The sequence below is a fragment of the Sesamum indicum genome, linkage group LG1, assembly GCF_026168435.1.
Source record: "Sesamum indicum cultivar Baizhima isolate 11 linkage group LG1, ASM2616843v1, whole genome shotgun sequence".
In the NCBI taxonomy this organism is placed as follows: Eukaryota; Viridiplantae; Streptophyta; class Magnoliopsida; order Lamiales; family Pedaliaceae; genus Sesamum; species Sesamum indicum.
The window spans coordinates 17,466,171-17,537,503 of NC_142657.1; the positions used below are offsets into that span (position 1 = coordinate 17,466,171).

Consider the following 71,333-nt stretch of genomic DNA (forward strand, 5'->3'; position numbering starts at 1 on the left):
ATATTTGTGAGTTCGATTTCCTTTCAAGATGTGAGATTGAATTGATGGGTAATTTGTAAATATCACGATGAGTAAGTTATATTGTTCTTGGAGTGAAAATCACTCAGACTCCTTTTTGTACCAAAAAAGAAAGAAAAAGGAAGCACGTTTTTGTATCTATGCTTAAAGAAATATAAAGTTTGTTTTTATTAATTAATTCATATGAGAAACCTCCCCATAAATAAATCAAAAAAAATGGAAGAAAAAAGAAATATTTTGGCTATAAAGGTATCTTGGCCGTTGAATTAGCAAGATTTTGGCATCATTAATTGTTGAATTTTCAATAAATAATCCCTTTTGTTTGAAATTTGATTTTTGATGAATTTGCTATTGTGAATTTAAAATTATAAATTAATTTAAACTCATCAATCCAAATATAATTTAAAATAAATTTATTATTCATCGTGGAGAGTTCTTGAACTATTCCAATAGTATATGTCCCGGAAAAATCCATTGTCCTCACAAATTATATAGTGATGTGGCATCCATCAGTAGATTGCAGTCAAAGGTATTATCAACCTTAGTTAGATAGTCCGAGGTAAATGTTTTATGGTGGCACTGCATTTCTGCCCTTGAGCTTCATCTCAATTTGTCAAGCTAGATCTCCAAGACCTTCACTCATAGAGTTTGATTTGAAGAATATTTGGTATGTTTTAATTATAAATTTTTAATACTTAAGTTAGTAACATCGGTATAAATTTACGTTACGTAGTATTAATAAATGCCGTAATAGAATACATCTTGCATCTGAAAGTTATATGTGTTTTAGATAGCTAACGTGTTTGACCAAATGAGATCCATTCATTCAGTGACAATCAGACAATTACGAAGACTGGTGTTGTGGTTTTGAGTAAAAAATATGATACTCTTAAAGTGTTTGATTATTTTCATAATACCTGAATAGTCATTTAACAAATAAGTGATTCTCATATTAATGGAGCCTTACAATTATGTAATGATGAAACGCTTTGCTCACAAGAGGGAGTTTTTTTGGAACTTATGTCGGGTGCCCGAATTCCCGATTTACATGGAATGTGGAACGCAATGCACATTTAACATCATAAGCCACATAACAAAAGGTCAGAGACTTCGAGGATAATGTTTTTACAAATAATATCAAAATTATATAACGAGCACTAGCACACACTAATACATTGTGAAGGAAGGCCCGTGTATTGTATACAATCTGCTTTTACTGGGGTCTTACACTTTCATTTATTCATGTTGAATAAAAAATATATTTTTTCTAAAAATTTTTAATTTACATTTCACCCCATTTTGTTAGGGTTTGGAAAGAAAATGCTGATCTAAGCAAAAAAATTACATAAATTCAAAAAATTCTCTCCTATGTAACATCCTCATGCATAATTTTGTACTTATAAAAGGGATTATATATAGTGAAGTTAACATAATTATATTTTTTTCTTTATAAGTATAAAATTATTATATGAAAAAATTAAATGAGGGGCAAAATTGAAAGTTAAATTATGCATTTTTTTAACGTCAGCATTTTTCATATAAATTCTAACGAAAAGAGGTCAGGTACAAACAGTGAGGTTTTAAAAAAGGTGTAAGTGTAATTCCGAAACTTCTTTAAAGGAATGTGTAATTTCACATTTTCAAAAGAGATCTAAGTAAAATTAATTCTTAATTTAATCATAGTTTTAATTTGAAAAAAAATTTGTCGATCACTCATTAATATGCGACACAAAAATATGACAAAAGAGCCGATAGGTATTAAAGACCCCAAAAAACTTTATCACTCTATAAAGGGACCACATTTAAAAAAAAAAAAAAACTGTGGAACTACTTAATTTTCAACGTAATTAAAACTATTTAATATGCAAGTAGGCAAAATATTCTAGATTGTGATCTCCCTTGTGGAATATATGCCAAAAATAAAAACATTAAAATAAAACGGGGGTAATGATGTAATTTCACCTTGGAGGAATTTCAAGCCAGAGCGAGCAGCCGAGCACACGGCTGCACCACGGTCTGAATAAGGCGATGAAAACATGTGGAAGCCGTTGGAGGCATCGAGTCGCAGCATTGCCCAACTTTGAATTGAACTAAACAAATGAAAAAATGAAAACAAAAGGGAATGTTGTAGGTTTGGTCCCTCAACTCCAACTTTATTTTATTTTTTACCCTAAACTTTTCGGAGTGGTATTTTTAACCTTTCGCGCTTAATTCTTTTTTTTTTTCTTGGGATTTTTTTAATCAAATTTGCCCACACCAGACTAATCACATTGTAAGATATATTATACTTGTTACGTGATTGGTAATTTTTTTTGAATTATAAAGAAATAAAATAATAGACTTTAAATATAAACTTATACAAAAGTCAATGTAAACTGTAAACATTGGTACGGGCTCTTGCAGCTGAAAGAAAATGCTTAAACTCCATGCTGCGCATACAACCTACCATTGAGTATCATATTGGAGATGGAACTAAGACATGGCTGTGGCAAGACCCACGACACTTGTTGGGAGTCCTGCAGCAGCGCATGCACCACAACCACCATGGAGTACGGGCCTTCCAGCAAACTCTGTGGTCGTTGTTGTGATGGAATAGGGGGAATGGAATTGACCAAGTTCTCAGTCTGTTGTGGTCACGATGATCACTGTTCAACTATCTTATTATATTTGACAGGAACACAATTTTAGAAGATTCCAAACGCTAGCCAAAAGCTGCACATACTGGTTAATTTGATCATTGAGCAGATTGAACAGAAATTATTAACTGATTATGATCCGTCTTCCTTGCAAGTTATTATTATATATTTTAGAATTTGGAAGATTGCTTGGTTAAGACCCTATGCCTCATGATGTACTGTATCATTTTTTTTCTTCAATGTAATTAGCCTTTACCCAGAAGAAACAAAAAATTAACGATTATAATATAATTATCATGTGATTCATTTTGAATTTTTATTGGAGCTTAGAATTAGTGGCCTTCAATTTCTCATTGATCTCGAACTTCAATTATTTTGATATTATTTACCATTTAGAAGAAAATTCATAATCAATCTTAATTATTACATTTTATGTTTTACTTAATATTTTTTTTAATTAAAAACCATTTATATCATGCCAGATAACATTTTTTTTAAAGTCAAAATTGAGTATAATTTGCAACCACAACCAACTAATTATGTAAAAATAAATATATAAATCATTCAACAAAGTGTTATAAAATTAAAAATAAATAAAATACGTAGTGCTGGAGTCGTGCTTCATAAATAAACATCCATAATTGAGATAGACCTCGTGGGTAGCTAAGTACTTCTAAAGCCAATTTCCACTCAAATTATTGTTGTATTCTCATTATTAAAAAAGAAAATAATAATAAACTAATTAATGCATAGTTGACTTGATTTCTTGTAAGTACGAGTAGAAATAATTCATTTGCATGTTACACAGATTCTTTGAATGATTCAAATTTCTTAAATTATTTGGTTGCTGCTAACATTTAATTAGGTCTAGAATTGTGCTTATTAAATTATAAAAACAAAAACATATGCAATAGAAAATTCTCAATAAAAAGTTCCAAAAATAAATTTTCCCACACAATTTTCAAAGAATTCAACACTAGGGAAAAAAAATTATTATTAGCTTCGATTTAAATAGCTATGAACTAAAAATCCTGATAAATATTTTTTATTTACCAGGATTGAATAAAATTGATGCAAAAATATAGATTTACCATCCAAAAAATGTTATTTGTCATGTCTTTTACCCACCCTCGTAGATACCACGACCAACAACCGTTGCATGGTCGCAATTAAGACTATATATTTTGCTTTTAATCATGACAATTAACAATTATTAAATGTTACATTTTTTTGTAGTGCAACAACGTTATCTTGAGTTTCCATATGAAACACAACTCGTCCACACTTAATTTTGAAAGAAAATTATCGTCTGCCTTAGAACTGCCAACCCAACTTATATATTACAACAAAGAATAATATTAATTACTGAATATTAGATAACAAGAACTATAAATTAAGTACAATAAAGTTGGTTTTATCACAATGTTCTTTTTGAAAAAAAAATTATTAGTAAATTTTTGTACAAGTAGCTGTTGCTCTAATTAGTGATATATATATTTACAATCATAATTAGATTTATTGTTATTAATTAAATGGTCATTATGCATGCATCATGACTAATTGTTTATATAGTGACAAGTTTATGCGTAAATTTTTGGATATTATTATTATTGTTGACAACTTTTAAATGATAATTAATTGTCTATATCAAAATTATAAATTATTATCATAATATAAAACTGGATCCACATGAATTAATGCCATTTTTATTATTATATGTGTATATATATATTTAATTAATAAAAAAGGATCATAATAAAAAAATCCTAGAGAGATTTTGGGGCTAAAGATGAAACTTTCCTTTCGCGTCGGAATTCTTAATTATTCCCACTTAAGTGGGAATAAATATATAGATTGTATGAGGAATAAATTTTCCCAGTCAATAGGAATACACTATCCTTTAACTCGTTAACTTCTCTTACACAGATTCTCGAGAAAACTAGAAAAGAAAATACTATCAAAAGAGAAAATGTGATGCTGTATAATTAAAATTTTCTAATATGATGCTATTCTTGCAAACCAAACGTGTCCTTAATTTTACTAAATAAGAAGTGGGATTAAAGAGTGAGCGGAGTCATTTTTAAAAATCATTATTTGTCTGTATTTTGTAGTAAATATGACGTTATGGCCAACTACAAACATATAGTAAGTTGTTTTTCTTCCCAACACCCATACAAAAAAGTGTGAAATTACCATGATAAATTATGTTGCACTCTTTAATTGATGAATGTGCCTCCAAGACCCAATGAACAATGTTGTGCATTTCCTACCACAAATGATCCATGTGCACAATTTTAATTATGTTGCACTCTTTTTCCATTGTCAATTGATTATTTATTTTAATAAGTTGAAAAGTAACAATAGAATATAACTTCATAATCAATATAATATTATATTGCACATATATAGTTCTTTAACTGGATGTAAGAGTACTTTAAAGGTGCATATTTTATTTCATTTGACAAGTTTAAATTAGACAATTTGTACAACCTAATGACTTAGATTGAAATATGGAGGCCCGGACTTAAGCTCAAAGTTCGTGCCTAATTACGGTTGTGGGTGTATTATTCTGAGGTGGGTTAAATAATTTGAACTAACAGCCTAAGTCTAATAAGGGAATAAAATTGTAAAATTTTACCCCTTTTTATCTTCCATCTTCCCTTGCCGCCGCCACCCCCTTCTTCATCCCTCGCCGTTGCCTCTCCCTTTTTGTTCGCTCCCCGCCCGCCTCCCCGTCTTCACACCCCATATGGTACTCTCCGTTGCCCCCCTATATCCCTCGCTCCCCCCAATCTTTCTTCCTTCCTCCTGCGACCTATTTTTTTGTCTTCCCCCACGAAGATCCACTAAAAGTAGAAAACATAACTCCACTCGAGAAGGGGGTTTTGCAAATTTGCAGATAAAGGAGGATTTCTTATGATTTATTTCTGTCATTAATATACCGAGGGAAGATAAGTAAAGTGCCATTTATCATACTTGTTCTAAAATAAAGTAAATATAGGATTGGGTTTGATCACACCTACACAACAAAAAAAAGGTAAACTCCTAGTCCTTATTATTAATACCAAATTTCTTCATCGTTCATTTAATAGCAATTTATCATATCATTCAAATAATTCATATCATAAGACGGCAACTCAACTAATTATATATTAATTTTAGAATTAAACTTGATAAATGCTAAAATAAGAATAGAAAAATATAAATAAAATAATTAACATATATTTTACACTTGTTATCATTAATCAAATTAAAATTCAATTATCGTTGATCAACTCCTACAATTTTGACAACTTTTGATTGAGGGACGTGAAGTGGGGATTTTCCACCCGATTAGATAACTGGACACCAAAACTCCTACTCTTTGAAAAGAAAGAAAGAAAAGAAAAAAGAAGTCCATGATTCGAATTATTGTAAAATAAAGGGGCCAAAAAGCAAAACAAAAAAACAAAAGAAGCTACAGGCCACGTGAAACTGTGGCCATATGGACACACAGTCGACATTTCCCGCAGCTTTCGAAAGCGATCTCAGACGCGTCCACACCCACAACCTACTTGTATTGAAATTAATCATACCCGTAATAGGTGTTGAAAAATACAACCAATCATTGAATGCTCACCCCTCCCCCCCCCAAGCTAATTCTTGATCTTCTTCCTATAAAACCAGTGGAGAGCGTGAGTCGTTTCAGTTATCCACAAATTTCGACAATATTAATGCGTTTCTTTTGCTATCTCCCAAGAAACAAAGCAAGCAGAAAACAAGATCATAGTCTATGCTATAAAATTATTACATCACATAGTTGAAATATTTGTGACAGACAGTCCGAGTTTTGTGGTGGGATCACAACGGTTTTTAACAGAAATATAACCTACTTTCTTGGCTTTCTTGGAGAGGGTTTTTCCTCTTGTTCCTTGTCATTTGTAGTATCTGTATATCTTCTTTCCTCCTGCGGGAAAGATCAATTGTTGTTTGTCCATAAAGTTTCATAAAAAACAAGTGTTTCTTTGTTGGTTTTCACCATGCAAATCAAGAAGCTGGTGTCTTTGCCTTCTCGTACAGGGCGGCATTTGCAGAGGTATAATCAGGGATTTCGACAGGTTGTCGGGTATGTGTTCCTTATCCTCTGATTTTTGTGGGTTTTTTAAATGTAGAATTTCAAGAATTGGGTTGTATTTGTTTGTTTGTGAAATCTCCTGATCCTGATTCGGGTGTCTGATTTTCATTGGCGGTGATCTAAACATGAATTTATTGTCTTTTATTTGTTCTTAATAAATAATAATTGGTTGATGGAAGAACTGTGCCTGATTTATTCAATTCCTTGTTGCAAATTGTGCAGATGTATTCCATATAGAATTAGGGAAACAAACAAGTCTTCTTATGGGATTTTGATTGAAGATTTGGAGGTCCTTTTGATCACCTCTCAAAAGAGTCCAAGAATGATGTTCCCAAAGGTACTTTTCTTTATGGTTTTTTCTTATATGAACAAAGTGTAAAAACATTAAATGGTGTAGATTATGACAAGTCAGCACAACGTAAGCGGATTTAATGCTGATAAGGCTAAATCTCACCGTTTGATATTTTCACGCCCGCTCGCTGTATATAAGGGGAAAAAAAAATCCCCTTTTCGGCGCACGTCTTATTCTTATTAAAAAAAACAAAATTATCAAATATTTTTGTTTGATATTGTTTATTTTGCTACTAAAATCGTTAGGGTGGTTGGGAACTTGATGAGAATATCGAATTGGCGGCCTCAAGGGAGACGTTGGAGGAAGCCGGTGTGGTCGGCTTGCTCGGGGTTAGTATTTTGGTAGTTCTTTTGTTGAATCAACGCAATGTTAGTGTTTCTTGTGTTGTTTTCTAAATTTGTTTGCCATTTTGTTGTAGGAAAAATTAGGTGAATGGATTTTCAAGAGCAAAAGCCAAGAAAAGTTCCATGAGGGATCCATGTTCCCCTTGTTGGTTACCGAGGAATTAGATGTTTGGCCTGAGAAAAACGTCCGTCAAAGAATTTGGGTATGTTTCGAGTGGTCCAATTCTCCGTTCTATGTATTTGTTACGTTGTCCATCCCCTAAAGAAAGTATTGAGTTTAAGACGAGAACTATCTTGTAAGGACAACTCAATGAAAGTTTGAGTAATATTACACTATTGACCTTAAAGATACGAGTATGTCTTAAATCAGACAGTACTATTGAGAAATGAAATTTCCATTTTAAGAAATAAAGTCTTATTGGGGATGTTTTAGAACTATTCCTATGCAATGTTGTTTGTATAACTCTTTTGACGTGGGGTTGGATTGCATTTCACAGATGACGATTAATGAAGCTAGAGAAGCATGTTCGCAGTTGTGGATGAAGGAAGCTTTGGAGGCATTTGTAGGTCAGTTCACGCCTCGGCCAAGATTGGAGGAAGAACAACTAGCGACATCTTGTAGATTAGCGTTGTGTAGGGCGGAAGAAATAAGGCTTAGCATCGGATCTCAAACTGTTGATGAGGATGTTGATCGCTATTTGATTAGTTGATTATCTAGGTTGTCGCCACAGTTCGTGGATCACCGGCTAGTGAGGCAGACCTTGGGAAACAGGATTGTTCGGAGATGAGTTCGTAGGTAGAGAGGAAGATGGAGATTGTAGAGAAAATTGTACAAATAGTGCAGCTTTCTTGTGTTCAATTAGAAGGTTCTTCTAGTCGTGTTACGCCATAGAATAAAAATTTTAGTTTTTTCACTGAAACATCTAAAGAAATCTGTAAAATACTCACCGACATTGAATATAAACTCGTCCTCAATTCTAAAATATTGTTATAGTAAAAGACATACACAAAATTCACATCATTCGTCATTTACAGCAATAATTTTATAACATATTGTAAGTATACATGAAATCATATTCAATATAAAAACTATTTCGGAACAGATGATAGGATTGCGAACTGGTCAGTGCAAAACCTCTTTCTAAATGTCCTCAATGTCTCTGCCTACCATTAGGGAAAGGTGAGTCGACACAACAAGAATAGAAGCTGAAGTCCCAACTTGTCTTATTCGATAAGAACGAATAAATTTCAAATAAAAGGGTGTGTTCTCGATATCTTTCTCTAATAATATATAAGATAATAAAACTAAACATAGAACTTCCACCTGACACGCCATAATGGGTTAGACTTCGTAAATGGCCTAGACTTTGTAAATTCCAAGTTGTCTTGCTGAAAGAAATTCATTGGTGTGAATGGCCACGACATTTTCCAAATTGTATTGCTCATAGTTTTTTGGGCAACTATTGCAACACCGACCTTAAAAACAGTGAACAATTTGAATTTTCACAACAACTTTGAAATATGCCAGTAGTTCACAAAGTCTTTAAACTTTGGTAAGAAGTTCAAATTTGTGCTGCTTCTAATCTATCCATTTCCCGGCTGACGAATTTGTGATCATTTTTTCCGAATTTATGTTGAAGACTAATGCAAAGTATATTCAATCTTAAAGGTAAATTACATGGCCACCCTATGAGATTAAACTAAATTATACAATATTCATTATTTTTTGTAAAATTATAACTACATTCTCTGAGCAGTGTTGGTATAATGCTTTTGAGGGAGTGTTTATGTAAGCTTTGAATTTCAATAAGGGTACAACTGTAACTTCAGGGGTACTTATGTACTTCTTTTTATTTAATAAAATTTATATTTACCAAAAAAAATAAAAAAATTCAAGGGGTATATCTATAATTTTGTAAAAAGCAGGGGATATTTGTGTATTTTGACATAACTTCCGAGAATATCAATATAATTTACCCTATATTAATTATATATAAATATAAAATAGTAGTGATCGATGACGCAATGGTATTTGAGTTGACCTATAACGTGGGAGGCCAACCTCAATTAGGTTAGTTTGGTGATAGAAACTTGCGAAATAAATTCATCGTTGCGATCGTTCAGTACTTCCACATATATGTAAGCAAATCTACAGGTTTACATGGCAAGATTAGAGCTTTCCAAAAAAAAGGCATAATCATCCGTTGTCATAATAGGTGGGCTGGTGGAGTCGTGTAAAATGAGAAAAAACAAAGAATATTTAGAGCTCGTTTGGTTGTGTTTTCGTTTTCATTTTCAGGTTCTAACAATTGTATTTGTGTAAAAATGCTTTATTGGTTTCTGTGTGAAAATTGAGAATATGTTTGGATTAGTTATTTCTAAATATAAGTATATAGGTGTGAGAATTAAGAATATAGGTAAATGAATTTTTAATTTGATATAAATCAGTTATGAGGGTTGACCAAAATGGTTGGGAGAGAAAGTAATTTTATTTGATTTGAAACAAGAAAAGACATACTGACAAGATAAGACAAGTATGACCAACCCATGTGCCTATAATTTCAAAAAACTCAGGATTAAAATAGGAATGCATTCTCAATGAAAATGACTTGACCAAACAAAATTCCAACTAACAAAATAATGAAAAGTGAAAATAATCTCATTAAAAACACAACTAAGCGAGCTCTTAGATTCCACACTCTTATTTTGTCATATTCTTATTTTTTAGGGAGATTCGTTTTTGTATAGTTTTTTTTATTATTTAATCGATTATGTTAGGATGAACCAAACTCTTTATTAGAACTTATTTTTATTAGAATTCTATTTCATTAGCTATGTAAGTAATTAATAACTATCATTTAAAAATTAATTACAAAATTACTTAGTTGTAATTATAAATTTATAATCTACAATTATATCAAAAGGACATAATTGTATCGTAAAAAAAGAAAGAAACATAAAACACTACAAATTATTTGCACCTTTATAATATACATAGATTATTATTTTGGTACATTATTATAAGAAAAATTATTTTTTTCGTCCTTTAATTTTACCCTCTATTAGATTGAGTCCTGTAAGTATGCCCATTAACTAATTAGTACTGTAAATTTACAAAATGATGAAATTAAGTCCGATTTTAGGGTTTTCTTGTGAATTTTCTTGCAACTTTTAAGATTTATGCCGGAAATTACACGCATGACAAAAATTTTCTAAATTATCCAACTGTATCCTCCACGTGTAATGAGTTTTGGAGGAAAAAAAAAGAGGTTTTGTTCCCTCCAAAATATGTCCTGTATGGCTTTCAAGTCATGTCCAAGGTCACATAATATTAAAATTTCAAAAAATTTATACAATTCAACTACCATGTCACTTTTTTTCGAACAAAAATACAAATTTCTCGATCATCAAAAGACTATTTGTCACTATTTTTCAAATTTGCAGGACTAATTAGTTAATGGCATACTCATACGACTAAATTTAATAGAAGGTAAAATTAAAATACGAAAAAAATAAATTTTCCTTATTATTATTATTATGATGATGATGATTATGAATATATCTCATCATCGCTAGTGAAATATTTACGTTGTAGATGTAACAAGTAGGCCCTCTTGGAGATTATCTGGTAGACAATCATTTAAATTTTTTCATTTAATAACTAAAGATTTTGGAATTTGTATTTAACAAATATTTAAAATTTATTTGGAAATATTAATTAGCCAATTGCCCTAATATTACTGCAAAGGGTTCTTATGGTAATTTCACCGGACATTCAAATTCAAGATATCCGTTAGAAACCAACCCAGAAAGATTGGAAGTCACACTACACACTGTTTCTCTTCACAACGGACCAATCATAAAATGAGGAACCCGGAACAAACAAACATCAATTAACCAACCTGTACCTAAGATTCACATCACAGCGCTGTTGCATTAACAGAAAGAAAACCCTTCAACTTTAAACAGAGCATTGGAGGTCCATTCTTCACTCCTGAACAACAATGGGAAAATTCAGAGCAAAATCCGATTACGAACAACTCAGGAAAGCTCGAATATCCGAAAATCAGGTCATTCTTGAATCTTGATCGTTTCTCTTTGCTGGTTTTCGATTGAAAATTATGTTTTCATTTGTTTGTTTACCATGGTTTGTGAAGAACAGGCGAGATTGGCTTCTCTTGGGCTTCAAAAGACCATCCAGGAACTTAGATCGCTGAATTCATCGCCGAAATCAGATAAAATCCATGTCAGGAAATACAGCAAAGTTGATTATAGCTCCACCCCCTTGCGCCATTCGGCTCGATTGAGGGGAAAATCACCGCCACCACAAGGTGCAGAAAACCCGTGTAGTGATGTATAGATATTCTTGTTAGCTGATGTTAGTGTGGTTTCTTGGCTTTTGTTGGTGAAAGTATTGAGATTGGTGTGATTTTTTTTGGTTATGTGAAAAAAGGGGAATTGGCCTATTTCGAAGATAGTGATGGGAGTGAAAATGGCAAGAAGAGAGGGTCAAGTAGTGGGCATTTGGTGAGAGCTGAAAGGAGTTTGAGACGGCGGCATATTTCACCGGAAGCTTTGGCTCGGCGGTGCCAGAGCAAGGGCAGAGGGAGCTTGTATGATCCTGTTTATGGGATTTGTTGCCATTTCTGCAGGTTCTTTGTCATATTCTATTTTAACTAGTTTCTTGAGTAGTGGTATATATGTAGGGTGTTAATAAAGCTTCAAAATTGTGTTTGAACTTGCTTTGGTTGTTGACTGAATTGAGCTTGAACGAGGTTCAATTCAGTCAAATACAAGTTGAGCTCGAGTTATTTGATTTTTAATCTATTTTTGTTTTCCAATCATCAAGTTTGACCCGAGCCTCAGATAATAAGGAACGAAAAAGTGTAGTTAAGCTTGGTTTGTCATGTTTAATGAACCGAGCGGAAATGAGCATTTAGCGATCCATCCGAAGTTCGAATCTCGAATACTTTAATATTTTCTTCAGCCTTATATGAATGTTTTTCCATGTGTTTGTGCTTGTCAGGGATTGTACTACTTCTCCATGTTCAGGGTGTTGAACTGTTGCTTCTGCTTTTGCTATTGTAAGATGACTTAAAACATGAAATTTAGTGGTGTCTGAGAATAGTATAAGAAGTCTTGAATGCATGAACTATTGAATAAGATGGTATTTCAGAATAACATGGTAACTCATTTCTGTTTATTCAGGACCCCTTTTTTACATGAATCCAGGATAAGTCTGCCCCTTCCTTGGATAAGAAATAATATGTGCTTCATCTATGTTATTTGCACTTGTACTAGGTCATATGTTTTTCAAATTAGTCGTTCGTTTTTATGTCCACGTCGTGACCCCTTGCCATGCACTGATATACTGCAAGGTGAAACTTGATTTCGATTATTTTTAACTGTTACGTGCAACTACAGGCAAAAGAAGCTGTGTGGTGAAGAAGATTGTAAACGTTGCGGTAATCTGGACATGGATCAGCCCTGCATTGGTCAGTTGCATATCTTCGATTGTCTTCGTTGCAATTACTCAAATAGTTGTAACAGTGATAATTATACAAAAACCTTTTTACAGGCAAAACAGATTGCTCGAGTTGTCATTCCAGCAACGGCATTCTTTGCCGAGCTTGTCTGAAGGTCAGGTATGGTGAAGGTAAGTCGAAGCCTAGAAATACATTGCGATAAAAATAAAATTACGTACAGGGAAACTAATGCAGAAGTGTGTATATCTGTTAGAAATGGAGCAAGTGAGATCAAATAAAGAGTGGATGTGTCCTCACTGCATGGAAGAAAAAGGGATCAATCCCTACTGGGTATGTAACAGGTATATTTGAATCTTGGCTTCTAATCACAAAAACAAATGACGCAACTTTGTGGTTTGGGACATTCAATTTCCTTTTGCAATTATCTTGACTAAAATCCAAGGTCCAAACACACACTAAACCTCAGCATTTTGAAACGGAACTCGTGCTCAGTACTTCTGTCTTTTTGGGGTACCCGTCATGTCATTCTGCAGTTTACCGATATCTTGTACTGATTTATTGTGAATCTTCTTTAAAACGTCACGCTTCTTGTGTCATTTCTGAAAACAAACAGCTCATTCTGCCTGAAGAAACGTAAAATGGTTCCGACCGGGATAGCCATATTCAGAGGTCCGTGTTCCATGTTTCCCAATTGCATACTAGCCACCTATTATTGTCACACAGTCGTTGATAAGTTATCACTGTGTTTGAATGTACAGCTAGAGAGATGGGATACAAGTCCGTGGCGCATCTGCTGATGGATGAGCTTCAACGGGCGGATAAAAGAGTATGATGACGAGGCTCCCAAGCATGCTGCATTAAGCTCCTCCTTCTCTGGTGGTGTAGAGCAGCAGCTATTTGTATTCACCGATCACTTCTGACCCCTGAGTAACTTAAGCTATGGCCTTAATTTGTATAACACCATAACTGATCACATGCTGATTCACTGGAACTAAAGTTGTACTGGGAGTGTTTGTAAACACTAAATTATAAGCATCTATGAGCTTTCACTTGAAAACTAGTTGTTTAAGGGGTGTTTGTAGCCATTTAAAATAAGTGCTCATAAGCTTATTGCTAAAATGAAGCCGAAAATAATTGTTGGATAAATTCACAACACTGATTCAAATATTGTATTAAAATGGAATGAGACAAATTCTCACATTCATTGAGTATATATATATATATCATTATCAATGAAATTGTTATTATTAAATTACTGAATAAATGAAAGTTTCATTGATTATGATACATAAATATACTCAATGACTGTGACGATTTGTCTCCATCCATTTTAATACATATTTAAATCAATGTTGTGAATTTATCCAACAATTTTGAAGAAATTAAACTGTATTCAAATGGATAGAGTTTAAGTCAGAAATTTAATGAATGTTAAATTGACTTAATCGGTAAGGTCATGGCAACACAAATAAATCAAAAAGTTGTTGAAATGTTGAGATGATTGTAAATCATGATAAGAAAATTTTGTTTAATAACAAAACAGAGCAATTGTGGGGGTTCTAGCATTGTTTGCAACTCAAAAGCAATAGATTACTTCTGTGTTTACATAAACGGCTAAAGTAGCCATTGACATGTTTGGTGAAGTTGATTTATTGTGTTGAATCTAACAAACGAATGAAAATAACAATGAGCATGAGTAACTGAAACACTTAATATAGAAAGCGTAAGTTTTAATCTCATTTTCAGAGCGCGTCTTGTCTAAGTGTGTGTATCATGTGTCGAATGTTATTCAGTGGTTACTAAGTAAAGTTTTAGAAGGTTCATTCCGTGGGTCTACGATTGGATGGTTTGATGGCATTAGGCATTTAATTCAACATAAATGTTTTAGAAACACACAATGATTATGTTCTTACTATTGCTTGACCATGATCTATGGGATAATTAGTATCTACTGAACATAATGGTAAATTTATCTAAATGAAGATAACAGATCATGTTTAGATATTATTACCGAAACCAAGTAATTTTTGAAAAATAAGTTTGAAATGAACGACATGGATGGGGCCGATGTAATTCTTGGTATCAAGTTGATTTGTTCAACTGGTAGGATAGTCATTTCTCAGTCTCATTATGTTGAGAAAATAATTGAAAATTTTGGTTATCAGAATAGTGAATTACTAAGACCTCATATGATCGTTCTGTGGCTTTATTAGAAAATGAAAATTGGTGTTCCGGTAGCACAACTAAGATATCTCCAAATCGTTGGGAGTTTGCAATATCTGAAAAATAGCACGAGATCAAATATATCTTTTTCTATCTCAAAACTGGCTAGATACACTAATCGTCCGAACAGAAACCATTGGGGAGCTTTTGGATAGAGTAATAAGGTAATTGAAGGGCACGGTGTCACAGGTCGTGCATTATGACAAACTCCTTGTTGTTCTTGAGGAATACACTGATGCTAGCTGGATAGCCAAAAACTCCTTTAGTAATGGGCATTTAGGATATGTTTTTATCTTAAACAGGGGAACATCTCTTGGAAGTTTGCAAAACAAACTTTGATAACTCGGTCTAGTTTTGAAGTCGAGTTCTGTGCGTTAGATACCACTGGTATCAAGTCAAAATGATTATAAGGTTGTCATCACAAGTACAAAAATCAAAATTGGGGATGAGACTGAAAACTCATTAGTGATATATCTACAATAGCAACCCAAACTTCTAAGTGGAGATCCCACAAAGAATGTTCGATGTGGTATTAGCAAGTAGTAGGGTATGTCGGAGCACTAAAAATAAATTGATACTCTGTATCTAGAGTCTATCCCATGTAATTTTGAAAGGTGGTGATACTGCAAGTATAGTAAGAGTTTAACTCTAAATGAGGTCAAATCTATTAGACGAGATGCTAGCAGTGTATCCATGGAGACGCCCAACTAAGTGCAGTTGTTTGGCCGCAACTAAGGAATTGGTTATTCCTGAAAATATTCATGAATATGATTAGAACACATGGTTAAGTGTCGACCCTAAAGATCAACACAAAGCCGGTAGCTTTTGTTGTTATTGACAGATGTTATTACAATTACCAACTCAAAATCAAGGCTTAATTCTATTTGACCCGGTGACAGTTGACGTTAGATAACTTAAATAGTGGTTCAACCGGAAGGTACCATTGTTGAAAGCAAACTATAGAAACTTGAGTTTAAATCTATGTATTTGTGGGGGATTGTTGTAATTTAGAATAAAATTACATGTTAAAATCCATAAATTAAGAATAAAGAAATTGAGAGAAGTATTTATCCATATAGAAATATGATGGGAAATAAAGGTGCATTGACGTGTATATAGGGTGCATGCCGGGTGAGGGTTTTTACGCTCAAGTTGTTCCACATTGAAAGTTTATATTTAAAATAAAATTTTTATATTAAAGTTCAAATACAAATTATTTTTGAAATATTATGGAAATTAGAGTAAATATGGACGTTAGAATTTATCTTGAGATGATTAAATTTAATAGTTTTCAGTCAAATGTTTGTAATTGAGTACTATTTTGCAAAAGAAAGACATATTTTTGCCATCCAAAATGAATTTCTACTTGCATTAGCTCCATTGTGAAGCGACCTCTTGTAGAGGCCAATAACCCTTCTCTAATCAAAACTTGCACAAAAGCAATGCAAGTATCTCTAAACCCCAACTTGGTCTTCAGCTCCAAGGCTATAAACCCTAACTTGATCTTCTGCAGTTTAAATAATTTTTCTACTCCCAAATTGAAGACTGAGGGATTCTCCGGCGGAGTTTTTCCAGCCTTGAAGGCCGTACCCGGAATTCCGAATTCGAACAATTTCAGCAGCACTAGACGTGGCCGTTTTGCTCCATTTGTTGCAGCTGCTGCTGCTAAAAGGGCCGGAAGGACCTCCGGACCTGATTACTATTCCGTTCTCAATGTCAGTAGAAATGCTACTTTGCAAGAAATTAAAGCTGCTTATCGCTCACTTGCTCGCAAGGTAAGGTATATTGTACGTTATTTCATGTTTTTTGCAAATTTAGTGCTTCAGATGTTTGTGGAATTCAGTTGAGGTATTCTCAGATTGATTGAGGTCCTTTACATTTCGGAATAGAGGAACTGTGATGTGTTAGTGATGCAAGTTATTTTTGCAGATATAGTTAAGGCTATTTTGTACATATTCGATGGAGTAAAGTCTTTCTACAAGTAATTTTGCTTGTAATTGCGTCTTGTAATCACCTGTCAATTTGTAGGTCCTGCATTATATTTCCAATTTGGTGAACGCCCAGTTATGTTGTCTGGATAAACTTTGCATAACTGAATATTGCGGGTCACTATTAATCCAATGGTATTGTCTGGATGCAGTATCATCCTGATATGAACAAGCGTCCTGGTTCTGAAGAAAAGTTTAAAGAAATAGCTGCCGCATACGAGGTACCATTATATTGCCACAGGAAAATTTATGGTGAAAGCCTCAATTTCTGAATTCTTTGTTGTCTCTTTGCAAAATAATATGCTGCCTTCCGTGTGAACATGGCTTGGATCAATTGCTGTATAATTGTCACGTTTGATAAAACCTGTTTGAGTTTGCTATCAAACACCTGTTTGGGTTTGCATCAAATATATATAATGTAACTCATTTCATTATTGGACCACTTCCGTTAGGTGTCCTCGTTTCTTTATTTAGATGGCTGTACTGTCCTGATTTTTAGCTGAACTGAAATAACTGGTCTATTTCAATGTGTTGATTTAAGTTATCTGGCAATTTGTTTCTTTTGGTTCCTCTAGTAACAAGCATATTTGTAGGTATTATCAGACACTGAAAAAAGGTCTTTATATGATCGCTTTGGTGAGCAAGGTCTACGTGGAGAATTTGATGCAACAAGTGCTGGTCCACAGGGGGTAATCTTGCGAACCTCTGGCCTTTTTACACACTTCTTTCATGTTCAAATTAATAATATCTTGCTCCTACGTATTTTGCTACTTTATCCTATGTATTTATGCGGCTTCCCTGGCCAGAGATTCGATCCTCTGCCCATCTCTTTATTGTAAATTGCATGTTTCAGGTGGATCCTTTTGAAGTTTTTGCCGAATATTTTGGTGAGTCCAATAGCTATTTTGGAGGAAGCGGTGAACCAAGAGGCTTCAACTTTAATTTTGGACAGAAGGGGAGCCAGAATCTTGACATCCGGTAATAATCTAGAGTGTTTTGTGTCATTATCTGTTTATTTGATGTAATCCATTGGCATAGCATGAGATCTATATTTTCCACCCTTAAACTTCATTGACATGTAGATGGGAAATGAGCTACCGAGTCATATCAGCCCAAGGTATCAATTTGTTCAATCAACCTTAGACTTAAAACAGATATCCAGCTTTGTAACCTTTGCATTTTATATTGCCATAAGTGTAGTATGAAATCTTGTTCGGATTATTCTTCATACTTCTCTAGATCATTCAAGAGGACGAAAAATGTTTCTGTGTGAGGTTTTAAATTTTCATAGGGTGTATTGGAATGAGGGTCTCAAGGTAACTCTTATATGTCCCTGAATATTTGTTCCTGTTTAATCTTTCTTTTGTTTTACCAGTAGATTGCATAAACATTAGGACAGCTTTAATATCTAAAATATAGTTAGAATATTATCATAATATATTAATCTTTTCAATGGATTTACCATGTAGATATGACATATATTTGAGCTTTGAAGAATCAATTTTTGGAGGGAAACATGATGTTGAAGTACCATGTTTTGAGACATGTGATGATTGTGGTGGAACGGGTGCAAAGTCCGCCAGTTGTCTAAAAACGTGTGATGAATGTGGAGGTAGAGGAGGAGTGGTGAAAACACAGAAGACACCTTTTGGAATTATGTCTCAGGTACTGAGGTGCAATAATTATGTGATATTTAAATGCATGACAGCTAGGTGAATCCCTGTGGGTGTGTGTGGAAGTGATATCTTTCTGAATTTGATTTGGAAGCTTTGTGGTGCAATGACCATGAGAGTCAGGGCGAAAGCTAGATATATGCTGAAGGTTCTTTACAGGTCTTAAGTGAGTGACAAGGATCAGTTCTTAACTCTTTATCAAATCTCTATTTGTTGCTACCATGTCCTCAGCATGTGATAAATAGAAGTTTTTGTTTGCGTGCTCCTCAGTCGCTAGGCTTGAATGAGGTTGCCTCAGTTGATGGTTTGTAAATCTGGAAACGTTTATCCTTTTCTTTTAGATAGTATGATAAAGGGGAATAAACAAGGACCTGAGAATACCTTCATATTCTATGGTTGAGTAGTTAGTTTTAATGATCAAACATATATGCTGCATACAGTATGATGGGTAAGGTGATGTCCATTGAACCTGCATAATGAGGATACTCTCTTTAGTATTCTTGATGATGTGATTCTTTGATCTCTTCTACTGTGGACTTGTTATCTTCATTGCGGAGCAATATTCCACGTTAACTTTGTCCTGAAGTCATATTTTACATATTACATTGCTCAAGAAATATCTTCTTCTTCTTCTCTTCTTTTCATTTCCCCCTTTCTTTCTCCTACCGGCTGCATGAAACAGCTTAGGCTGTATTAAAGGCTGTTCTGCCTGTGTCCGATCTATAATTTGTGATTTTGCGCTATCTTATCAGTCATTGATCTTTGAATGATGTATTCTTTTGGATGGTTTTTTGGATATGTATCGCTTCTTGAATATTTTACAAGCCTATAAGCTGAGAGACTTCAATTCCATTTCTTGCTTTGACACTATGTGTAGATGATTGTCTGTGAACTTTAGGTGACTTCCTGTTCAAAATGTGGTGGTGATGGCAAGATAATTACTGATCGGTGCCGCACATGCAATAGCCATGGTCAAGTTCGAGCAAAGAGGAGTATTGAGGTGGTTGTACCACCTGGTGTTGATGATGGAGCCACAGTGCAAGTTCGAGGAGAGGGAAATTTTGACCAAAAACGGTGTGTGGTTGAAGTGTAAATGTTGCTTTTTGAAAGACACTATAGGCTCGTCTTGTCTCTTGAAGCGAATGCTATCTGTTGCTTCTTTCTTACACAGTTCAAAGCACTGCTGTCATCTTGTAGAAGTTCCACATTGGCTGCGGTGTATTGGATATTATTGTGCTATTAAAATTAAAAAAGAACTATTAGATGATGCTAAAATCCTCTTAAAACTTAGTTGAAAATTACAAAATAAGATACAATTAACATAATTTGCTACTCATTAGTGTATATTAAGAAGTTCTAAAATAAAATTTAATAGAACATTATTCTCAAACGAGAATTTGTAATGACAAATAGGTTTATTAGCAATAGTAATAAGAAAATATTCATTATACATGTAATAGTACATTAAATCATATTACAGAAAGTTTTGGAAAGAAAATGTAAATTTTATCACCGTAATATCTGAATATAACCGATAATATCATGCAGGGGATATCATCCGCTATTATCAGATATTATTGGCAATACATATACACTTGGAAAATAATAGGAATAAGTGGATATTATCAGGTTGGCAAGGTCTGATCCAGAGTTGCAGCTGTTGATATTTCAGATATTGGCTGATGCTTGAACCATGCTTTCATATGTTAAATCATCAACTACATTTACTACATTTAAGTTGTATTCTTTGGCGAAGATAATCCTATAAACAGTTGTACCTCTTTCATATTCCTGTGATTAAGGTAATCTTACTTGCTACACAAATGAAGTATTTTCTTGTGGCAATGTTTCACACATGCCCTATTTAATGAAAAATAGTGGATCCAGAAAATACTGTTATTGAGCAATGTGGTGATAAAAAGATTGAAAGATAGATATAGAGTGATTATATTAGTGATGTGCTGTAATATTTCTGTAGTTCTGTTTGATTTGTGTTGAAAATAGTCTGAAGGTTCCTTTAACCTAATTAGCTAGGAGTGTGCATGGCCTCTTATTAATGTGTACTGGTGTTAGTCTGATTTGATTTTAGCTTAGGGATAGTACTGCAATCAAGTTTTCTTCTTTGGAGTTCGATCCACATATTGTTTGTTAAAAAAACATTAGTTCCTTCCTTCAAAGACCTAATAGGCCATAAAGTTGTCATCTTCTTTTTTGTTACATCAGGTCACGGGTAATTCTACCCTTTGCTTGGTTTGTCGAACTTGTTAGTTTTGCTCTCTTCTTACGTCCTGCAATGGTTAAAGACAGAATGTATTTAAAAAGGCTTGACTGGTTTTATTGCTAGGGGTTTAGCTGGTGACCTGTATCTGGTCCTCCATATTGAGCAGAAGAAAGGAATTCAGAGAGATGGCCTGAATCTGTACTCAAAACTGGACATCGACTATACAGAAGCCATCCTGGGGACTACTAAGAAGGTATTTCTGAATTCTCCAATGTTGTGCTTTCAATATTTTTCATTTTGCGTCATTCTTGATCAGTTAAAAAAAGAAAAGAAGAAGGGAAAACTTGGAAAGTTTGTCTTGCTTTATGCACTATCATGTCTGAAGCCAGTAGTTTTTGTTCCTTCGGATTCCATGGCATAATCTGATAATCATGTGACAAGGTTGTAATAAAATGCATTATCCTTGAATTATAAAATATTTTTTTCTTTTAGAAAACTGACCATATTATCTTTTCATGTCTCAGGTGGATACTGTTGAAGGTGTGAAGGATCTCCGGGTACCCCCAGGAACTCAGCCAGGACATAGATTAAAGTTGCCGAACATGGGTGTTCCAAACATTAATAAACCTTCTGCACGAGGCGATCATTATTTCACTGTGGATGTTCATATCCCAAAAACTATTAGGTTCGTGTCATCTCTTTATCAACTGATTAATGAGTTTCACATAGTTCTCTATGCATGGATCTTTCTTTATGTTGTATTTGGTAGAGGACTATAGAGGTACAGAAGTTATACTCATGAGTCTCTTCCTGCTTCTTACACACACATCACAGTGGAGTTCTCTGCTTTCGAGAAGATTATTTATAACCTTGAGGCCAAGCTGTTTCAGATTGGATACCGGGTCTTTAACTAGGGGTAGAGATAGGTTTAGTTTAGCAATTTAGTGTTGGACGATTTTGTACATGGAAAGTAAGAGGATTTTCATTTGTCGCTTTTCATGGGCTTGCTTTGACAGATGTAACAAAGATCTATGACATCATTTTTCGAGTTGTACTCGTGTTAGTTTTCCAGAAATTGAGTTTGGGATTACTCATCCTCCATATGTTTGTGCATTGTCACTTAAGGGCCTTGCTGCTCTACTACATGATACAGAAAGATTTTATCATGCTATTTTCAAGTGGCCTTTTTTCCAACCATGGATCAATGAAATGATATTGTACTTCGAAAGCAGGTAACTGAAAGAATGAATAGTTAGGGCAAGAGGCAGTGTCGGCTGTTGCCTACACAAAGGAGGTTTCCTTATTGCCTTTTTTCACTTAGTGAGTTGAAATCATTGGACATTTTTTATGAAAGATAATTGGGAGCAAGGACTCATTGAATGCTTATACTAGTATCAAGTGTTTTAGAGTCCTGATGTAACTATGTGATATGATTTTTGATGGTTTACGACCCAGAATTGGTAGATACGAAGGTTAATAGAGCAGCAAACCAGCCGCATTTTGTTTCATTTTGAACTTCATTTATCTGTGCTGGGAGATAAGATTCTGGTTGGGATCAAATCAATCAGAAGATTTTAGATGGATATTATAAGAGAGAAGGCATCTTTTACAATTGCCTGTGACTGTTATCATGTCCTTGTTCATTTAGTATGATTATATGCCTCAATTGATGGGAACATGTGAATTCTGGTCCAATTTCCTGTTCGTTCTTGATTAGGTTACCAAAGTTCCTCTGATCAATTTGCCCTTGTCAATACACACCCATGCCAGAATTGTGCGGCTGTTCATTCTAGAGACCTTTACGACTGTTAATGATTTATTATTGAATTGAAAATGAAGAGGTTTCTGGGTTATGGGTGAATAATACTCTTGACTCTTGCAGTTTCAGATTGCAGTCCACTCAAGGGATGAAATAGTATCTTCCCTCGGGAAACCTCTTTCATAGTGTTGATAAGAAGTTTTTTTGTTTCCCTCGAGAACCTTTTCAGTTGTGTTGATAAGTTATCTTTGTCTTCTCTGTAAACCATGGTATGAATACAATTATTTTTTAGATATTTTTTGTTGGTGATGAGAATGTATTTAATGTTTTTCTCTTTGTTAGTTAAATGTTACAGGCAAAACAAAGGATAAAACTTTGATAACTTTCCATAAATATAATGCGACATGATATATTGCAATCTTGTTGCTCTATGTGAGAAGTGTTGACAAATTACTGCTTGCATAAAATGTGAACTTTTTCTTAAGTGCATCTTGTTTAATAACTATTCCTCAAATCATTACGATGATTTGTTAAATGACGTAACTCCACAACTTTGTTAGTCGTGCAGAACGCGAACTAGTTGAAAAGTTGGCTTCTCTTAGGAAAATTGAGGGCTATACTCCCCCAGGCAATGGTGGAGGTATTTTTTTTAATTCACTAGTTGGTTTATTAATAACATCTTTTCTGTTTTTGGTCTATGTCATAGTGTTTGAACTCTTTCATATTCAGGAGTGTGTGCCAAAGACAACATTGACCAAACTTCAAGGCACAGAACAAAAAGTGAAAAGCGTTGGTGGAAGTCCATCAAGGACTTGTTATGGTATGTTACATTCAGTTTGTAAGTGTTAACTATTTGACTTGTAGGCAAGCATTTTCATTTTTCCTCATCTATTTTGTCACGTTTGGTGCTGGCTATGCTTCATTTCTATTGCTTTTCTTACATAAGCCTTTGAAAATCTATAGCTTGGAGAGACCCTCTTTGTCCAGACATGCTTAGACCTGTGAAATGTAATTTGTGAAATTTCTGTGGGCCCATTCTTATCTGTAAAAAAAAGATGGAATCTACGATGATCTGCTGTAACTACATATCCACTATGTGTATTTAGGTAAGGAACTGATTCTTATAATTATCGTCCAACTAAAAGATAAGAATAAGGTCAATGAATTTTGTGATATTTTGTGGGTATTTGCTTTCTCCTATAGAAGGTGGAGTAGGATGCTGATTCTGTGATGCAAAAAACCTTTGTGGGGTGCCTACTTGGATTTTCTTTGTACTTGGCTTGGAAAGCATCTATAACCTGTAGTTATATAACCTGTGCCTTAAATTGAAATTAGATTAATCCTTTGATGACTATTTTCCAATTCATAGGAGAAATCAACCTGGGGAAAGATTTGCATCAATCTGTGCTGACACCTCAGTGCCGTGGATATACAGAAGGGCCCCGCCCAATTTGCCTTCTTTGGTTGCTATTTCTGTTATTTTTGTTTCAGCAGCTATTGCTCTCTTAATGAGCAAATCTGGGTGGTCTAAACCGCAGCACCAAAGGAAGGAAATAGAACACGGTTCTCTTCTCCTGAAGAAGGTAAAACAGCAGTACAAGCAACATTTGGATACTCCACGTTCCTTTTAATGTAGTAATTTTATGCAGGACTACAGGTAGTTCGTTTTCCTACATCTTCTGCCTATAGTCTATACAAGGTGACTTTATGAATTGCCATTCCTGCTGACCCTTGTTTAGCTTCATATCATCATAAGAAACTAAGTAGCTCACCCTTGCTCAATGTTTGATAAATTATTGTGCTCAAGATCTTGTTGGTGGCTGTAAAGTTCTCCTAAGACATATTTGGCTGAGTTTACTATCGAATATACTAGAGTTTAGCCACTTTGTTTATTTATTAAGTTTGTTCTGTGTCTGAACTGAGCTTAAATTTGGAGAAAGAGGATGAACTGAAGCCTTTCACTCTTTTGAACAGCTCTATCTTAAAATATGCTTCTCTTGTTAAGAAACCTAGCAAGTTGGCATAGTTTGGATTATTTAGATTTCTTCATGATTCAACTAATTGCAAGTAAATGCAGAAAATAGCCCCAGCCTTTTCACATCTAGATGGGCTGTCTTTGCTGGAATTACATCTACTTGCTCCAATTCTAATAGTCTCTGTAACCATAGTCTTCTTCTGAACAGGGTTTTGTTGGCCTTAAGGTTGTATTTGGTCAGAAGGATTTTTGAATTACTATGGATTACAGATTCCTAAAAACAATTTCCTTTCGACTTCACATTGGAATCAATTGGAACTCTCAACTCCAAAACAGCAGGATGTAGCAGCTACCTATAATAAGCCTTGTCCCAAGTTCTTTTCTAGAACTCTTTGCTGTTGCACATGTATAAAATAGTGGAAAGAAAGATACTCCCAATTGAGTAAGCTCTCTGGGTAAATGGGGTGTGTCCTGTGACTCCTGCTCCTGATTTCTTGCAAGTAACAATCAATTTGGGAATATGAAATATTGGCAAATTGTCATATTTGGTGTACTGACATGTCAAAATTGGTTTTAGTTAGTAAATGACTCTTGCCTGGTTGCTGTCAATATTGGTTGGCTTTTACCAACCTAGGCTTGTTAACTGACAGGATTTTCTTACAGGAAAGTGGCTTTATTTGCTCTTACAAGCTACCAATTCTCCAAAATTCTTGTCCTAGTGTTGGGTGAAACACACAGAACTCTGCAGTAGTACTGGTTAATATTATAGAAAATTAGAAAAATTACACTTTTAGTCTCAATAGAGATTGTTGCACTTTTTGTCCCACACGATAGAGGTTATTGCATTTTTGATCCCATAGTTTATGGACTTTAACACATTTGGTCCCATAGGATAAAAAGTTGTAGCATTGAGGATAAAAATTTGCTACAATGTTTTAGCACATTAGATTAAATATACTAAATCTATAAATTTTGGGATCAAAGTTTTACACTCTATTGTGTGGGACAAAAGTGCAATTTCCCCTAGAAAACTGCTAAGGTGTGTGAAGATGTGTCTTGTTGGTTAAGAGGGTGTTTGGCGTGTTATTTAAAATATCATATAAATTCACACATCTCATAAAATATTTTTGAAACTTACAAAATGTGAGTTTTTATTTTAAAAATATTTTTTTTGTGTTTTAGATAAAATAAGATTGTGGGGCTTTTAAAATAATAGTGATGATAATTTTTTTAATCTAATAGATTAGAATGAAAGGAGTTTACTAAGGTTTTTATCTGATAGATTAGAATATGTTCTTGACATCTTATTTTTTTTTTAAAAAAAGATATCAAATATTTTTTAATTTTTTATAAGTTCTCAAATATCGTATAATATATTTTAAAAAATTTATAAGCTTACTCAAACACCCTCTAATTTTTTAAGCCTGAGTTTCTTGGAAACATGATTAGATTTAGCGATGAGCTTGTAATTTTTTTTTCCTCGAAAAACTTGTAATTTTTTTATTTCAAAAAATTAAAATTTAAAATGAGAGCAAAAGTGGGTATACTTTGCAGTAAGAGTGAGAAATGGAAAATCAGAGTTAATCTATTTTTAGTTCTTGAAGGAAAATATTGTTTTTCCTCAAGAATTTTAAAGATATAAATTATAATATTGTAAATGTTTTTTTTTTTTTTTTTTTTTTGTGGTGAGAAGCTGAAAAGCTATTTTAAAAAGTGAAAAACAAAAGTATTGTTTAAAGAGAATTAATATTCTAACTTGATCTCGTACTTGATTGTTACAACTTACATTACATGGAGGGTAGCATTGGTAGTGGTGGTTCCAATTGATGCATTTTATGTGAGTTGTTAACATCAACATTACAAAATTAAATTATATAATATTCATATTAGCAAATATTCTAAGGTAGACATGCTACCATAATTAAATTATTTAAAACCCTTATACTTCATACATAATTGTATAATTTAATGATTTAAATAAAATACGTCCCAGTGTGTGTATGTGTGTGTGTGTGAGAGAGAGAGAGAGAGAGAGGGGGAGGCAATCGACAGTGAAATAAAGCAACAAAAGCTGCAAATCCAACAAAACCCCCCTTTTAGCATACACTGTCACATTGGTAACTATGATTGCAAATGGTTGTTGCACTTTACTTCCAATAAATTCTACTTTCTTCCCCTCAATTATGTAAAATTACAAAGTTGCCTCAAATTCCCACCTAAATTTTACTTCTCATTATTTCTTGCCTTAAATCATCACCTCTACTTTGGTTTGGTAGGTAATATTGCATAATTCATCCTCTATGCTACTACTCGCCCTCCTCTTTTGCATTGATATCAACTACCACATACCCTCATAATAATATATTTATATAAAACTTGTCGCATATATTTTTGTTCCCTGTTTGTTTTTTTTGGTATATAATTGAATACAAATTCAATAATAAAGAGTCAAAAAATCAACCCGAATTATGTCGTTACATCATAATTCTCACGTATATTAAATTACAAAAGTTATATAATGTATTTGTAATTGACTTTTTGAATATCCATATTTTAAATCGATATTTCATCCTATGTAACTATTTTACTTTCAAAAGGATATTTTTACCCTTTATTATCACCTTTTAAGATCTACAAATATAACACCATGTTCAAAATTTATGGTTAGCATGTCAATACTTGTTTAATACGTACTATATTTTAATCTCGAAATAATTATATAATTATTTATTAAAATAAAATAAAGAAGGCTAAACATGTACCAATTAGAGCCTCAATTGATTCTTGAATGAAATGATAATGATACATCACATAATTATAATCAAGACATTGGAAAATTCACCTCGTCTTATGGGTCATTATGACGGTCCACATCAATTCTTGAAAAATTGATTATTAAAGAAGAGCGATGCAAACCCCTCTTTCAACCGATGTGTGATGGGGAGAATTTGTAACATTTTTTCAAACATACCATCATACACTTTCTTGATCGATTTTACATTAAATGCTCACACATAAATCTCTTATTTATCGACTCTAATAATACTTAATCAGAGGCACAAACCCATCCCTAAAAAATTAATTATAAAAAAAAAGCAATACCCCATTTTTATGACTCATCTCCATATGGAGGAACTTGTAATAGTTAGTCACAATAAATTAAGGTTTAGTGGAAAAAATATTAATGATGGTGTTGTTACTCATGGGATTAAATGGGTCCCTTTTTATAATCATTGTTCCATGTTTTGGCAACGGCTTGAATTATTGATTTCCCCTTTATTACCAACAATATCATTTAGCATCCAATGACCCACCAGCTTCGATTCCCAACCAACTTCAACAAAAATACTTAATTTTCTTTAATTTTTTTTTAATTTTCTTAAGATGGGAATAGTTACATGATCAATAAAAATCTATTTGTTAAAAATATATATAAATCAATTCGATCTGAATTAAAAAATTTTTTGTATTTTTTTTTATGTTTAATCTGGTCCTAATACATTATCGATTTGCAAGTTGATTACACAATTTAGAGATTCATTTTGTCAATATAGTGACTGATTATCAAACTTTTTTATGCTAATGTGCCTCAATTTTACTCAAATGAATGCAATTGAAATGATTTTCTCCTTATCTTAGGAGTTCAGCTAAAGCAATTTTGTAAATTGCAAAATTGGCATCAAATATGAAGGAATGCTAAAAGAAACGAGTTTTGCCAATACTATTATATTATATGAGGCAGTGAGATCTAATTTAATTGGAAATACCTTATAAGTTATAACTACAAGATTATGGATTTATATTACGTCAATTCGACGCGACTCGTTATTCTATTTCAATAGTAGTTGTTGAATGTATATAAATACTTAATATTGATTATTAGCATATTGAGTTATCAGTGATTGATATAATAATATTTAAGTATTTAGTATTTCACTTTATGTAGTAGATTGTGATATATTATTTCATTTATCCTTTATGATTTAATTATTATTTTAAAATAATTTTCTCATTTTAATTCATGAATCAACCACAATAGTATAATATCCAAAAACATAGAGAAAAATAGGCACACATGTCCCACTTTAATCGAGTAAAATGTATTTATTTCTAACTTTATTTGATTGAATCAATTAGATAGATAAATAATTATTTTTTGCAAATATAAAATGCTAAAGGAAGAAAAAAAATAATAATTAATTGCAAATTAGAAGTTGAAAATAAATATGGTGAAGACAGCCCCAAATAGAGGGTTTGTTTTGGCTTTGGCCATTTGTGTAATTGTGTGAAACAAATTATGGTACATCCCCACCACCCTTTCCTACCTTATATTTATTGCCCTTTTCAATGAGGACCTCCTACTTTTACAATTTCATTGTTTAAATGCTGAAATTTCAACAATCGTCGTAGGGTTGATGTTTCAAAACTCTTTACTCGATTTAGATTTTGAGTTTGAATTTTGTATATATGGGTGTCTGTCTGTCTACTTACACAATAGTTTGCAGTGTAGTGTTTATATGTATATACTTGGTTGTTATGAAATTATTGACGTACTTAATCGAGTCTTGATTATCTTAATGAATCGTTCGATGTAACCGATCATTTTTATAAAAAGTGTCGAAATTTTCTTGCATTTGTAAAAATAAATGCTGGATTGAACATTTCCCACTCGATCAAAAGTTATAATACTGTGTCCGATTGCGTCCCCCCATAAGAACAACTGCCATGAAAAGGAACAACCTGACTCTGATACTAACTATTGAATCGTATGGATGTCGTTGTGTTGGACCAGTATTGCTATACAATCTAAGAACAATATGCTCTACCAGTGATGTGGTTGAGAAGATCTTTAAGAGTCACTTGAAATTACTTTTTAAAATCTTTAATTTTTCTCTAAATAATTGAATGAAAAAGAAAAAAGTAGTTGAAGATTTGAAGGAAAAAAAAAAAAAAAAGTGAAATATACCCTTTATGGTGTAATATTGTTTTCTTCACTAGAACTTTACAAATTAATTTTATAAAATTAAATGTTCAATTATAATTAATCTTACTATAGTTGTCATGATGAGTAATATATAATTAAGCAATCTCCCCTAATTTCAGTAATTAAATAACAATTTTTTTTTTGCTTAATCTTATAATTAAAAGTGATCAATTTATGAAGACATTTTAGTAATTCAAATAAAGAAATTACAAATTCTTGAAATCATTTAAGTAAATAAAACATATGTAAATTATCTATTCATGAAAAAAGGTAATTATCATATTATGTCCTATTAATTATGCCAATTTAATATTGAGCTATGACCTAAAATGAACAGTGGGATGGTTATAATAATTTTGGAGTGTTAATATCAATAATAAGAAGAAAAGGGGGACAAACATAATTTATGAAAAATAATATCTCTTATTTATTTCAGAATTATTTCATGCACTCTATCTTTTGAAATAAAATAAGATCAATATTTATTATAAACACACAAAAAACAAAAGAATAATCGTACTATTACCTTATGAATCTAAATACGATCGTACTATTAAAAACTAAATTTTCTACGCTATATATTATAGTATATTCAAAACGCGCATTTTTCTTTCTTAATTTCTTTCTAGTACTTCTACAGAGTAATTTATTTCTTGGAGTATTTTAAAATTTTTATTTAAAAAATATTAAACAAAACCAATAAAATTTATATAATTAAAATTCAATTTATGTTTTTGTAGAAAAATTATATACACGCATTCAGTGTGCCACATACATCCAAATATACATAAATGACCAAACTGAGTCAATAGAGTAATCTTTACTCCAAAAGAGAAAAAAAAACTATATATATATATATATATATATATATAATTTTTGATATCTTATATTTACTCTTAAATAATTAAAAATAAAGCCATTTCACATTTCCCAATACACAAAAACTGACAAATTCTAAATTTTCATAATTCCACCACATCCAAGGTGCTTTTGCTACTACCAATAAGTTCCATCACCAGAAAAGAAAGACTACAACAAAAGCACACACAATAAAATAATAATTATAAAAACATAAAACACAATAAAACAATAATAATAAAAAAAATAATATTAAAAGTAAAAGAAATTACATTGACATCCCAAAATACACAAATATTTTAAGTTTTTTATGAAATTACACCTAACACTTCCGAAGACGTTAGTGTAATAATTTCAGAAAGTTTTTGTGTAAGTTATGTTTTTGAATAGGAGTGCAGTTGTTTTACGGCTAAAATTTCAAAGAAAATATTTACAATTTTATGGGAAAAAAGAGGAAATATTTGTATATTTTGATTTAATAATAAAAAATGTCCATTTAATTTATGTAAAAATAATAATTTTTTCCTTTTGTTTTTCCAACCTACTTTTTACCTATAGTTGACCATACCAGTACACACTGCTTGCAGCTAGCTAGGGTTTCTATTTAATGTAATGTTTCCCCAAATTTATTATCTTATTTATTGATTTTTTAATATATAATTATTTAAAAAAAATATTTCATTTATAACAAAAAAGATAACATAAAATTTGTATTTATCATTTTCTATTACAAGATTGTGTTATAACTTCTATTTCTACTATTCAGTAAATGTGAGGAATTAAAGTAATTATTATTTTTTATTGTTAAAATCTATATAACTAATAAGATACCTTCAAATATATTTATTTTTACAAAAAAATTGTCACCCCTTCAAATTTTTCTATCAATAATATTGTGTTCTTCCACATTTAAAAATAATTAAGAAATTTTAATTTTGTCCTTTCTTTTTTTTATTTTATTTTTGTTCTTTTCATATAATTTATAAATAAAATAAAATTTTAAATTATACATATGCATCGAACGTACTCCAATAACTAACTATTTATTAAGAGGAGCCCCTTAGAATGACTACCGTTAATGGCAAAATATGGATTGTAAATACTTAATTATATTTATTTCTTCTCTAAGTAACCATCTTAGGAATAATGGGTTATATTTTACAAAAATAAATTTATATATATAAAGTGAAATATAAATAAGAGAATACATTATATCAATTTGCCCTATTGTTAAATCCAATGATACAAATATTTTTTATTATTTTAATTATAAATATATTTTTAAAAAAAATATGGTATAAATATTTTAGGACTGTAATCAAATTTTTATATAAAATATGAGTATTTATGTAATTAAATCTAAATTAATGGGTGACAATAGAATTTGTTTTAAATAAAGTAGTAATTTAAAATGGAGGGTTAGATACAGTATTTGTGTCTATCTCCAGGCTGGAGCTCTCTCACTCCTCCACTTTTCTTTTCTCTCTCACACAGTACACACACCCACAAGAAAAGACAGACACATTCACACTGTCACTACTCACTTTATCTCTCACAACTGCACATACATACAGACAGACATAAATCACTCAACCAACAAAATTGCACACCAGAACTCACCACCCAACCAAATGATTCTCCGCCCTTACTCCTCCGCCTCCTCCTCCTCCACCCACCCCACCTCACATTAACCCATAAACAAACTTCAACTCACCCCCCAAGAAAACGCATTTACTACAACTCCCACCAATGCTGCTTCTCCTCCTCCTCTTCCTGGGCCTCCTTTCCCCCGCCGCCTTCTCAGATCTTTCCACCGACAGGGCCGCGCTCTTGGCTCTGCGGGCCGCCGTCGGTGGCCGCACTTTGTTTTGGAACACAAACCTGACCACCCCATGCAACTGGCAAGGTGTTCAATGTGAGAATAACCGCGTTACCGTTCTTCGCCTCCCCGCTTCTTCTCTCTTCGGGACTCTCCCAGCCGACACTCTCTCCAACTTGACCGCTCTCCGCACCCTCAGCCTCCGCCTCAACCACCTCTCCGGGCCCCTGCCCGGAGACCTCTCCCAACTCTCCCAACTTCGAAATCTTTATCTTCAGGGGAACCAGTTCACCGAGTCCGTCCCGGATTTTCTTTTCTCTCTTCATTCTCTCGTGCGGTTGAATCTTGCCTCCAACAATTTTTCAGGTGAAATTCCATCTGGGTTTAACAATTTGACTCGTTTGCGTACGCTTTTCTTGGAGAACAACCAGTTTAGTGGGAGTTTGCCGGATATTGAGCTTCCTAATCTTGATCAGTTTAATGTTTCTTTTAATAATTTAAATGGGTCTGTGCCGAAAGGGCTTGCGGGAAAGCCCAAGAATGCGTTTTTGGGAACTTTGCTTTGTGGGAAGCCCCTTGATAGTGTTTGTGCCGACAATGCTGGTGAATCTCCGGCTGCGTCTCCCTCGGGAAGCGCAAATGGGAGCGGAAATTCGGGGAAAAGTGAGAAAAAGAAGTTGTCCGGTGGCGCAATTGCTGGAATTGTGATTGGATCTGTTGTTGGGTTGATTTTATTGCTGCTGCTTTTGTTTATTTTGTGTAGGAAGAGGAGCGGAAACAAGGCCAGGTCTGTGGATGTGGCGGCAATCAAGAATCAAGAAAATGAGGCTGGCGAAAAGCCGGCTGCAGAAGCGGAGAATGCTGGAATGAACAACGGTTTTTCGGTGGCTGCAGCAGCAGCTGCTGCGATGAGTGCGAATGGGAGTACAAAGGGCGAAAATCCAGCAAATTCCGCTGCTGCTGCCGCCAAGAAGTTGGTATTTTTTGGGAACGCTCCAAGGGTCTTTGACTTGGAGGAGTTGTTGAGAGCATCGGCTGAGGTTTTGGGGAAGGGGACTTTTGGGACAGCGTATAAGGCGGTATTGGAAGTGGGCACTGTGGTAGCTGTGAAGAGGTTAAAGGATGTGACGATTTCAGAGAGGGAGTTCAAGGAGAAAATTGAAGGGGTTGGAGCTATGGATAATGAGAATTTGGTTCCTCTGAGGGCTTACTACTACAGTAGGGAGGAGAAGCTTCTTGTCTATGACTACATGCCAATGGGAAGCCTGTCTGCACTCCTACATGGTGAGTTAGACTTCAGAATTCGTGCTTTGCCATTTAAATGATGTTTTTGCTTTCTTGAAAGGTGAAGTTCTTGTTTTGGCTTCAAGTTTTGTTTTCAAGTCTGTATTTCTATTAAGTTTTCAACTGTTTTACAGGATATGCATTTTGTTGCTTTTCCTCTTTCTTTTTCTTCCCTTTTATCTAATGTTTGTAGGATTTCAATCAAATTCTTGGAAACATTTTTCTTCCCTTTTATCTCAAGAAACATTTTTGTTTTTTCAACAGAAGGACATATAATTCTTAGATGGTTCATAGGAATGTTTGTTATGGTATACATATTTGTTTCTTGGACTAGCTTATTAGTTATTTGTGTCGGTGGTGTTTGTTTGAGACTCTAGGCTCTCTTTCGTCTTCTGATCTAATTTTGTGTCTAAGTTCGATGATTCACCGCCTACTCTGTTATAATCAGCACAATTGAATTTGTCAACTTTCTTAGGTATAGTTGGTGAGATGATTACATAGTGCTGCTTGTCATGCAGTCCGTAAACGGTCCCTCCATTTTCTGTCTTAATTTTATATGCATGACTTCCTCGGTGCCTGTCGAATTGCACATGCAACACAATCTCATGGATGTTTCCCTTGCCTTTAGTTGCTTTCAGTCATATTGTTTGGTCTGAATCAACACTATGTCCTTCCTCACGCAATATCAATAAGATCACACCTATTATTTATGATTTGGCAGTTCTTGATTTGGCTTATTTCACCAATATGATTATGTTTGACCTGTAGTTCCCATGTAATCACTTGGTTTAGCAACGTTACAAATGTTTGATATGAATTACTTAATTTTGTCATTGTGTATTTGGTCTCATTGGCATTCTTGTCACTGTTGTCCTTTCCCTGCTCAGGAAACAAAGGAGCTGGTAGGACACCGTTAAATTGGGAAATCAGGACCAGGATTGCCCTTGGAGCTGCCCGAGGTATCGAATACCTGCATTTCCAAGGTCATAGTGTTTCCCATGGGAACATTAAATCATCAAACATCCTGCTCACGAAGTCCTACGATGCTCGAGTCTCGGATTTCGGACTCAACCACCTAGTTGGACCTCCGTCCTCTCCCACAAGAGTTGCTGGCTACCGTGCACCAGAAGTGACTGATCCCCGCAAGGTTTCCCAGAAGGCCGACGTTTACAGCTTAGGCGTGTTGCTCTTAGAGCTCCTGACAGGGAAAGCGCCCACTCATGCCCTCTTGAACGAAGAAGGAGTAGACCTGCCGAGATGGGTTCAGTCAGTCGTTCGAGAGGAGTGGACTTCTGAAGTTTTTGATCTCGAGCTCCTGAGGTACCAGAACGTGGAGGACGAAATGGTGCAACTCTTGCAACTCGGAATCGACTGCACGGCTCAGTACCCTGACAATCGGCCCTCGATCTCTGAAGTGGCAAGGCGCATCGAAGAGCTTCGTCGTTCAAGCTTGCGTGACAATCAAGACCAGCCCGACCACGTCCGCGAAACAGATTAGAAGGTGTAGAAGTCATTTAAGTTGTGTGCCATCTCTGAACTAAGGAAACACCTCCCAACAACTCAATGCTGTCTGAAAATTTTTATCTTCTTAAGCCTGTTGTATTTGTTTGTTACTTGAGATTGAGAGAGCCCATTCTTGTTTGTCAGAATTATTAACAGCTCATCCCCCCCCCCCCCCCACCCACCCCATCTCAGTACAATTCTCTTTTTCATCTGGGGTGGCTGATTTCAGTTCCATTTGTTCTTGTTGGGTGGAATATATGGTTGCTGTAATTATTACTTTAGCTTTAACTTTTTTATTTTCTTTCGATAATTTCTTTTGCTTTTTTGAATCAACTTTTTGCTAATGTTGATTAAGGGCTGCTGGTTTTGTTGTTGTCTGTATTTCTTAGTCCAATGCCTTGATTTGCTTAAATATAACATATTACTATGAAGTTGATCACTTTTTCCTATGAACTTTGGAGTTGGTTGCTAGGCATCAAGAATTGTGCCCTTGTGAGGACTATTTGGGACCACTTTCCCAATACATTTTTACCTTATCAAGTATTTATCTCATTGGATTCCTATGAATGATATTGCTGAAAATGAGTATACAAACACTATTTACGAGGGTATATGGCTAAATTTATTTTAATAATCTTATAAATTTATATATCTTATAACAGTTTTAAACAACTTATAAGTTTTCGTCAACATTACCTAAATTCAAGTATCTTATGACGAAAAATCATTAATCTTGAAAAATTACATGTAATTAAATTTTACATTTTCATCCCAAGAATTTATAATGTGAACTATAACTGCAGGGACTGCATTATAGTTTTTTGAGAAAAAGTGAAAAAAAAAATCATTTATTTTTGTAATATATTAAAACTTTTGAGGATATTGGTGTAATTATTCCTAAAATCGTAAGGTTTGTGAATTATTGGGAAAGTAAGATTGGTTATGGCTGCAAATAAGGTGAAATCCTAATTTTTCATAAATTATAGGGTAAATTACAATATGTTCTCCCGAGATTTGTCATAATTATAATTACTATTCAATTTTTAAAAAATTATAAATATTCCCTAAAATTAATAGTCGTCTAACAGTACTTTCTCGTAACAATCTATTGTAGGTGATATTTGTTAGATGTTTACTAATTTTAAGAATAATTTTTTAAATAAAAAAATTGTGATAGATTTTAGAAGAGCCAAATATAATTTGCCCTCGATTATATGTTGGTCAAATATGTCTTGTGAAGCCAATAAATCTGAATAAATAAAGGCAGAATAACAGATGGGACCAAAGTGCAGAGAATTGGCAATGAATGAGTTTAGGAATTGAGGTTTTAGTGAAAGGCGACAGCTTAGCTACTCACAGGTAAAGAGTGCTTGCTGCCTCTGGTGGGTTCAGACATTATGTGATGCAAATATATGTTGTAAGGAAAAACAAAGGTGAATTTGTGGTCCACAATTGCTAGTAGTGCAGCACACAAGTGTGGTCCTATGTGTTAATTTTTTTAGGATAATTGCACTTACAACCCCTCGTTTACGCTTATATTACAAAAGTTGTTCTTACAGTTTGATATTTTGTTAGTGATGTTTTCGTCGCATTAAGGGGGTACTGTTGGTGAATGAAAACGTTACTCATATGGGCTACTTGTGCAATTATTATGAAAATAATGGTGATTTCTATAATTGGACAATAATTGAGGGAATGCCGGTGTGAAAGAACATCAATTGTTTGGAGGGGGGCATGTAAGTAATTATCTTAAGGGTAATGGTGGTTTCTGTAATTTGACGATGATTGAGGGAGTGACGAGTATAATGAAGCATCGATTATTTTAGGGGTAGAAGTATAATTATTCTAATAGCAATGATGGTTTTGGTAATTTGATAATAGTTGGAGTCTAAGTACAATTATCACTAAAATTTAAGATAAATAATATGGGCCTTCCCTAAAATTTGATATAAATACAAATATTTCTTCATTGTTTGAAAATTACAAATAACTTCTAATGTTTGATGAAATTATGTAAACCTTTGATAGATGTATGAAATTGTCAACTTTGCATTACTGTATTTTTATTTTTTTAAATTAAAAATTTGTAAAAAAATTAGACAGGGTGGATGGAAAATTTTAAAAATTATCCACATAGTTCATAAAAAATTTAAAAAATAAATAAAATTATTATTCTTAATTCATAAGAGCATTTTGGTCGGTTTACCACAAAAATGGATGAAAACCTAACGGGTTGGGCTAATTGTTAGACGGTGGTTAAAATCTGAAGGGTATTGATAATTTTCCAAACAATGAGAAAGTATTCGCGATTATATCAAATTTCAGAAAAGATCATTGTAATTTATCTTAAAAGTTATTAGCAACCAATACCGATGAAGGGTTCCTCTTCAACACTCCCATCCTCCCGTGGCGGGGGAAGAAACAAAGTGTTATGATGAGAGGATATGGGATGTAATTGTTGTGTCTTGAGGTGAAGTTATAGTTAGGTGTTGGTGTAGATGTAGATGTAGAGTAGCAATTAAAAGATAAGGTGTGCATGTGATACAACACTAGAAACTCAGCTGTCACTGCCCCAACTAACAACACACCCTCTCCCCCCCAATTATTATCTATTTTCTACTCTTCAACTGTTGTCAAGGTCACAAACACGTCCCTCAACTCTTGAGGTTGGGTGCACATTTGCAGCCACTCGAGGGCGTTTCAGGAATTATAGAAAATGTTTAATGAGTCCAAACAAATTAAATTTTGATGTATCATGGGCAATGTGGTAAAATACATATAAACATTAACACCGTCCATTATTTTAAGATTTGATCGTTAATTTTAGGAGGTATTTATTATAAGCTTGTAGTTGAGGGGGCGTGTTTGCTATTTTGACAATAGTTGGAGGTGTAAAATATATTCAATCCTAATATTTATTTGATATGTTAATACCAAATTTGAGTTATTACATATGACATACATTCTTTATTTTTAACAATTAATGAAACACTACCGAAGAAATGTAATAATTAAAGTTAAGTGCTATTTTTGAATGTGATGTGTAATCACCAACTGACCAATAAAAAGACCATTCTACCCTTTATTTTCAATTGCTTTCTTCTACAACCTTACTGACCGACTCGATCATGAGAGCACAGCAATCCAAGTGGATCTACCAAGAATTGTGTTTGACCCCCCCAGATAACTTCACATCAAAATTCATATGGAATGGGATACAAAATTCATCTACTTGTGCGCAAACAAAGTAATGGAATGGGAAATCAGCAGTTCCAAGTAAAAGTAAAGACATGTAAGCAAAATTTCTTGTTGAAAATCTGATCTGTAATTCTTTATAAATTAAGAAACCTCAGTTCGAAGAAATGGTATCTTCAACTAAGACATTCTCTTCTTCGGGGAGAAGAGTATTCGGGACAGACCGACCGAACCACCGGTTTTCAACCTCAGTAACAAGTAGTATATGGTAACAGTTCTGAGTTATAAACAACAAAAATTGAATGAGAAAATTGCAAAAACACATTTACAGGGAACACAAACCGGGAGGCAAATTCCTCCTAAACTATGGATGGCAAGAGAGTTTACGCACTAGAATTTGGGGGCTCGTCTTTCCAACCTTTTGTCAACAAGTCATAATTGATTGATGCGAGCTGGGAAAGATTCTGTCAATTACCAAGAAAATGAAATGATTTCAGAGGCTAACTAGAGCAGGCAATGAAAGTGGGAAAAGTGCTGCTATTTCTTTTCTGCATTGTGGAATGAAACGACATTCTTGCAGCTGTAGGTTCATGTGAACTGATATAAAATGGTAAACTGTTGTGGTTTCATGTCATTGGGACACGGTTTCGTGACGATGAATGCTGGAAAAAGAATGGTTTTTGCTTTGTCGATTGACAAACAGATGTGTGTAAAAGCATGCAGCGAAATATATTGTAGTTGAACGACAGCAGAGACTTGTAAACTTACGAACCAGAAAGTGAGCTATTCAATTTATTACCTTAAATGAGAAATTGCTAAAGGAGTAGTTGATATCATTGCTTGAGTCGAATTCTGCGAGTCCCCCACATTCGTCTGCCTGTTGTCCAATCCAAAGTGAGGAAGATTAATATTATGAAACAGGAAGGTAAGAAATAAAATGGGTTACTATACTGATTTCCCCTAAGGTTTAGAGATATTACAAGTAAACCCCTTGATTTTGAAAATTGCTACATCTTCCTCAATTATGTCTTACATTATGGATTCTTTCCCTCTGAAGACTGGCTAAGGGGGAAGTTGAGATGTAAAACAAGAATGAAGGGTGTTAGTGGAACTTTTCAAAATCAAGGGATTTTTCTGCAATATGTCCAAACTTGAATGGGTGTCTACATAATTATTCCTATACAAATTGCTGGTTCAACTAATGAAGCTGAGGCACAAACCAGTTCCTCATGCCTATTGCTTAGGCAACTACTGCTGCCACTTAAGCTTCCATTTTCACTGGAATCTTCAAATTCACTGGCAGCATAAACATGCTCGTCTGACGGATTCCATGAGTAACGGCTCGTAAAGTAACTTGTATCCATTGCACCCTCTGATGCAGGGACAAAGGCAGCCTGTAAGAACATAGAAAAAAATTATTAGGCATCACTAGTTTCTGGACAAACTGATGATCAGTTTACATGCACAAAACCGAACCTTCTGTCGAGCAAGTGTGTCCCAGTTAATGTCTCTGAAAAACGGATGCTGCTTGACCTGCACCATAATTTTTTTCCTTTAGACGGTTAAATTTAAAGAGATGAATTAAGATGAAACATCGTTAGAGTAAAAAGTACCTCTGAAGCTCCTCCAGCTCCAAGTCTCTGGTTAGGATCTTCAGTCAGTAACCTGCCAGCCGATATCGAGATGAGTAAAAGGAACTGCTAAAACATTCTACTAGTTTAACTTAGGAAAAATGTCCAATCTGCTATACATACAGATATGTATTCAGCCAATCTGTAAAATAATAGCAAGCACGAAGTCCGAACTGGATGAACTCATGAAACAAAAACACCCATGATTCACAAATTCAAGGTGAAGTCTACAAGGGTATATGGTTCAAGTGTCGAGCATTTGGCAGAAGGGATTGACTATCAAGAACCAAAACTCGAAAAATGTATTAACAACGTATATTTCAAAACTTCACTGTGACCTGACTATTCAACCAAATATAGAATGCCATATGCTCACAGATCTTTTACACTGGAAAGCAGATAGAATATCATCGAAACATAAATAGTAGTACATGGAAAAAGGCCCTTCTTACCGATCAATCAGATCATATGCTTCAAGGCTTATTTCATCAGGCACACGAGGCCAAGGAATCTTGCGATTCAGAATGTTGTCAAATATTTTCTACAAAGAAAAGTGAAAAGAACAATAAACATAAAGAAAGACCTTGAACATTTAAAGAAGCTTATAATCTCTTCAGCAAGTAGAATTAATAGTTCTACATTCATAAACTTCTCACCCAGAATCAAAGTGAGAGAACATCTATAGTAAGTACATAAGGTTGACATCCCTCACTCTACAGGAGGGCCCGTTCAGGATAGCAATTACATATAAGTGTCTAAACTAAAGATAATAATAAAGACACTAGAAGGAAGTTCAAACAGTCCAACCTGAGGATGTTCCGCATTGAAAGGAGGGATACCAACAATCAACTCAAACAGAATAACACCCACAGACCACCAATCAGCAGTAAAGCCTGAGGAAAGTGCATATGAACAATATAATGAACATGAAATTGGTAAAAAAGTTTAAGATGAACTACAAGTGGAAATACTCTTCCAGCTAAAACAAACCTAGAACCAAACAAAGGAGTATATGTAGTCCAGAAGATGCAAAAAGAGAACTATCAAGTCCATACTATAGGCATCATAAGCCTTGAGCAATGCATTAAGCACTGAATATTGACACTTCTTTGACATGAAACTAAAAGAAATTAACCCTAATTAGACATTTTTCATGAGTTGCATTCCATTACTAGTATGCCCCACTGTCATCAATGTCACCTTTTCTTTTCTCTGCAATTTTTGAACAGTTAACAGCAGCAAGAAGGCAATGCTACTGCATCGTACTGTCAAGAGATTTGTGTTTGTTTCTAAGCTATCTCTTCAGGAATGATGGGGGCTATGGCTCAGGTTTAAGATATTAGACTGCCAATATTTTCTACCCATGCAAGTAATAAATTTAACCTAACCAAATTGGTCTGACACCTTTCATTAATTTATTTCAGACCAGAAAGCCTATGAAAAGAGGATTCACCAACCATGCCCAGTTCCTAGAAGAATCTCAGGTGCCAAGTAGTCTGGTGTACCAACAGCTGACTGTTTCTTACGCCTTTCTTGTTGATGCTTCGGTGCAGATATTGGTGGTTCATCTTCCTCCATCAGCGATGTTCCACTAACAGCCGGACCAGACAAATCATCAGTACTGTTGATTAGACCCACTTTTGATAGCCCAAAGTCTGTTAACTGTTCAAATGGGGGGGGGGGGGAGGGGGGAAAGAAAATTAGTTTTTGCTCCTACGGATACAAGCACCATCAGGTTCATCCACATCTAAAGAAATAAATAAGGAAAAACACCAGCAGGCATCACGTTTCATGCACTTCACTCATTTTTAAATGGTACACTATTATAAGATATAAAACGTTACACTTCTCCCTGTCAGAATGCACATAATATTATGTACTTCAAAGCCTAAATGAAATTTCATTTCTAAAGTATTGTGATGGTGACAGATGCCAGATTCAAACTTTTCGGAGTTGTGTGTAACATAAGTGGAAAAGGACCAAAGCAGCTAATATATTGTGCCGATGGTATCTTACTCAAATACTATCACAAATGAGTAACTGGAAGTGCAAAGTGACAGAAAAAAAGTAAAAGGACCAGAAACAAGAATTCTCAAGCAAAAATGACTTATTTTCTTACTGCTACCCCATGAAAATTGCACATGGTGCACCACTGGCATATTAATGTGCCATCCTTACAAGTGAGGAACACAAAAAAAAGTAAAACATAGTTACCAGTGACGAACACAAAAAATTAGGTGAGGGAAATCAAGAAGTAGCTTGGTGAAATGTAGAAGGTAGGTGTATCCGTTACCTCGGAAAGGCTATATGATAAAAGGCTAATCAGGAATACCTAGCAGCACAAACTAGGCAACATCAAACTCAATTATCAGCTGAACAATTTTCTAGAGTTTTGTGATACGGGCACTATCTGGCGTTGCATATTGCAGAGTCAGAAAAATGGGAGAAGTGTGTGTTGCTTGTGAAATTGTAGCCCTTGAAGATCATGTCAGAATCTACCAACCCAACTAACCTACAAGTATGAAAACAACCATTTTGCAATTGTTTCAATTTCTTTTCTCGGTAGAGCCCTTTTTCTAACGCTTTTCTTTTTACACAGTTACAATGGCATAAAAGGGTCTGGAACTGGAATGGAATCATAAAGCTGTTGAACCACCCAGAGAAGCAAAATCCAGATAGAAACACATCTTTGGGGCATTAGTAGGAAGGCATAACAAATTAAATAATGACAAAAAATTGGGAAACAACCTTGATATGGCCATCATGTGCAATCAACAAATTATCAGGCTTCAGATCCCGATGAACCACACGAAGAGAATGCAGATATTCCAAAGCGAGCACCTGCCGGCCATCCATTGCATGTGATGTTTCCGTCAGAATGTAACCCAGTGATCAGCTAAAAAAGTGGAAAAAACCATCAACAGAAACTTACAACTTCGGCAATATATACACGGGCAACATCTTCATCTAAGCATCCGAGATTTCTCAATAGGGAATAAAGATCTCCACCATTCAAGTACTCCATAACAAGATACAAATTTTCACGACAAGTGAATGAATAGAAGAAGCGCACCTAACACATTAGAGTTCAAGATTAAAATGAGAAGATCATAAAGAAGAGAATAAAGTATTGTCAGCTACAAATGCTTACCACAAATGGATTACGAACAGAAATCAGTATATCACGTTCTGCTAAAATACTCTCAACTGCATTCTTGCGTATCATATCCGCTTTCTTAAGAACCTGCAGAAAAAATAACTTTAGAACATCAAGCCATACCATGAAAGTTAAGAACTATATTTTATATGTCGAGGACTTCTGCGTTTCTTGCATATAAATTAAGCCTGTCTCCACATTGTTCGTAGGATATAGAATAGACAATCCAAACTATTGACGTTGCTCTTATCTAGTTTTCTGGGTTGTCAACTACTGTCAAATGCCTCAGAAAAAATTAATTTCACGCAGACACATAAACAATTACTCACACTATATCTGAAAGGAAAAGTTCATGTACCTTTATCGCAAACAGATCCCCTGTTGTTCTCTTTTTTGCCAAGAATACCCGACCAAATGCCCCACGACTAATTGGTTTTATGATCTCAAAGTCATCTATTGAGGTACGGTCTTTGGAAGAATGCACTGGGCTACTTCTCAGACTACGTAAAACATCATCTTCCAAAGGAGCATCTTCATCAATTACAGTGCTTGTTATATCAACCTTTTCGTCATCAACTAGTTCGCATAGTTGTAAATACTTCTCCCTGGATATTGAATAAAATGTCAGGTGCTCCAAAAACTAATGTACTAAGATGTTGAACAGTAATATTGTTGACTCACCTGATCAATTTCTCTATACGAGCTCCAAATGTATCTACTGTTAGCGATTCAAACTTTCTACGATCTATTACAACTTTCAAGTCTTCAAGACAAGAAAGCAGATACTGCAAAGAGCGATCATCGTCCAAGGGTGTATTCGCTACACATCTAGCAATATCAGCAAGCTCATTCATCTGCATTGTCAATATGAATTCAAAGTAAACATTCAAAATCAAAATGATGATATCAACAGCTATTAATTCCAAACTATGGTTTATCATTTAATGAAGAAGTGAAGTAGTCAGTATAGAATTTTATTACCAACTAGCATCAAGATCTTGTAAAAATTAGTATTTCTTATCAAATTACAACAGATTTCTCCTCCAGGATCTTCAGACATGCTGGATCTATATCATTGAGGGGGTGGTTTCCGACAATTTAAGGATCAAAATCTAACAATACTTGTCTAAGGAAAAGAAATAAACCATCCGATGCAGTTAAGTATACAGTGCACTCTTGTTTTGTGGTGTTTATATCATAAAGTATAAGATCAAATAGAATTAGGCATCAACTGAAGATGTCAACAGAGAAGGAATATAAACATGGCTATTCACGTTTGATTATCAGTTCTTATTTTCCATAAAATCTCCTGCTAGCCTGAGAGGTAAATATCCCATTTGAATAGTAAAAGCACGTATCAATCTCTATACGATCACTATCCTGATGCAATTCCCAATTAGATGCAGTGGTGCACAAAACAATCTAAATGCTTTAAGTCATGATTTATTTCACAAAATAACCTAAATTGATCCTGATCACAAAATCTAACATGCTAAATTCTCCATAAGAAACAAAAACTGAAGGATGCTTTACATGGTAAGATCAATAAGATTAATAAACAATTGTCTACTGCAGTTGCGTATTAAACTAAGAGGTGAATATACATGCTAAATATACTGGCATCCTTGAAATGAAGACGATGGAAACAAAGAAACAATTAAAATGAATTAAGACAAACTTGGATATACCTGAGGGAGATCACCATGTTCAGAGAAAGCACCTTTTCCAGACAAAAGCAAGTCAATCGGGCTCATTCGTGGTGTCATCAATGGTGACCTGGGAGTCATGCTGCCTGCTGATGATGCAGTCATTCCTTGATCAGATTTTGGACCAAATCGAGTTTTACATGACATGGATGGTAAAACCTTCATATCATCCATCGCAATGTTATTATCTGCGTCAACAAAACAGTCTAGCATGTCTTCAGAACCTCTACGGGACCAGTCACTAAATTTTGGAGACAGAAGCTCTGACTCTTCAGTCATACTTGAGTTTGATACTTTAGCACCATCAGGGCTGCCACCAGCATGTTGAACGTCCTTTGCCGAATATGATTCCATCAGTTTCTCAAGAGCGTCAGCAATTCTGACGAGCCGTTCATTCACTCTTAGACCTTTCTGATCACATCGATCAGCGATTGCACATATTCTAGAGTGGTCTTCCACATGCAAAGTGGGAACCTCCTCCTCACATATGCGGCAAATTATTGAACTCTCATCAGACACACTAGGCTGGTCTCCCCAATAGCCCCAGGAAACTTTGTGTTGGTGCTTAGGCACTGGGGAGTGCCCATGTGAGTCCTTCGAAGTTGGAAGCTCAGGCACCTTGGCAGCACCTAGTTCAGCATCATTGGTTCCTTTTTCATTATCTAATAGTCTTGAAGCTTGCACGATATTGTCATTGTGCTCCTCCTTGACTGAAACAGCTTCTTTGGGGCTTTTGCCAGCAGGAGAAGGAAACTTCTTCCAAGATGTCATCTTATTTCTACCAGCAACAGAATCCACATGTTTGGAGGATTCAGCAAGTGAAAATTGAAGATTTCCAGGTACAGCTTGGTCCCTTTTCCATTCTGATTGCTCTTGACTGTAAGACTTCCTCGTTGGGGGGGCCTTCAAAGCTCTTGCATCACTAGGCATCTTTCCGTCTCTTTCTGGGCCTGGAGGAACTTGTTTATCTGCAGGCTGAAGTGATTGACGAAGATGAAAAACATGTTCATCCTCTGCCAACCCACTTTCCTTGTGAAACTGCAATAACCTAGTACATCTGGTGAGAATAAAAAGCATTCGAGTATGAAGCTGCTTTAACATGCCCATTGGAAGCTCCTGACGTCTGTCATCCAACTCTTGCACAATGCCTTCACATTGAAGCCAAAATTCTCCAGGAGAAGTCATAGCACAGCTCCGAGCCAGCACCAGCAAGTCCTCTATAGTCTCCTGCCATTCTGGATGACTCTCTGCATTCTTTTCCAGAATTCCGACTAGATCTGCTGCAAAAATGTGCAGATCGGAATCCACTTCTTCCTTTGCCTTGTCAAATTTTGTCCGAATCATAGCTAATACCTCCTGTTGCAATTTTGATGTAAGCATGAGCATCCAGAAGTAATGAGATCAAGATGTTTCTGACTGAGAAACAATTGCATATAAAATCTCATTACCTCCAAGTTATTTAACCTTCTAGGTTTCCAAAATGGATAAGGACGTACACCTTTGGAATTTAATTCATGAGAGAAGCTCTTGATATCGCCAGGAAACCTCTTCCTAGGCGCACTTGTAACACGGAGTATAGCTTGAAAGCGTGGAGATTCAGACTCTTTGGGATTGTCACAGTCATATGATGTCTATAAAAATATTTCATGATTAACTAGTTTGTACATACAATTGCAAGTCTAAAATTTAATCAGAAGAATTTCTGAAATTTTATGCTGTATAGCATCAAAGAAAATACACCTTTTTACCTTCATCTCTGGAGTACATGCATCTGAACTCCTGAGAACTCCAGAATCACCCCATGATGTATCGAATTGCCCTAAATCATCAAAGAGAAAATCATGAATAGTAAATCCCATGAAAGGAACTGAGTTGGTGAAAGTGAGGCGAATAAGTAAATTCGAAGACGACAGCAAGACCAGTAGAATCAGAATACTAGAAGGTGAAATTTGGATATTGAGAAAACTGTCTCAGTGTAGGGGAATGCCAATGATTCCAAGTCTTCCCATAGAAGTGCCAGAAAGAGAGGCATTGATTTGAATTGCTTCATTGCTACTGGGTAAATGGAGATTAGAGTAAACAACAGTATAGTCTGTTGAGTTATTTTGGTTTATAATGTTTGTGTAGTATATCTATTGAAAGTAAGGTAAATACTTCAGGATGACAAACAAGATAAAGCTAGAGTGAGAAACACCGGCAATGTCATCTAGCTAAGATCCCACACACACAACAGGAGATAGAATAGTTTAAACAAATAGCTATTGCATGTTTTTATCCAGGTGGAAGAAAAAATAATTTCTGCTAAGCACAACTCTATTATTTAATACTTGAGTTGCATTTACGACAGAATACTGTTTGTTAAATTTCTGACCTAACTATAAGCATCATCTCACTGTAAGTATTCATAAAGACTGATTCAACAGGCATGAAATTGCTATTCAGAAAATATTTTTAATTCTATGGCTTAAGATTGTCAAGTGGTTAACCCACATCAAACTCAGACGTCAAAAGTGGTCTTAGTCGTATTTTTTTTTAAGCATGGTGTGACATGCTTTTAGATTTATGGCCAAAAAAATGCTAATAAAAATATTGGTCTATCTTTAACTCATCTAATAAAAGATCTTGATATGCCTGTCCTTCCATATATTACCTCACCGTAGCCAGACAATTGCCACATTGTCTCAACAGGGTTAAAAATTCGCATCATGAACCAAAACCCATAGTGCTCATTTTCTCCACCAAGTAAAACAAGGCGTATATGAATCACTAAAATATAGGGGAAATATGGAATGCCCTGGCATAAAATATCAAGTCCAATTCCATCAGAAGTAATTATCTCATGAGGCAGAGCAAAGCAAAAAACGAAAAAGACTAAAGTGCAACTGGGTACAAAAAATAGAAGTAAGTTATTCAGTTGACAGAAAAGTTAACTAGCTGCAATTTCGACATGCAAGGAAAAAGTAAAAACATCATGGATCAACCATCAACTGCACATTCTAATTCATTTTCCAGCATATAACTCAATCAAAAAACAATACATTTTTCTCAACCATATTGTATAACCAATCAACTTATACACATAAATATTAGAGTACATGCTTCGAGTACTGATTGGACGCCTAATTATATGCGCATCTACATTGGAATTAACATATCTACACCAATATGATTGATGGCACATGTAAATCAACGTAGCCTACAAAACTAGAACAGTGATCATAGAGAAGCATACCAGTAGCTCCACTCGATGATTCTGCATTCTGGAGCCGTGATCGAGCCTGAGCCTGGAATACATGCGGGCTCTGGTCCCTCGATGCCCCACTCTCGGTCGACATACTATCTGAATTACTTCCATTATCCGGATTATCCGGAAATGCTTTCTCCTTCTTCTTTCTACCACTTAAAACCCCATCAGTTCCACCAATGCCGCCACCGCCGCCTCCCAATGGCCTGGACAAGTTACTGGCACCCAAAGCCACACCCTTTTCTCTACTCCCAAAACTAAAGAAACTCTCCTGGGGTAACGGCCCTGATCGCGTCTTTATCTTGTTCAACCCCAAGGATGACGCCACTATCGGTGAAACAGACAGCGAAGTGGGTCCCGTAGAAGGCGGGCCAGCCGGCGGCGGCGGCGCCTCCTCGGATTTCTTCAGCTTGGAAGGAGAAGTAGAAATTCCTGAAGTGGGCTTGCTTGACTTGAGCGTGTCTTTGCCTTTGGAGGAGTCCTTCTTCTTCAGAAGGCTCTTGGCTGCGCTTGTCGGAGTGCCCGCGGCGGAGGCGGCGGGGGAGCTGTCCTTAGAAATGGAGGGTGATAGAGATTTGGGCTTCTTCTTATCGGATCGGATCGGCGAATTGGAGTTGGACCCAAACGATCGAGGGCTATTGGAGGATCCATCTGGGCTTGAAGTGTCGGATTTCTTTGAGGAAAAGAATCTGCCCTTGAACACCATTTTTCTTCCCGTTTGATTTCCCCTTTGGAGATGAGCTTTCAGAGCCCAAAAATGGAGGTATAACGCAGAGATGAGGATGAATCAGCACTAGCAGCAGCAGCAACAGTAGTAGAAGGCATGGAGATATACAGACAGTGATGAGCTTTCTCTCTTCTTTTTCCTCTATTTTATACTTTTTCCTGCTTATTGTGTGTAGAGTGTGTATTTTTTCTTGAAGTTGAACGGTTTTGGACAATAGAAAGTAAGAAGTGGGGTTGATGTGAAGCAACCAGGAAATGACTCTTTTGACTCTCCTCAGATGACCGTATTCCTATACACACATTGTACACACATACACGTATAAAATACAAGAAAGTATTATTGTGTATGTATAAATAAATACACACACATATATATATATTATCTGTATTTAAAATAATATTAGTTTGGAAATGTATTTATGCTGCTATGCTATTCTTGTGCTTGAAGTTAATATATAATTCTCTTTTTAATGTGAAAAGATATGCCCAAATTCAATTTCTCAAAACCCTAATTTCATTGCATTTTTACCAAAAAACAAAAAATAATTGTTTGGTGAATTTTTTAAACTTCTTTTTTCAAGTATTTTAGGAGGGAATATGCATATGATAGATGATGCATTTACCAACCAAAATTTTCGATTACGTTCAATAAAAATAAAAAATTTTCGATGAATTTACCAAATATTTCAAAATATATTTACAATAAAAATAGTTAATAATTATTATACTAGGGCTTATCTTATTAATTATTAGTTAAAATAATAAAATTAGTTAAAACAAGACTAGGCTTATCGTATTAGTAAATAGTTATTAATTAAAACAATAAACTTTAGTGTTTTTACAATAAATTTGATATTTAATATTTATAGATATTTAATTATTTACTTATTAATATATTATATAAATATTTTTCGTTAAATTTTAGTGTTCGATACAATATATTAATATCAAACATCAATACTAATACTAAATTAAAATACTGAAATTATAAAAAGTTCCCTACTGAAAATTTGATACAATATATTATTTGTTCTACTAAGTGAGATGAAAAAAAAAGAGATAAAATTTATAAGTTAGTGGTTTAAAATAGCAGCGAGATCAATATAAAAAAAATTTAACTTATACAAAGATAAATAATCATTAATGAATTGTCAAAAACAACACACCATTGTTTTACTATATGTTACATGTCAAATTGAATCATAAGTAGAGGAAAAAGATTTAATTTGGCACATATATTTCTTCCATGCCACATGTGAGCGTTTTGATAAATCAAATTGTTCGTGCCTAAATTATATTAAAGCAAAATTGTAAAATTGATCCCGTAAGTATGGGGTGGCAAAATTGGGACTGTAATTACATGACTGACAATTTTAGTCCTGTAAGTATTGATTTTTTGGCAATTTTTGTCCTTCCGACCAAAATTGCTCAAAAACGCGGCAGGGAAATTTGGGGCTTAAGTAAATTTTCACCGCACTTCCATATTTCATGGGCCTTAAGAAGTGGGCTTAATTGTATAATGGCCTGGACCCATAAATGAGGTGGATTGTGACTCTCAGGAGGCCCATTGTATGGGATATTTATTCCCCATCAGCCCAGGCCCAATATATTCAGAGTTAATTTTCCAATGACATTTTAAATTTGAACCGAGAATTACATGCGTGTCAGATAATTGATGGCCAATTATCTAGACACATAACCGTATGTCTGGGTGACTACGTCCAGTAGGACGCTAACTAGACTTGTTCAGATGAGAAAATAAGAGATATGGACTTAGCACGTAACTTTTATAACATGACTGTTATTCAGCCAAAATTTCCTCAAAACTCAAATGCTAATTTCTCTCCAATCCCAATTTGATTACTGACTATTTTGTTGGGAAGGGATCCCAGGCTGTTTCAATGACAACCCTCACTCAGAATAAGGTGAGTATTTAAGTTTTTGTGGCTTATGTGATATATAGTGTATTTTTGCTACTTTTATACATTTTGCAGTTAAATATAGTGTTTTTTTGATATTACATGTTCTTTTTTGTGCATAAATGGTGTGGTCCCTATGGGAATTTTGGTACTGCTTGTACACTATTTTTATATTTAAATTATTTTATATTTATTCTTTTCTTCGATTTGTGTTGGATATATTGAAGCATGTGGTTGTCCTCTCATGTCGTGATGTAGAATGTGTTGTTGGTGATAATATTTATTGTTAAGTTTTGTTCTTTTCTTTCAAGTAACATTGTGTTTTATGTGTACTTTTTCTTTCTTGCACACATAAAACTGGTAGCACCATCACAATGAGTGTCATTATGGGGGTAATTTCTTCAATACTGGGTATGTGGGGGGTTCTACATGTAAATTTGATCATGTAGAGTACAAATATATTGGGCTTAGGGGTGTAAATGCATTAAGTAATAATGTTTGGATTAAGGGGAAAAATAGTATTTCATGAATGAAGAAAATATATCAGCAAGTATCATTTGCAATTTAGTCCTGCAGAAAATTTCTGGTAAATTAGAGTCTCTAGGGGAGGCAGATATATACATAAATAGGTCGGTACGAGGGAATGGTGCTATGCATGCGGATGAGTCATCTTGAGATGGTGAGAATTTTGAGGACATTAATGATAGTGAGTATGTGTACAAAGTGAAAGAAGAAACTAATGAAGGGGAAGGTAGAGCATATGAGGAGGATGATTGGGTGTTTGTAGGAGAATTAGTTGACAGTTATGTGAACGAGACAAATGAGAGAAAAACAAGGTGAGGGCATAAGCAAGCTTGGAACAGGCTCTGTTGGGTTTTCAACCCATAGAGATGAGCCCAAAAAGAGGATTCAATCAATGTCAATTATCACAATAATCAGAGTTACAACCATAATAACATTAAAATTAAGCAAAAGCATAAAAAATTATAATAAAATCAAAGAGGCTCAGGGAGTCGAGATCAGGTGGGACGAAGCACATAGCCTCAGCGCAGGCAACCCACCAACTGGTTGCACCAAGAACAACAGCCACAAAGGCTCAAGTCACAAAGACCCACATCTCAATAATCTCCTTTTCTCTTATTAATAGCTTCTTTTTTAGTTCAAAGGAATGAGGAATTATACTGTAGAAATGTAGAAGAATGAGGGAAATTTGGGCGATGAAATGTATTTCCAAAGCATTGGAAAATGTTGGTGAAGAAACAGAGAGTGGAAGAGAGAGTTGCAACAAACGAGTGTTGGTAGGGTTTAGTTGTTTTAATGGGATTGGGTCGGGTCGGGTCGGATCGGGTCGGGTTGTGGGTTGGGTCGGGGCCTGGGTCATCCAAGTAGTGGGTGAGTTTCATGGGCCTACCAATAAACATAATACTATCAAAGATTATAAATACATAAAAGAAGTTTTTAAATTTTATCTACCCCAAATAATATAATAATAATGATGCAGTAAGTAGTAATCAAATTTATTAGTCTAAATTAAATTATTTTAAAGTTAAGTTAATAAAATTAATTTGAAAAAATCCACCCTATCTTTATAACTGAATGGGCTCTTTCTAATGGTTAGCCCAAAGTGAAATTGGTGAGAGACTTGGATACCAATTTGGGCTTGAGGAGAATACCCGACCCATTTTTTACCCACCCCAAAATCAATTGTGGATCTTCCAAGTTTTTTCTTAATAAAAAGGGTTTTATATATATATATATATATATATATATGTGCATTATTATCAAAAATCGAAAATTAATTTTAGAAGGTAAAATTTTGATCCGAAAAGCACCAACATGATTATTTGTAGTTAGGAAGAGAATTGACTTTGATAGGGCCCACGAGCTTCTGCACTTATTTATTAAAGTTGTGTTTGGTTTGATGAATTTAAAATACAAAATTTCAAATGTATAATAATAAATTTATTGACAATTTTTCTGTCCCAAACAAATCTTCATATCCTTCAACTCCTACTAAAAAGTTAATCTTTTAATCGTTTTAGTGGATTTATAATTCATTTAACGCAGAGTCATTTGAAATTATTCTTTTTTCAAAAGAAAAAAAAATCATATTTAAATTCTTTCATTCAAATAAAATTTAATACTGACGAAATCTACATCCCTAACACATAGGCGCAAAGAGTGACAAGTATATTAATACTAAAAAAAAATTAATATAAGCAACCATTTCTTAATTAAAAGTCAACCATATTAGTATTAAAGAAAGAGTAAATTATAATGGACTCCTATAATATTTACAAAAATTACAAATATTTTCTCATTGTTTGAAAAATTACAATTACTCCTTTGAAATCAACAGTCGTCTAATAAATATCCTCCTATAATGAGTTCTCACAATGAGGTATTTATTAAATGATCATTAATTTTTTAGGAGATCAACCACAATTTATCCTAAAAAAAAAGGTGGAATGATTATCTTTAAATAATTTCATCCTTCTTTTTTTCTCCACAAAATGCAGAATCCCAAACAAAAATAAAATAAAATTTTCTATCCATCAACGACGAAGTATATTTATTAGTGTAGTCCACTAAAGTGCAAAGTAGAAATTAATCGACGGACACACATAACACAGACACAATCTTATTTTTCCGAATATGGAATTTGCGACCTTACTTTCTCATTTTTGTTATAAAAAAACTAAAAAATGTGAATGTAGATGATAAGGGCAAGGGGCAGAAAGAGAGAGATAAGAGAGCAGGTACAGAGAGTGAGGTGTATGTTAAACTTTGTCACTTCCAATCAAAAGCTACCCACTTTTTATTCCCTTCCTCTCGACAATGGAAGTTTGTGTTTATTTTTGTATGTCATTGTGTGCTTCCATATGTTCAAACCTTTCCATGTTCTCTCTCTTAGACGAACACATACACATTCTGCACTTATTACTTATTACTACCTTTTCCTTTACCCTTTTTCTTCCCAAAAAAAAAAATAAAAAATCAGTGTAACAATTTATTTACACGTCGTATATACAGTGTATACAGTGTCCGAATACTAGGTTTGAAAGTAGATTTAGTCATTAGGACATGGAGCATGGGTTGTTTCCCTTTTCCTCTTCTTTGAATCCCCTTTCTCTTTTTCCTTTTGGTTTCAATGTGTTAACCTTTTCTAAGGAGGAGACCGTTTTAGCATCCATGTGCCCACATCAATTTCATCTCTATTAAGGGATCACTTCACCTATATATGAAAGACAAAACACTAAAAATTAAACGCAAAAATTCCCACATATACACGAGGTTATAATGTTCTTGGATATGATAATATAGATTTTCATGCACAATAGAATGCAATTTTCTTGAGGTGGGGTAAGTATTTCTTGATTTACATTTTTTATATTAAACGTGCTGACGTATCAAAATACGAGAGTCGACACATTGATTTGTGTTATCATTGTGCGAAATTATGAAAAATTCTAAGATGGAAAAACAAACAAAAAGTGACACCCAAAAAGGGACATGGGAGTGGTAACATGGTGTCACACACACAAAACACACTAGGGCAAGGAATAAAGATAAGCAAAGGTCACAACCAAGAAAAGCCCTCTTTGAAATGACATCTACTTTGCCAAGAAGGATCTAAAGAGAATGGAGTGCCCCTCTTTTATTTTTCTAAACAAAAAAAATCTTTATTTATATATGTATAAAATCAACCCCTCCAACAAACCCTAATCATCAATTGTATCAAAAAGAAGGGTCACATACTTGTTTGGGACTTTTTTCTATAAAAAAAAAAACAGCTAAAAAAATATAAAAATCAGGTTCAGTTCAAACATCAAATGCTGATTAAAGACAAATTTTAACAGTAACAATTATTTGATTTTGATGTTTCAAGTGTAATAAATTAAAGGGTTGATTTGTACTAGGTTTTATGCATTAGCAAACTATTTTTTATTAATTAGATGTAAAAATTTAAGAAAAAAATAAAGATTAGAAGAGTTATATATCCAAGAATTTAGATGTTCTGAGTATAATAATTAAAGGGTTGGTTTTGGTTGAAAGTTTGGTTCCGATTAACAACTTATTATTATAAATTAAATGGAAAATTTAAGAAAAAGGAAATAGAATTGGGATAGTTATATCCAAAGCAAGAATGATAGAAATGTGATGAGTGAGGAAACATAGCATGTGGGTGGGGTGAGACACCTTTAAATCCAAAAAGAGAAGTTTCCAAGAGAGAGTCCAAAGTCAAAGCATCAAATCCAAAAGATTAAAAAGCTTCTTTCCAAAAGAACCAAACCCTGCAATTATATGCTTTGGCTTCGGCTTCATCTTACATAAAAGAAAATCTGCAATACTTAAATTACAATGAATTTCTCTCTAATTTATTCAAATTTCATTTATTTAAAAATTTAATCATACATCATAAAATTAAATATCTCTTCATGATAGTTCGTTATGAATGTATTTGTTAGATGTCCGTTAATCCAAATTAGTACTTATAAATTTCCAAACAATAATCATGTATTTATAATATTATAACAAATTTTATGAGAGTTTGTTGTAATTTATTTTATATATATGTGTACATTTATACGTTACGCATGTATTATACATATAAGTAATTTTCCAAATTATAAATTTTTATTTGAACAGCCATAATCATTTACAAATTTGACGAATCCCGTGTATATAAATAATTGCGATCGCTCACAATTTTAAAGTTTCGGAAACTTTTAAAAATAAAACTGTAGTATTTTTATGGTGCGTTATATTGACACTCTTTCAGATTAATTTAATTATATCGACATCATTATTTTTAAAAAATTACAGTTGCACCCTTGAATGGTGTTGGTGTAACGTAACTTAAAAAATATTTATATAAAATTTCATCGTTAAATAGAAAGTATTCTTATAGTTACAACTGCGGAAATATTATGTAATTAGACATAACATTATAGATGTCAAATTTACACACAATTATACACACAAACAAGGTGGATATACGCATACAAGTTGCAGTTTCGTCACCTTCTGTATTTCTAAACTTTGTGAGTTATATTACAGAAATGTAGTCTATTAATTAATTAATGAAAAGTAGTATATTATTAAGTATATGATTTCATTTAATTTAAAGTATCTGACAATAGTAATGATCATTCTTAAAGTGGCTGTTTAACTTTCCCTGTCGTGAAATCAAAAGAATCCCCTCCTTGCATGTGATGAAAATATTTGAGGAAAAAATAAATGTATTTTCATTCGTACACTATTAAAATATAATATTTAATAATAATTAATAATTAAAATTAAAAATAAATATTTATAATAAATAGTATTGATCGTTACTACTCAATAGTTGCTGACTGTAATTTTTATAAATGTGGCCAAAAGTTATGACAAAAATATTTTTCATCCTCACAAAAAAAAATTAAATTTTAGTTACACTATAAATGATCATGGCTTAAAAACTATAATAAATTCATATTATTAACCCGATTAAATAAAATTAAAAAAAATTATTTTTTTACCACAATTAATCAATATAGGCCATAATTTTAGCCATAGCCAAAATATTTTCATGATTTTAGCCATGGCTAATAGTTTGGCACACTTACAAAAACAACGACTAATGGTCGTGACAAGCCATAATTGATTCGTATTTGCCATAATTTTCTTTTTTCGACTATAATAATTAACTATAGCGAAAAATCATATTTTTCTAGTAAAATTAAATTTTGCATCGATTTTTTATTGATTATGATCAATATAATTATTTACCATGACTTTTACTCCACAATTATTAAGAAAGTAAGTAATAGTAATTTTCTTTTTTAGTGGTAATTAAGTTGGTATATTTTTAGTCTGTCGTTTATAAATTTAGTGGAAATGTCGGTCTATTTTAATTTTATAATTTGGTTGACAAAAATTTTTCTTAGGAAATTCAAATATTTTGAAGAAATATTAATTTGATGGCCTTGTACTGATCAGTAGAAATATAATTTTTTAATTATAATTAATTATTATAATTAAAAATAAATCATTATGGCAAGTAATTAATAATTAATTACGAACGCACAGTAATTATTATATGTTGTTTTTGCAAGTCAAATCAAAATTTTAGCCATAACAAAAATTATCTTAAATATTTTTATCATAGTTTGAATGTTATAGTTATAACGTATATAATAATTATTTTTTTTGTTGTATTGCTTGTAACTCAATATTATTAATTATATATGTAATTTGGTATTTCATTTTGCATAAAATTAATATATATTTTACATATATAATATTTTTCTTAAGTATATGTATGTTACGTATATATACTGAATGTATGTATATACAAAATAAAATATATAAAAAAAAAATAGAATATCATTTATATTGAGATGTACGACAAAGGTAAAAATTCTATTTTTATTTCTAATCTCGAAAGGGTACTTTTTGTTATCAACAAAAATTCTTATGTGAATTGTCGATAAAACCTTATCTAAGAGATAAAGTTGAGTTTTACTATTGTAAATTCGAGTTTCACTAATGTTGAGTTTTACGGTTGTAGATTCGAGTTTTATTAATGTATGTATTTAATAATATTATTTTACTTCTTTTACATATATTTTTTATTTAAATTATTAAATAAAATTATTTTTTGAAATTTAAATTTAACAAACAATATTATAATTTATATTTATAACAAAATTATATTAATAAAATTATCGATTGGAGATTTAATTTTTTTCCAAAAAAACAAATATATATATATATACACATAAAAGGTTGAGATGTACTTTGTGTTGACCAATGAGAGAGTAGCCCCAGCAGGGCTACATAGTTGCAGTAATGATGTAAAGAAAAAGATTCGATCTGCTGAATTTTAATCGCTGCTCAGATATTCGTCAAAGATTAACATGTTATCATTACTGCCTATCTCAATTCTCAAACAAACCATTTTAATATTTATTTATTGAATAAATTACAACGAATTTTTTTTAAATTATTAAATTATAAATATTTATTTATTATTTAATAAATTAGAAATACACTTTTAAAAATTATAAACATCTAACAAATACCTTCTCGTAACAGCTTATTGTAGGAAGGTATTTGTCAGACGATCATTAATTTTAATAAGGTATTTATAATTTTTCAAATAATGAGAGAGTATTTGTAATTATAATAAATTTCAGAAAAGTTCTTTGTAATTTACCATTTTTATTTATTCATAAAAAAAAAATAGAAAGTAGCATTAGTTAGTTTACTAAATTCATTCAAATGTATTGGTATGTTATAATTTAATGAAAAATTATGAAAAGCGATTTGTTTCTCCAAAGGTAGGTTATAATAATTTCTTTCAAGAAACATAATATTAATAAGAAAAAATTAAGAAAATAATATATATGATAGAAAACACATCCCACTTTCGAGCGGGGTTGGGACTTTTTTTTATAGTGCAAAGCTAGGGAATTGAGGAGAACAATCAACCATGGATATTTATTTTTTAATTATTCTCAATAATTTCTTCTAATTTGATATTTTACACATAAATAAGAGCTAAATACATATAAAAATATTTATTTACGCACATATATATACTTTTGGTGTAGATAATATATATATAGCAATAAAAATTCTTCCGAGGAAGGGGCTCTGATGGTGAATCCACCGTCTAGAAACGAGGTAATTATCGTTTAAACGGATTGATCAACAACAAGAAATTAATTTAAAAAGAGAATTATTATGATAATTGTAATTTTATTTTTAACTTGTCTGGGTGTGATGTGTGAGAGAGAGAGAGGAGTTTGGGGGTTAGGCAGTGGTCTCTGCATAAATGGAAAGATGCCTGAGCAATACAACACTGATTCTGGTGCTGTGTTAAAATTTTGAGAAACAATGAATGGGAGGAGTGTGTGTGTGAGAGTGGTGAGAGGGACGAGTCCAGCAGCATCAACCATTACAACTGTGGCACTGAAAAACATGCTGCCTTTCATTTACATTTATATGCCTGCACAGCTGCAGGTGGAAAGGACTCTTATTTTCTGACCCCATTATGCACACTTGTTTTTACATACCCCCCACCCCCACCCCCACCCCCTTTCTCTTTATATCCGTATGTATATATTGCTCGTATAGATATATGTGTTTATTGTTAAAAATATAGAGCTCGTCATTTTATATTATAAGTTGGCGATAATCGTCGAGTTCACAATGTCTGATTAAGTCTAACTTATGCCATATGCTAGTTGGACTGCAACTACTAATATAACAAAAAGAAAATATTTTGTGACGGTTAAATTTCTTTGATTAAATACTTATGATAAATTTTAAACTAATTTAGTAGTTTTTTTTTTAAAAAAAAAATTCTTGAAAGAAAAAGATGATAGATGTATGTCATGCAATAATTTTGAGCAGTGGCGTTCTTTAATGTAGGCTGACGGGGGTCATCTCCATCTTCTGACCACCTTAGCCAACAAAGATCTTGTAATAGTGAATAGTCCAAACAGAAAATCTAACGATACCAAAAGCTGAAGGTACGTAGACCACATCATAATGTATTCAACGCACTTTTATTTACTCATCACTTTGGGGGTGGGGTGGGGGGGAGTGGGGTTGAGGTTATTTCTAGGAGAGGTAGAAGGGTTGATATATGATCATAAAAATTAAGTATAATCTATTTTGTTTTATGATTTTACTATGCATATTGAGGGTATTTGTTAAAATGAATGTACATATATGAAATATAAGATAGAACATAAATTCAGAATTAAATTGTCGGTCTGAATTTTTCCTTTTTTCAATTTTTCTATGTTTGAAATGAATAAATGGGATTAATTTTTTATGATGTATATTATTTGATTATCCAATTATTTGTGTGGTTCCACGAAAGCTAATGGGGTTTTCAATTTTTTTTCCAATGAAATATTACAAAAATAAATTAATTTATGTATTATAATAATGATTTAAAATTATGATAAATTAATAATATTTAATAAATATAATCAATGTAAAAATTTAAATTTTGACTACGATTAATCAAATTTTATGTGATTTGAGCTATAATTTTATGAAAACAAAATATTAATGTACTGGTCTAATGGTCTTGCTTATGAAAACGAAGAGTTAATAGTGATATTTGTTGTAGTGAAATTGAGTGGTAAAAAAGAAAGGGAAAGAAACCCTCAAATCCACATTATTGGAATTCTTGGCAAAAGCTTAATCAAAGTACATTATGATCATATAGCCATAACCCTATGAAATAAATTGAAACACAAACTAAAATTTTACAACACTTGATCATTACCAAACACATACAACATTAATCCTAGCTAACTCCCTCACCATAACACCACAAACCACTAGAAACATATGCTCCTCATCGAGCATATAATGTAATAGAAGATCCCAATTGACTAACGAACCCGATCTTCTTCGGTCCACACGGACCGGAGAGACGGGACGATGAGACGTTTAACAATGATAATTAACCATCACATCTAATTTTCATTGCGATTCTTGACATCCCATTCTCTCAGGGCAGCAGATATGTAACTCAGCCCGATGGATGAGTTATCACGGGAAGAAGTCGTCGAAGTTTCTCCGAATAATTGTGGTGCAGTCTGCGTCTGGAACTTGTGCCTGCAAGAATGGCAGGTGATTTGGAGCATGGTGGAGTTGATCTGCTTCGTGGCCTGCTCTTTCAGCGCTTGAGCTTTCTCCAGCTCCGCCTGAGCCTGCTGCCGGATTCTTTTGGCGTTGGCGAATTCCTGCTCCGCCAGCTCGATCTGCCGCTTCGCCTGCCGTCTTGCCTCCTCCGCGTAAACTTTCTCCGCCATGGCTAGTCTCAGCTGCTCCTGCGCTTGCTCTTTCAGGCTCACCGCAGCGGCGGCGCTGGTGGTGCTGCTCTCCCTCGGGGAGCATCTGCTGGCGTTGTTTATGGAGCTCATGTTTGCATTCTCGGCCTCGGTTTTCTCTCCGTTTATTTCCGACGAGCCGATGGAGAGCTGCAGCTGCATCGAATGATCCTCGTCGGGTTTCGTATCGACGGCGGAGGTGCTGGCTTTGGTGAGGAGCTGGAGTTCAAGATTGGGCGGCCGGGAGTTATTCCTCGGGGTGGTGACAGCCGCCGGAGTGCTCAAGAAGATTGGTTCTGTTGGCTTCGGCAAAGCGAGGGCAGCGGCAGCCGCGGAGGCCCATGGAGCAACGCTGAGATTGGTGTCACTGGACGGGCTGGGACTGGAGGCAGTCCGCGATAAGCACGGCGGCGGTGGCTGTAGAGGGTGGGATTCCGATCGGAGCCGCCCCATGCTGCAGGCATCTTGATGCTCAATGAAGCTCTCCACCCTACAAAAACCAATGAACTAACCAGTTAGACATTGTAATAAAAACTTTCATAGATGCATCTATGAATTTGAACAGTACAAGAATTGATGACAATCATTCTTACAAGTGTTGTAATGATTCTTTATGTAGTTAAAAAGTTGAGCAGAAGAATTCCTCAACAGCAAACTAAAGGTATGTTTGAAACCCCAGTTGTTTGAATCATGAAGATGGGTACTAGAAACAAAGAAGAAAATGATACCACATCATTAGCATCTTGACCTTCAAAAGGATTTTCACCAAAGAAAGAAGTAAAAAAACATGATTCAAAACAAAACAAGAAAGCTCTAAAATGGACAGTTGGTGGTTTGTGTCTTTATGTAGTACTTTAAGACAAATGAAGGTAGAAATACATATCTTAATCACATCATTGTTAATTTAATCATAATTGGGATAAGAGTCAAAACGCACTAAACCCCAAAAATGTATATAAAATTAGCTTCTTCCATGCATAGGTATAGTGTTTGCTCTTAATCTATGAATAATTAGGAGCAGAGAAGATTCAAATTTTCAAAAGGACAACTCCCAAGAGCTAGATGAGCCCTTGATCTTTGGGAACTGTAGTAGTTTTCTTGACTGTCTATAAAGAGACACTAAAACAATGTATATAAAAACATGAGTCAAAACCTAGTCCTTGAAGATCTTGGCTGCATATTTCTTGGACTGCTTGAGAAAATGATTTGACACACACACAGTCTTCTGTTCCAAGAGCACACACAACACACACTTAAATCCAAACATTCCGCACTGAATACAATGAAAATCTGTGAAAGAGACACGACTTCCTGATACCCTTCTCTGCAAGAATATCACACAACACAGTAGTGTATATATTTATAATAATACTGTAATCTCTTCACCCTCATCACAACTTTGGTATATGTAATTGAATCAAGATTATTCTCAATAGGGATTAATTAATTAATTAACCTGGAGAAGACACGGCCGCAATCGCAAGAGTGCCCTCGAGTCCCGCAGGTTTTGAGATGGGCTTTGTAGTCCGACTGAACAGCGTACCCTTTGGAGCATTTCTCGCAGACCCATTGCTTCTGGTTGCTGTGTTTTCGCCGGAAATGTTTCTTGATCCCGACGAGATCGCCGAGGGCGTGGCAAGGATCGTGGTGGAGGCAGCTGGGCTCCGGGCAGACGAAAACACGCTTTCTCACAATTGGGGTTTCCCGCTTTAGCAGCTTCCACGGCACCTTGTGCCGTCGGCGGTGCATCTGCAGGTTTTGGTCCCGCTGGAATCCCTGGTTGCAGATCTCGCACACGTAGCGATCCGATTCCAGAAGGGTTTTCGGGGAGAGCGACACCACTTCCGCATCTGGATCTAAAATCCCAAAATCAAGAAAATTCATAAATTCTCAAAACCCACATACGTACACATACATGTATGTGACTGTCTCTCTCTCTCTCTCTATATATATATATATATATATATTTATATAAGCTACCTGGAGTTCCGGCGGGGCGCCGTTTCCGTTTTCCGGCGGTGCCATTATCAGAAGAAGAGAAGGGCTCCGTCGGAGGAGAAGGATTAACGTTGCTTAACATTAACCACAGTTTCTGGCTAACAAGTTGACAAGCTGTTTGAGAAAATCAAAGAACCACCTGATTGAATTAAGCTGCTGCTAATTAACCGAGCTTTATGAGCTCCGTATCTGATATAATTAATGGAGGAGATGGAGCTTGTGGGGCGATGGGACTACAGAATATACAGCAACAAGTACAACCATGGGAGCCCCCAAAAAAAAAAAAAGAAATGATGAAAAAGGCCCTTTCTTTCGGTAACACAATCAGCTTTTCTTTCAGCTTTCAGATTAAAAAAAGCTCAACACTTTCTTTCTTCCTTTATCTCTTACAACTCTCATCTTCCTCAGGCAGTCTTGGTGAAGTCACCCTTATAATAAGCTTCTTGAAAAAAGATGAGAGAAAGAGAGACAGAGGAGAGAGAGACAGAGGTGGGGTGGGGGGTGGGGGGGGGGGCAGTGACAATATATGGTTCCAAGTTGATACGAGCGAGAATTGGAATTGAAAGAGAGAAAACATACCCGCAAAGGAACAAAAACAGACTCATAATTATGATTTTGATCATGGGCGGAGGACAGATAATAATATTTTTGCATTTTTGCATGCATATATATATATATATATATATATATAGAATTGAGAGGGCAACGCCATATATACGTAGACGTTAGGAGGAGTCTTATTTTTGTCACTTCTCATACACACACTATTTCTGTATCTAATCATCACACTGTAGCCGACTGGCCCCCCTCTTTTGGCTTTTGTTAAATTGCACATTTACCCCTCCTCTCTCATCACCACATTATATACTATTGAATTCTATTTAAATTTATTTTATAATAATTTAAATTAAAAACATTTTATTTATATTTATGTGATAAATATATTTTTGGCTACTTATATATTTTTATTTATTTATTTTTAATTAAAAAACATGATTTTAAGAAAGAAGTTTGAAGGAGTAAAGTTGGAAGTACAAATATAATGTTACAGTTACGGCTTTTTTCGACGGACACAAGTCATTGCTATTCTGATGGACATCAAACACTAGACCAAGGGTTTTCAGTAATCCATCAAAAAATTATAATTCATCTAATTTGTTGGAATATTTATGGGAATATAATTTCGTCAGCATCAGTTGGCAAATACGTCGGAATTTTTTTTTTTGTCGAAGTCTCTGACAGTATTTGTGATTACTCAATGGTTGTAGTTGGAAATTTCGATCGGACTATCTTCTTAATGACTTTAATTATTTTTGGGAGGGTTCGATTTATACCATTAGACTGTCGCAAATGCATCTATTTATTATTCTGGAGTTTAGATGATTTTAAAGATAAACAATTTTTGTTGATAACTTCAACGACTATAGTCTGTCGTTTCAAAAGCCATCGAAATTTTTTAAAAAATATGTTCAAATAGTTATATCTCATTCCAAAATCTGTCAAAAATGTTGTTGGAAAAATTCTATAAATTAGAATGTATCATCTTATTTGTGTTCCCACTCTCTTGCATCCTAGCAAAGTTCTATCTATGTATCTACCATTAAACTTTTTATTTCCTACATTGGTATTATATACATATACATATATATATATATATATATATATAATTAGTTACACTAATATTGAATTCTTGCTATCTAGAAATTATAAGCGATAATTCTATTTGAATAATTGAGTTGGAAGAGATATGAACCACTGAAACTCTTATGTTGTTTTTGTTTGGGCAAAATATTTTTTTAGTCCCATAAAATAAGGGTTGAATTTAATTTGGCATCATAATTATGGCATGTGTCGCTTATAGTTTTATAAAACTTATAATCACGTATTTTTAGTCTAAAAAAGTCATGTGCATTGTGATTTTGGGACTAAAAAAGTATTTTGATTTTGGGACTAAAAAGTTCCAAAATCATATTTTTTGGACTAAAAAGACGTGATTTTAAATTCTACAAAATTAAAAACGTCACATGCCATAGTTATGATACCAAAAAAAATTCTATCTTTATTTTATGGAACTAAAACAAATATTTACCCCTTCTTGTTCGTATATATTGTTAATTATGGCAAGGTAATTCATGAGATGCTATTATATATATATATATATATATGTCTATAATTAGGTAAAGACCTTAAAAGACAATGGAGGTGGATGTATGAGAGAACATGCTTAGGAATGTAGCACACTAGAAGAATTAAAAATTTAACTACCGTTAATTATCATTATAAATAATAAATAATTAAAATAAATAGTTATTGACCACGACTACATAACGGTTGTTGACTGTAGTTTTTGCGAGGGTAGTTAAAATATTTATTATGGCTAAAAATCATAGCAAATGTCTTGACTATGGCTCTTAGCCATTGCAAATAATTTTTTTACGGTGGAAAACTGGTTTTTATATCGATTATATTCAACTGTAGTTGATAGTAGTCATTTACTATGATTTTTAGCCATAGCCACTAATATTGTAGCCAATAATTACTTTTTTTCTAGTGGCAGTTTGAGGATGGTATTTGAAATTTTAAGAATTGGCTATGAATCAATATATATGCATCAATTGCGAGAAGATTAGACGCATCTGTAAGTGCAAGAACCGTAGGTTCAAAACAATAGATGAAGTAATGCTCGACTTATATATGAAGGGGTTTGTTGAAAGATATTACAATTAGACTACTCATGACAAAGCAATCGTGATCGAGTACCGTGATGATCCACCCGCACCGATTATTATGCTATCTTTTGATGCACCTGACACAACGATATACTTGGATGATTATCGATAGAATATCTAGGATAAAAAGATGATTTATGATATAGATAAGCCATAGTTTTTTTTCATCGTATGTCAAGCTCGAGCCCAAGTCCGAGAGTCCCAACTCATTTCCTATGAATAGTGATAAAGCCAACCCTAGTTCCTACTACAGTGGGGAAGTCTACGATTATGATGTGTTCGGCTTATTAGATGGATATTTTGAAGTAGTGCATGCGGCCGACTAGTTTTATACAACGGTCTGTGAATCCCAATTGCTGGCGGTTGCCAGGCTAGTGAACACTTGACATGGCATGCCAACCATGAAATCGAGAAAAATGCGATGTGGCATTTTTTCGATGCTGAATCGTGGAGGTATTTCGAATAGATGCACCCAAATTTTTGTAATGGTGCCTCATAATATTACACTAGGTCTATGCATTGATTGACTAACATGCACGAGCAATACTGTGGCACATAGTCATGTCTGTTGGTTATCCTAATACTGTGCAATCTCCCACCTGGAATGTGTATGAAATTTTGTATATGTACACCTGACTCTGGTGATCCCTGGCCTGTCCAATCCAAAATATTTGATTGATGTGTACATGTAGCCGTTGATCAAGGAATTGTTGGAGTTGTGACATTTGTGTGTGTGGACGTACGACCATGCCATGAACCAGATTTTCATGAGGTGTGCAACTTGATATGGATCGTGAGTGACCTCCTCGCCTATGGAATGGAATCTAGATGGAGTACTGCGAGTATTATGAGGTGCCTATGTGTATGGAAGACATACAGACATTCCAGCTACATCATGCAGGAAGGCATGCTACTTTATTTTCATCTAACAAATAGATCATTTTATTAGTCAAAATTCATGAAATTTACTGATATTAGCAAAAAAAATTGAATAAAAATCCATATTTTACCACTGATCAACAAACTATTGATCTATTACAGGTCAAATAAATATTTTATGATCAAATTATCCTTATAAAAATAAAGATGTTCTTCCTCACATTAGTATGTGCGAAAATGTATAAAATTAGTTTGAAAAAAAAAAAGATTTGTCTGACCTGTAATACGTTAATTGGGTAAATATATATTTTTATTCAATTTTTTGCTCATGTTAGAAAATTTGGTGAATTGAGTAACGGAGCATCTTTGTATTAGACAAAATCAACCATCAAACATACTAAATATAATTTTTTAAATTATAAAATATCTATGCGTAAGTACACCAAATTTTAGGGAAGGATGATAAAATTATCCCTCAATGATATCATGTAGGATTAGAATACTTTGACCTAAAAACATAATGAAGGCTAGTTTGGTCATCTAAGAGAAGCATAAATAGATTTATGAATAATCCACACATACTTAGCCAAAGAGGAGAAAGTTTTTGGGGATCAACCAAATGCTATAAGACATTAATTAAGGAATTGCTGATATGAAGTTTAGAATTATTTATTTTCCAACACTATTTTTTTCACTCCTAAGTGTAGAATACATATTAAATAATTTTTCTTATAAGGAATGCAAAATAATAATTAAAAAAACTCATATTACAAAAGGCTCAAAAAGTGCTATAAGCATATGCAAAATTCTTTAAGAGGTTTCTAATTTTTGGCTTAAAATTGCTTTAATTTTTATTAAAACTTTAATAGCCGAATTCTGTCTTTCCATACGTTGAACAGACCAAAATTATCTTTTGAATTATGAATTATATATATGATTTTGTGTATTTTTTAAAAATTTTGAAATATTTGTATGGATTAATATACCCTGTAGATTGTTTAGTCCCTCAATTTTTTTAATATATTCTTTTATTATTTTAATAAAAATAACGCAGGTAAAATAGTATTATCCACCTCATAGTCTTGAGATTACATAATTAATTTTTATTTGGAAAGAGTATTTGTGATTTTTTATACAAATAAGAGAGTATTCGTAATTATGTCAGATGTCAAGAGCGATAATTATAATTAATTTACCCTTTAAATAATGGGTATCTAACAATCATCTAACCAGACAACATATTTAGCATTTATAGAACTTCAAAAAAACCAATAAAAAAAAATTCTATTTAAATGAACTACAAAACAATAATATATATATATATATATGTATATATTAATTATAGGAGAAGCACATCAATGTAACAGTGGTAGGCAACAAAAACATTGTCTCATGCAAATGACGTTTGGTGATGGGGTTGGCTCAACATGGCCCATAATTCATTTCCCCAATTTCATTTTCGTCCTACTAAATTATTACTCCTCTTTCTTCAATTTTCCCTTTTTCTTGTTTTAATTGCAATTTATTAAAAGTTTTGCTATCATTGCAAAATCGCAATTATTGACAACAACATTGCAATTCCGCGTTTGGTATGAGGATATTATATATATATATATATATATATTAGTCGTTGTGGCACGTTGTTCTTGCCTGTATATAATAAATCATTATTTATGTTTTAAAATATATTATAAATAAGAATAAATTATATAAACCAACACATTATATTTAAAAAAGAACTAAATAAAAATAAACTAAATAAGTACAGAAAAGATCGATATCACTATTTTACAAAATGCCGCTTGTGAGTTAAATTTTTATATTAGTATAAACAAATAGTATAGATATATAAATAGAATACATATATAATTAAAAAAAGAATTTGAGTACGAATGGTTAAAAATTTATATAAGAACATTTTTGATAATTTAAAAATCTAAACTCCTGGTTTTCAAATTAATAAAGGATCCACGAATTTTCAAAAATGCGATAATTATATTATCTCATTATTATTAACTGAATATAAAAGTACACCAGAACAATTAATGAGATAAATGATTTACATAAATAAAAAGATGGTAAATTGCAACGAGTCCTTTTAATATTTGACATAATTACGAATAAAGTGGATGGACAATTGTAAAATATTATTCAATTAGTTCATATTTTTTTTGAAAAAATAAGTAAAATTGTAATTCATAATCTACAAAAGCATTTTGATTAATTCAACACAAAGAATAGATGAAAACCTAACATGGACTAACACATTGGCTTAATTGTTGAAAAACCGTTAAAATTATGTGGGTATTGGTAGTTCCCTAAACAATGAGAGAGTATTTGTAACTATGTCAAACTTTAGAAGAGTTCATTGTAATCTTGTTTTAATCTTAAATTTAGGTTAAACTACAACGGGTTTTTCTAAAATTTTTCATAATTATAAAAAATTCCTCATTATTTGAAAAGTTATGACTCCACCCCTGAAATTAATATTCGTATAACAAATACCTGCTTGTAAGAAGATACTTGTTAGATGTACATTAATTTTAGGATAGCATTTATACATTTTCCAACAACGAAAAAATATTTATAATTATGATAAAATTTTAGAAAAACTATTACAATTTATCCCTTAAATCTATAGAATTTTTAGATATCAGCATATAGGGCCTAATTTTGTTACTTTGTTCAAAAACAAATAACTGCATAAACAAGAATCTATAATAGGTCTTATTTATGTCCACATTTCTTTTCATTTTCAATATTTTTTCGTGTTTTTAATCCTTTGCATAAACAAGAATGAAATATCAGAATTGTGTACCCATTTTAATACTTTATTTTCTGTGTAAGAAAAGAAAAACAGAAATCTTGAGAACTAATTTATGACTTAGAATTCAAGATATTATGACAAAAGGTAGTAAGATTTCAAGGACTAAATTTTCATTGAATTGAACTGAAGTGACAGTTGAATGACCAAATATTGTGGCTTTGTTATTCTTCAATCTTCATATTATCCTTTCCAACAATCATGATAATGATTTTTGTGCTAATGATTGATATATAGAATAAATATTTTTCCAACATCTCTCATTGGCCCAATTTTTTAGGTTAAAATTATAATTTTATTTACGTTTTTTAGTTTAATTGCCCCGTTTGCCGTGTAATCGAGCAGGTTAAATTCGTATTTTGAATGCAAATACAAATTTTTATGTCGGTCGACTCTCTTTTCAATTATAAGTTTTTGAGTAAATTATATCGACAGTTTCCACAAATTCATTTTTTTCGTAAAGTAACAAACACATCCTCGGAAGTTGTATTTGTAACTATATTGACATTTTCTGTTCACAATTTTCTTTTTATAAACATACCCTCTGAAGGAGTTAAATTAGATTGACACTCCTCAAAAGACGTATTTGTAATTTTGTAAATAAAATAAGGTGTTTGTGCAATTAAACTTAATATCGGGGGAAGTCGATCTAATTATTAATTATGTCCATTAAATATTTTTTTTTAATTCTTTCATTAACTTGAATAAACAAAAAGGGTAGGTTTTGAAACTTATTTACGTAATTGATTATGAATTTTTCAATTCAAAAAACATAATCAATTGTTCCAAAAAAATTTCAAAAAGTAGTATAGATATTTGAAAACTATAATTTTTAATATATTCAACAATAAAATAGTATTGTATAAATACATTCGGTGAAGTTACTATATCAATAAGGATAAATTACATCGATATATTTTGAGATTAGGTCTAATTATATAATTTTTTTTATTTTTTTATAAAATAATAAATACATTCATAAAATTATGGTTGTATTACAAATATACCTCATATTCAGGGTAAAATTTTACAAATACACCTCTTGAGTTAAATTACAATAACACCCTTCTTGTACTGTAATTAATTTTTTTTTTCAATTCCAAATTCTTTTTTGAAGTTCAAAATAATTTAAAAAATTATAAATACCTAATATTATTTGATAAAATTATGCAATCTTTGGATGAAGTGTAAAATTGTTAATTTTTCACTTGTTGTATTTTGTTGTTTTTTCTTAAAAAAAATAAGAAATTGAATTAAAAATCAAAAGAGGTGGATGAAAAAATTTACAAAATTATAAAAAAGTCGTCCATGATGGGGCTAATAGAGATTAATTGTTCAAATTAAGGGGATATTAATAATTTTTCAAACAACGAGAAAATATTTATAATTATGCCAAATTTTATAAGAGCTCGTTGTAAATAATATTTATTTTTATAACAAAAAATCACCTGAGTCAAAGTCGGAGATTTTTTGAGTTGTCCCCTCCCTTCTATATATAATTCAAAAGTACGAACAAGAATGTGCATGAACACCAACGTATGATCATAATTGTTGTGTAGGACATCATACTAATTAAATATACACATATAACCATGGACTAAAATATATAAATTTTATCATTAAACATAAGATAAATTACGTTAGCAATACGAGATTAAGTCTATATATAAATATTTTTTAATCTTTATAAAATTATAAATAAACTCTTGCATAATGTTTGGATTCATTTTCGGAGTGTTTTGTTGTGTTTTATGGAGATAGAGAGAGAAAAACAAAGATAAATAAGTATGTGTTAGAGATAGTATATATGTTTGGATTTGTTTTTTGAAATAATTTAAAATAAATATTGTATGTTTAATGTTATGTTTTGGGAGATAAAAATTACTGTTCATTTTCAAATCACTATCAAATCATGTATTATTTATATATATTTATATAGATGTGTGTATTGATGTATGTATTATGTCAAAACAGTTAAAAACACTCAAATAAGGTATTTTTGTATGATGACAAACATCGGGTATGTTTTGACTTAGTCCAGAAATAACTTGAAAATGAAAACAAACATAATGTTGATTTTATAATTATAATTATAAATATACCATCCAAACAAATATTTGCGTAATTTATTATAGGGGACATATTTGTAAATTTATATCAATGAGACAGCTACAATTATGATTTCAAAGAATGTAATTGTAATTTTATAAAAGTTAAAAATATTAATGTAATTAAACCTTACATGA

At 33.3% G+C, this 71,333-nt stretch overlaps 6 protein-coding genes across 11 annotated transcripts; 4 read left to right on the forward strand and 2 right to left on the reverse strand.

Moving 5' to 3' along the window:
• Window positions 1–6,300: 6,300 nt before the first annotated feature.
• LOC105165723 (nudix hydrolase 18, mitochondrial) lies at window positions 6,301–8,378 on the forward strand. Its single transcript, XM_011084830.3, has 5 exons — window positions 6,301–6,759; window positions 6,991–7,105; window positions 7,366–7,449; window positions 7,539–7,667; window positions 7,962–8,378. Exons 1-5 carry the CDS (start codon window positions 6,674–6,676, stop codon window positions 8,172–8,174), a joined length of 627 nt encoding a protein of 208 aa, XP_011083132.1. The 5' UTR covers window positions 6,301–6,673; the 3' UTR covers window positions 8,175–8,378.
• Window positions 8,379–11,298: 2,920 nt separating this feature from the next.
• On the forward strand, window positions 11,299–14,007 carry LOC105165735 (uncharacterized). Of its 2 annotated transcripts, none has more exons than XM_011084840.3 (8): window positions 11,299–11,534; window positions 11,627–11,795; window positions 11,918–12,116; window positions 12,889–12,959; window positions 13,043–13,120; window positions 13,204–13,291; window positions 13,564–13,619; window positions 13,709–14,007. In XM_011084840.3, exons 1-8 carry the CDS (start codon window positions 11,469–11,471, stop codon window positions 13,780–13,782), a joined length of 801 nt encoding a protein of 266 aa, XP_011083142.1. In that variant the 5' UTR covers window positions 11,299–11,468; the 3' UTR covers window positions 13,783–14,007. The 2 variants fall into 2 exon arrangements, with proteins under 2 accessions (XP_011083142.1, XP_011083152.1); XM_011084850.3 differs by having other exon boundaries at window positions 13,204–13,280.
• Window positions 14,008–16,518: 2,511 nt separating this feature from the next.
• On the forward strand, window positions 16,519–25,359 carry LOC105165743 (uncharacterized). 4 transcript variants are annotated; one of them, XM_011084876.3, is made up of 12 exons: window positions 16,519–16,948; window positions 17,314–17,382; window positions 17,755–17,850; window positions 18,015–18,139; window positions 18,631–18,826; window positions 19,733–19,908; window positions 21,179–21,308; window positions 21,580–21,740; window positions 23,375–23,454; window positions 23,544–23,634; window positions 24,184–24,397; window positions 24,998–25,359. In XM_011084876.3, exons 1-12 carry the CDS (start codon window positions 16,616–16,618, stop codon window positions 25,040–25,042), a joined length of 1,716 nt encoding a protein of 571 aa, XP_011083178.1. In that variant the 5' UTR covers window positions 16,519–16,615; the 3' UTR covers window positions 25,043–25,359. The 4 variants fall into 4 exon arrangements, with proteins under 4 accessions (XP_011083178.1, XP_020553182.1, XP_011083165.1 ...); XM_020697523.2 differs by lacking the exon at window positions 24,998–25,359 and adding an exon at window positions 24,464–24,681; XM_011084863.3 differs by lacking the exon at window positions 24,998–25,359 and having other exon boundaries at window positions 16,521–16,948; window positions 24,184–24,681.
• Window positions 25,360–32,157: 6,798 nt separating this feature from the next.
• LOC105165759 (putative inactive receptor kinase At1g48480) lies at window positions 32,158–35,547 on the forward strand. Its single transcript, XM_011084887.3, has 2 exons — window positions 32,158–33,734; window positions 34,622–35,547. Exons 1-2 carry the CDS (start codon window positions 32,381–32,383, stop codon window positions 35,230–35,232), a joined length of 1,965 nt encoding a protein of 654 aa, XP_011083189.1. The 5' UTR covers window positions 32,158–32,380; the 3' UTR covers window positions 35,233–35,547.
• Window positions 35,548–38,539: 2,992 nt separating this feature from the next.
• LOC105165769 (putative serine/threonine protein kinase IREH1) lies at window positions 38,540–49,113 on the reverse strand. Of its 2 annotated transcripts, none has more exons than XM_011084898.3 (17): window positions 48,159–49,113; window positions 46,675–46,745; window positions 46,375–46,557; window positions 44,909–46,282; window positions 43,902–44,074; window positions 43,579–43,825; window positions 43,215–43,307; window positions 42,996–43,136; window positions 42,812–42,904; window positions 41,521–41,725; window positions 40,871–40,956; window positions 40,516–40,604; window positions 40,046–40,097; window positions 39,909–39,965; window positions 39,653–39,826; window positions 39,232–39,309; window positions 38,540–38,896 (listed from the first exon to the last, which is right to left on the reverse strand). In XM_011084898.3, exons 1-17 carry the CDS (start codon window positions 48,874–48,876, stop codon window positions 38,816–38,818), a joined length of 3,915 nt encoding a protein of 1,304 aa, XP_011083200.1. In that variant the 5' UTR covers window positions 48,877–49,113; the 3' UTR covers window positions 38,540–38,815. The 2 variants fall into 2 exon arrangements, with proteins under 2 accessions (XP_011083200.1, XP_020552352.1); XM_020696693.2 differs by having other exon boundaries at window positions 46,667–46,745; window positions 48,159–48,299.
• A 10,848-nt stretch (window positions 49,114–59,961) lies between these two features.
• LOC105165779 (uncharacterized) lies at window positions 59,962–63,174 on the reverse strand. The gene is made up of 3 exons (XM_011084909.3): window positions 62,638–63,174; window positions 62,114–62,513; window positions 59,962–61,147 (listed from the first exon to the last, which is right to left on the reverse strand). Exons 1-3 carry the CDS (start codon window positions 62,735–62,737, stop codon window positions 60,301–60,303), a joined length of 1,347 nt encoding a protein of 448 aa, XP_011083211.1. The 5' UTR covers window positions 62,738–63,174; the 3' UTR covers window positions 59,962–60,300.
• Between the last annotated feature and the right edge of the window lie 8,159 nt (window positions 63,175–71,333).

Excerpts from the sequence above, each read along its gene's own strand:
- LOC105165743 (XM_011084863.3), top strand. The coding sequence starts at position 16,616 with ATGCAAGTATCTCTAAACCCCAACTTGGTCTTCAGCTCCAAGGCTATA. Across the intron at positions 18,827-19,732 it reads CTTTTGGAATTATGTCTCAG|GTGACTTCCTGTTCAAAATG; the intron begins GTACTGAGGTGC and ends TGTGAACTTTAG. Across the intron at positions 21,741-23,374 it reads CATATCCCAAAAACTATTAG|TCGTGCAGAACGCGAACTAG; the intron begins GTTCGTGTCATC and ends CAACTTTGTTAG.
- LOC105165759 (XM_011084887.3), top strand. The coding sequence starts at position 32,381 with ATGCTGCTTCTCCTCCTCCTCTTCCTGGGCCTCCTTTCCCCCGCCGCC. Across the intron at positions 33,735-34,621 it reads CCTGTCTGCACTCCTACATG|GAAACAAAGGAGCTGGTAGG; the intron begins GTGAGTTAGACT and ends TTCCCTGCTCAG.
- LOC105165769 (XM_011084898.3), bottom strand. The coding sequence starts at position 48,876 with ATGGTGTTCAAGGGCAGATTCTTTTCCTCAAAGAAATCCGACACTTCA. Across the intron at positions 44,075-44,908 it reads AACATGGTGATCTCCCTCAG|ATGAATGAGCTTGCTGATAT; the intron begins GTATATCCAAGT and ends TTGACAATGCAG. Across the intron at positions 43,826-43,901 it reads CGTATAGAGAAATTGATCAG|GGAGAAGTATTTACAACTAT; the intron begins GTGAGTCAACAA and ends TTCAATATCCAG.
- LOC105165723 (XM_011084830.3), top strand. The coding sequence starts at position 6,674 with ATGCAAATCAAGAAGCTGGTGTCTTTGCCTTCTCGTACAGGGCGGCAT. Across the intron at positions 7,106-7,365 it reads CAAGAATGATGTTCCCAAAG|GGTGGTTGGGAACTTGATGA; the intron begins GTACTTTTCTTT and ends TAAAATCGTTAG. Across the intron at positions 7,450-7,538 it reads GTGTGGTCGGCTTGCTCGGG|GAAAAATTAGGTGAATGGAT; the intron begins GTTAGTATTTTG and ends ATTTTGTTGTAG.
- LOC105165779 (XM_011084909.3), bottom strand. The coding sequence starts at position 62,737 with ATGTTAAGCAACGTTAATCCTTCTCCTCCGACGGAGCCCTTCTCTTCT. Across the intron at positions 62,514-62,637 it reads GCGCCCCGCCGGAACTCCAG|ATCCAGATGCGGAAGTGGTG; the intron begins GTAGCTTATATA and ends TTGGGATTTTAG. Across the intron at positions 61,148-62,113 it reads TGCGGCCGTGTCTTCTCCAG|GGTGGAGAGCTTCATTGAGC; the intron begins GTTAATTAATTA and ends TGGTTTTTGTAG.
- LOC105165735 (XM_011084840.3), top strand. The coding sequence starts at position 11,469 with ATGGGAAAATTCAGAGCAAAATCCGATTACGAACAACTCAGGAAAGCT. Across the intron at positions 12,117-12,888 it reads ATTTGTTGCCATTTCTGCAG|GCAAAAGAAGCTGTGTGGTG; the intron begins GTTCTTTGTCAT and ends GTGCAACTACAG. Across the intron at positions 13,121-13,203 it reads GAAGGTCAGGTATGGTGAAG|AAATGGAGCAAGTGAGATCA; the intron begins GTAAGTCGAAGC and ends TATATCTGTTAG.